The sequence below is a fragment of the Bactrocera tryoni genome, unplaced genomic scaffold (assembly GCF_016617805.1).
Source record: "Bactrocera tryoni isolate S06 unplaced genomic scaffold, CSIRO_BtryS06_freeze2 scaffold_25, whole genome shotgun sequence".
Lineage (NCBI taxonomy): Eukaryota > Metazoa > Arthropoda > Insecta > Diptera > Tephritidae > Bactrocera > Bactrocera tryoni.
Genome location: NW_024395977.1, coordinates 4396456 through 4468544, shown reverse-complemented (window position 1 = coordinate 4468544; position 72089 = coordinate 4396456). Strand labels below are relative to the sequence as shown.

The window sequence follows — 72089 nt, the reverse complement described above, 5'->3', positions numbered from 1 at the left end:
CGCACACTCGCGTTGCCCCATTCGTTTCAATCACTCTATTGCACAGAAGACTGTGAATGAGGTGTTTAAGGTTTGATTCAACCCCAAAGATCGTCCAGAGCGGTAATGACCGCCTCCGGCACGACGTTTTTGAAGGCTCACTCAATATCAAGGAAGATCCCAACAGCGAAATCTTTAAACTTACAATAAGCATGTTGCGCTCCCAGTAAATGGTCTCTCGGAATGCACCTCCTTATGTATCAGTCAATCAGCATCTCCAGAGTTTCTAGTAGGAAGGAAAAGAGGCTGATGGGCCTAAAGTCCTTGCCCGTAAATTGGAAGCCACTGCCAGCCTTCGGGATGAACGTGACTCTGACTTGTATCCAGGCCTCCGGGATGTAACACAGTCTTATGCAATTCGCATAGATGTGTGACAGGCAGTTGCATGACACCTTAACAGCCTGTTGCAGCTGCACTGGTATGATGCCATCCGTCTCGGGGACTTGAAGGGTTTGGACGAGTTGATCGCCCAGGTCAAGTGCCGTTCATATAGAACGTTGACAAAGGCTGCACAATGGTCTTGCAGCGCTCTGAGAGATATCCCTTTAGAGGACGTGTTGCTCGGGAAGTGAACTTCAGAAAGCATCCGAAGTGTCTCCTCGCTGCTCAGGACCCACTTCCCATTTGAGTCTTTAAGATAACCCGGAGATAAGGGGTTCTTTGCGAGAATACGTCTGAAGCTAGAGGACTCTTGGCAGCCCTCAACTTTCTCGTGGAAGCTTTTCCATGAATTCCTCTTTGCTTTCGCTAACTCGGACTTGTATATTGCAAGTTCCGTTTTATACAGCACCCAGTCTGACACAATTCCGATTTCTTTGGCGCCGCGACCTGAAGGTACCATTGGCAAGAGGAAGTCCTCCTGGTTAAAAAAATATAGACATTTAAATAAATCCATATTTTACACTTTTGCACGTTTTTTACTTTAGAAACCTTTATTTTAAAAATTACATTTTACACTCGTAGTAAACATCATTAATGTGCTAACAATTACGACGAAATGAAGCGCTGCCATATGATAACAAGGCAATTCGCTGAAATTTCCGAAATTTTTTCGAAAATTCCTCTATAGATGCATATGGATAATTTCTTTTTTAAATTTAATAAACAAATAAGTAATATTATATAATAATATTACGTAATAAAGTGTAAAGTATGCAGTATAAACACTGCTTCCTTGCATATGCATATTTTGTTTATTTAATTTAATAATCAAATAATCAAATAAGTAATATTATATATTAATATTATATACAATTGTATCGTCTCCTAAAATACAAAACACCTATCATCAAAAATAAATGGAAATCACTGACAGATATATTAACCAATATTTAACCACTTTATAACCAAAACTCAATTTTTCTATTCTATAGTTTCTCAATCTCTTGTAAACTATTTTGCATTTTAGGTGCAAAATTTATTTACCTAATAAAGTGTAAAGTATAAGGCAGATGAATTTTTTCTTAATTAAATTTAATAGAGGAAATACTTCAGTCACCCCGGTTATTCGCTCTACACGGGTTATTTTTTTAAAGCGCGGCCGAAGGCCGCAAACCCAGTGAGGAGTACTAAGGGAAAATACTTCAAGACACCCTGATATGATATAAATTTTATACTATTATCATATGGTTTTACTTACATATCTATGTTTATTAAATATAAGTCACATATTATTCATATACGTATTTGGGAAAAGTGTTCCCATATTCAATTCAAGCTTGAAAAACATTTGTATAGGTTTTTAGTGCAAACAAAGAAAACGCTGTGAAACTCTAAAACATCTTTTATTTTTGGTTTTTAAGATGTGGCAAAACTGGTTTTCCCCGTAATTATAAACATTCTAACCTTTTAAACCGTGAATTTGATAAGTAATTTTTAAAATAATAATTTTAGCTGAAAAATTACAAAATAAAAGTGAAATGCGAACTTATTTCTACACATGTTTAGAGTGTATGTTTAAATACACCAAGTCAAAAATTTAAAAACAATAAGTGAAACATAGAGAACTACCATGCTCCCGTATCCGTATATAACCCATTTATATATAAATTCTTTTTTTTTTTACCCCTTCGTCAAAGTAATCGGAATCGTGGCACCCAGTCATTAGCAGACCCACTCCTCGTCAGCCACGGTTCTTGAATCAGGACGACATCGGCTTCATCTATTTTTAGACGAAGATGTAAGTTAGCGGAGGCAGCCTTTGCATGTTGAGGGTTAATATGGAGGAATTTCGTCCTTCAGACCCTCCTCCAAGAGCGCTAGCTCAGCGCTCACGTCGTGCTTGACCCTCATATCTTCAAACAGCTGTTCGAGACTGAATATGGAATGAAGAGATGGCCGCCGCCACTCTCTTCCATTCCTCGCGGAATATTTCGCTAAAAGCTGGCGCAGCCCCAGTTCGCAGTCTTTTTTCAAGCTGGTCACCGCTGGTTTCGGTTCTGTAACATCCGGTTCTGCCCTAACGTTTTCGCTCTCTCTTAGCACCCTCTTGGCCCATTCGAGTGTGCTCAGACACCAGACCAGCATGCTTATCACCGTAGCAGCTTTCAGCTTCCTAGCTTTCGCTGTCCTTCTTCTACCCCCTGTAGAACCTATCACGCCCAACACTGCCACAGTAAATAGGGCAGACACATGATATCATAAGACGCCCAACTGGTCTACTGTTAAATGCACAGTTGCGGCAGTGGGGTACATTGACGCAACCAACAGCTCTGTGGAAATCCATGTCGAAACCCATACACCGGAAGCAGCCAGCGATCCGGAAGGAAAACCACTTAATGTAGCATCTACCATCTATCTACCGAAGACCAAATTTCCGGTTGACAGTCACGTTCCACCCCGATCAAATAAAATCTCTTAGAAAACCAAAAGGCAACCATTCTATCACGCCATCAAATAACGGCACAAATAATTAAGTTCGACACTACCGGCATTCCCACAAGATTTCATTTAGAGGGTGGTAGTGTGGGGAAGAGGACCCTGACCACATGTGGCAAAACGCTTTTATATGTCATTATGAATTCCTTTCTTTTTTGCGGAAATTTCCTTAACGGTTAAAATCTTTTAAATTATTCCATGCGAATTCGTTCGAACAGGTAGGTACTATCAAATAAATGAGTCGCACGCGTGCTCGTACGAACATTATTTGAGATAAATAAAAAGTGAATTTATAAGTGTCATTATAATCATTTGTTAAGTATCATTGTAGACATATTCTAATTGTCAGTGTAATAATATTTATACGTTCAAGGAATATTTGTGCGTGATATCAGTAATCGCTGCAACAAAGCATATTGTTGTTTTGATACATTATGCTCACTCAAAAATAAGATAGTTTTGATATATATTTTTTACAGAAATATAGTTAAGGTTGTATTTATGTTGGTTTGGTTAAGATATCTTAGTGATAAAGGTAGGTAGGTAGGAGTGCAGCCCTGTTATCTTTCGGGCACAATTATCACTAGCTGTGTGATTTTATTGCACATGTTGTAGACCTTTTTATTATTGTTGTCACGTTTCGATCTTGGCAAACCTAGTATTAGTTTTGCCTCGGATTCGTTTAAGAAAGCTCCTGCCTTTGCCAAAACGTGTGATTTTTCGTTACCGAAAATGTTCCTGTGGCCGGGAACCTAGATCAAATCTAGACGGAGTTTGTCTTTTAGTGAGCTCAATATATTGTGCAGTTATTGACTATGCTGGCGACGACAAGGCCAGGAGAGCCGACTGGCTATCCGTGTATATTGCTGCTTTATGTATCCTAGTAATTATTCAAAGCTTCGCAGGCCTCCTCTATACCCAGTACTTCCGCTTGGAAAATGCTAGCCGAGTTCGGTAAACAGATAGAGAAAGAAATGTTCAGATCATCGGCATATACTCCCGGACCCACTTCGCAGTCCATTTTGCATCCGTCGGTATAAACTGAGATGGTATCATCATCCCTTATTATGCCCATTCTTCATTTTCGCCTAGAGGGTATCGTCACCTGGAAGTATATATAATGAAATCTAGCTTTGGGGGGAATGTAGTCTGATTTATTAACGTTGAGTTGGTTTAGGATATCACTATGTCCATAGTTATTCCGTTTCCAACCTCCCAATTCTTTTATTCTTATTGCAGAACATGCTGCTATTTTATGTATAAAGATGTCTATGGGTAGTAGTGCTCTTTACATAATGTCACTGACTGTTGAGGGAACCATGCCTGGTACCAACAACACTATATCGTCAGCATAAGCTATTGATTTCACTTCACCACCGTTTAATTGGAGTAGTATTTCACCCAGCGCTACAACCCATAGAAGCGGGGAGAGGACCCTCCTTGAAGAGTCCCTCTACTCACATAACTTGTTTATGTGCAGTGCCGTTTGATGCTATAATATTTCTTTCGATTGTATCCATCCGCACACAGTGTCGTTTATGCCGCCTCGTGTTGGAGAACTAATTATGGTGCTTACTTCTATATTATTAAAGGCTCCCTCTATATCAAGAAATGCAGCCATTGTGTTATATTTGTAGTGTAGTGATTTTTCAAATACACTTATTACGTCGTGAAAGGCAGTTCGGTTGATCAGCCCTTTATGTATGCATTTTACGTATCCGACATAATTTTTCTTATATGTAAGTCATTAGCCTTTCTAGTATTGTGTGTTCTTCTGCCTGGTTTTAGAAGGAACACCACTTAAATTATTTTCCAACTTCTTGGGCTGTAATACAGTGGATTCCTGGCCTTGAATTTGTATAAATTTTCAAGCCTTTGAGCCATTGGCTCTTCCAGCAGCCCTGCTGCTTTAAAAGGTATAAACTATTTATGGCATATATAGTTTTCGTTTTGTCTACTATCAGGCCTAGCAGTCAGCTGCGTTTGCCAGTGGTTCTGGTTGCACCTCCGTTGTCGTCGTTTGCTAACTCCCAGGAAAATGCTTTTTTATAAGTACCTCCAGAGATTTTTCTGCAGAAGAAGTCTAAGCATTTCCTTCCACCTTAATGCAGGCAGTATTGGTATGTTCTCTGAATAGCGTCTTACTCAGCCTTGCGGATTCTCTGCAACTTTCTGTCGATGTGCAGAAAGATCGCCATGAGTCCGTTTTAGCTTTCCTGACTGCTTTTTTGTATTTTTTCATGATATTTTTGTATTGTTGCCAGATTTTGGCTCTGAAACTCTCATTGAAAGCATTCCTTAATTCTGTTCTGATTCTTGAGATCACTATTCCACCAAGGAGGAGACTTTCTTTTATTCAGAACTGTTAGCGGAATGCATTTATTGAAAGTTGTTGTTAAGATTTTTGCTATCTGCTCTATTATTGCCTCCTTTTTCAAGACATTTTGTTGCTATTCTAGTAAATTTATCCCATGCTGTTCTTCTACTATACTAAATACTAAATTCGTGAATGCTGAAGCGTATCCAGGAGATATCCGATATGGAATGCTCATCGGACACCCTCCAGTCATCCACAACGAGACTGTCTGTATCTGTTGATAGTGAAGTCCAGTACTTCCTCCCAACCCGGAAATCTTTCATAGCTTGGGAAAATAAAATATGGTTTATCACCCTTGTTGCATATAAGTTAACAATAGTTAACGTAATGAAGTTCCCATGCTGCCAAAAATTGCAATGCATGCAGTCTGGATCGTTCACTTCATGCGAGATCAAATTAAATGTTTGGTCAGCTGTTGTGATTCGATGATCAGCTCGATGCATGAGCATGGTACATGAGCGTGGGAATGCTTATGGAAGTAATTAAAGACCGACGCTAACGGCAGCAGCGACGGTAAGAATAGTAGGTTAGCAGTAAGCTTACGGATTATTAAATAAACAGTTTTAGAAAGAAACTCAACGCGTTAACTCATTTCAACGTAACTTGGGTAGTCGATTGGATAGTCGGATTGCCTCTACGTCTGCATAACGCTTTCTTTTCATAAGGAAATGCATTTTTTCGAAAAGGAAGAAGTCGCACGGTGCCATAAAAGGTGAATACGGGGAGTGGTTAATGGTTAAAATGTGATTTTTGGTCAAATAATCAGTCACAAGCTGTCCTTCGAATGTTGGATTCTGACCAATTTTTGGTCGTGCCGTGCACACACCTTTCATAAGCCCAAATGTTCGGTCAAAATGCAACAAATCGATGTTTTGGATATGCTCAATTCCATTTCCATGAATTTCAATGATGATTTCGTCTGATTTTTGATGAATAAATGCAATGTTTCGATGAAATCTCCGGTGATCGTCCGGTTTTGATTGGCCCACATGTTGATCGTCATTTATGTCCTCACGACTAATTTGAAAACGCTGAAACCACTTATGCACTCTGCTACGTGATAGGCAATCATCGCCATAAACTGGGTTCATCAATTGAAACGTTTCGGTAAAAGTTTTACCAATTTTAAAACAAAATATAATGCTGGCTCTTTGTTCGAAGCTCATTTTCACACCGATAACACAAACATAATGACACTTAAAACGCAATAGCTTCACTTCCAATTTATGAAATGTCATGAGTCGACATATAGATGGCGTCACCAGGGGCGCTAGTTTACTTTGGAATGCACTTTGTATATTGTAAGAGGGACTCACTTCTGGTGTTTATATTGGAGCTACCCCATTAGGTGTGCCTTGCGTTGACATCGCACCCTACTAGGAAATCTTCCCTTTTTATACTCTCGCAACAACTTTTTATACCACTGCCACGCCCACAAAATGGCGAAACCCGAAAACTTATAAAGTGTCATAACGAAGCCATAAATAAAGACATTAAAGTGAAATTTGGCACAAAGGATCACATTAGGAAGGGGCATATTTGGTCGTATTTTTTTTGGAAAAGTGGGCGTGGCCCCGCCCCCTATATAGTTTTTTGTACATATCTCGGAAACTACTATAGCTATGTCAACCAAAGTCTATAGGGTCGTTTCCTTCAGGCATTTCCATATACCATTCAAAAATGGAAGAAATCGGATAATAACCACGCCCACCTCCCATACAAAGGTTATGTTGAAAAACACTAAAAGTGCGTTAACCGACTAACAAAAAACGTCAGAAACACTAAATTTTAAGGAAGAAATGGCAGAAGGAAGCTGCACCCAAGCTTTTTTTTTAAATTGAAAATGGGCGTGGCGTCGCCCACTTATGGACCAAAAACCATATCATATCATCACCATATTTTGAGATAATAAAGGTTTTGTGTAAAATAAATTTTGTTTGGTTTTCACATAAAATTTTTAGCCACAGATAAAGATACACATTTATTTAGAACAAAACTGTTAATAAATAAAAAAAAAACTATTTTATTATTAAATATTTGATGTTTTGTACTTAAGATATTATGAATAAATTCATTGGCTGAAAAATATAAACCTAACTTAACTTAAGCTACTATATTGAAACGAAAAATAATTGGTACTGGCAGTAAGTCCAAATAAGTGTTTTAGGTTGAATTAAAAAATGCAGTAGACATGAGATAAGATGATTTTTTAAGCTTTATTAGAAATATAAGAATCAAACGAAAAAATAATGCAAAAAAAACCAAGTTTTTATAAAATAATAAGTTAAATTAAAATTAATCCACATTTCGATATACATAATTATTATTAATTATTAATAATTATATTACCATTTATAGGAAATTACTCATCATTTTCAGTTAGATCAGGGTAAAAATCTAGCGATTTCACTGTACTTAAATTTATATAGAAAATTTATATATTTCATCAACTAACGGTAGCATATCTAATAAATCTTTTTTTGTTTTCGTTAATTAGTATTGGGGACTCATAACATAGTTTTAAATCTTTAATATTCACCCTATTGGTGCCCCGCTTTACTATATTTATAAAATGGAATGGTTCTTCTTCATTGAGCGATTTTTTAAAATAAACTTTCCCAAAGTCTTTTGTAAATCTAAACCACTTGATCTCATTCCAATTATATTTTTTGCCGACATCGTCAATTTTCCGCCAGGTAAATAATTGTTTAGCAGCGTTTCCAAAATCATAAATATTGCTTTGCTGCATTTCGATAACTAAAAACGGGTTTTTCCATCCAACGGATCGAACAAATTGAAACCAATCACGAAAATGGTGTATTTTTATTAATGTTTTTTCGATTAGTGCATGGTCGCTATCACACTCCATGTGAGTGTGACCAGGCACTAAGAATTTGTGATCTATAGTAGTTATATTGCTGTCCATTTGTGCAAAAATTTCAAGCATTGTTGCAACGTAACTATTTTTATTTTGACCTGGACAGCAAAAAACTACGTGTTTTGTATTAGAGATCATATTTTGAAGATGGTTAAAAACACAGAAAACAATCTCGTTTCCTCCTCTTTTTGCTGGAGCTTCATGCCACATATAACATATTGCTTGATTGGTCTCAAGATCATGAACAGTTAAATTGAATGTCCATAATGGTCGTTTGTAAAAAGACAAGGAAGTCCTCAACATTGGTGTTGGCAGGCATTGCTGAAGATCAAAACAAAACAACTTTAGTGAAGCATCATTCATAGCTTTTGCTTTATCAACTTTCTTCGCGTCATATGCTTGTTGTGCTTCACTAAGATGATGTGCTTGTTCTGCTTTTAGAGAATCAACCTCTTCAGGTGTAGCAACTGTTACCTTATGTTCAAGTAAGTCACATTTGTGGCAAGTATCAAGCTTGGGTTTTTTAAATTTCAATCCCATTTGATTAAACGGCCTCGAAAATGTTGTTAACGCCACAGAATGGTCGTATTTCTCGCAATATAAGCGATGTATTGCTGCCACCGATAGATCACTTGGAAGGTAACGTAATGATGTATCACGACGACTATAGTGCGACTCGTATGATGGAAAACTGTTAATGAATTCAATAATTTCGTTTTGCTTATTAGATGATAATTTTCTGGCATTTTTGTGTCTCCCACGCATATCTGTAAATCCAGTTCCCTCAATTTTTGCTTTAACAACTGATTTTATGAACTGTTCTGACTAGCACAAAGTAAATCTAAAGCATTTTTGGCATACTGATATTTTTTCAGTATTCACTTCTAAAAAATAGTGGTAAGAATAATCTCTTCTGTTTGGATTTACAGCAGACTTAAACCGCTTAATAGTTTTAGTAGTCTGCAGTTCAATCAACGCAGCAACAGCTGCTCTGCGCAAACGATATGACCCGTGTGTCCAATAAGCCTTATGTATTTCTTTTTGGTGGTCATAAGATATTTTAGAAGCTCAGTTTTTCCTGCAAGCTTCCAATTTACGCAATACCCGTGCGGAAATTAATTTGCCGGACTTTGAAATGTAAGATTTTCCCTCGTTTCTCAGCTGCTTTGCAAGTTTCCTTGACGATACTGCATTATTCGCAACGCTTGATGTGTTTTCCTAAATTTAAATTTTTAATACATAATTTCAAGCAATAAATGTGTAAGATCACAAAACTATTTACAATATCATGGTTAGTATCACTTAAAATTGAATTCTGATCAACATCGTCTTCATCTACTTCATTTTCACAAGAATTAGCAACTGCTGCATTTGCCGTATTACTAGTACTGAACAAAAATTCAAAAGAAAACAAGTTAAGAATTTATTAACCAGTCCACTGTTTCCAACTCGGTTCTATCGACACAAAACATTCTCACAGACAATTGGGACCCAGCAATCGCTCTCATCGTGAAGAAAATACCCAACGTGGAAAAAAATAAAAGAATTTCTTACTACCCAATATAAATTGCAGAAAGGGTAGATAAAAAGTAGTCAAAACGAAAAAGGTTCAAATCGACCTCAATATCATATCTTCATTAGACCCCAAGCTAGTAGCAACAATAACTTAAATAAAAGTTTTCTTAGGAATCAGTCGTTCACATATGAACAATATAAAAAACTTCATGCGAAGTGAATAGAGGAGGGCGGATGCTCAAATTTTGCGAAATTCAAAAAATTTAATATTAACGATTGAAACAATTTCGTAAGAACGAAAAGACTTTGTACCAACTGTTTGTCAAACGAATAAAAATTTAATTGCGTATATTGCCATAAAAGGCATTCAATGTCTTGACGTCAAAATAATGTTAAAAGTGCTACGGGATTAATTGCAACAGCAAGTCTCGAAACAACGAATCCAGAAAGTCGCCAAGAAGCACCATGCTGTTCAATGGTATTAAAAACTCAAACGCTACACAGCGAGAATCAAAGTAGGGTACTACTACCCAGAGGTCTGAAACTATCTATGGTTTTTAATAGTTTCCAATTTATATTCGTTTGTTTTCTATATGCGATCAGAGATGCTTTTCTTCAAACAAATGTCAAAACAGTGCAGCCAAAAACCATGTTGATAGCAATGCCTAGTTGGCACCATTATGTATGTACAAGTATGTCCATATTCATTGCCAATCCAAGGCAAAGTTGAAAGCTAATCGTTAACGGAGAAAATAGAAAAAGTTAAATTATAAACGAAACCCAAATATTTTAAATCAATGGGTAAAAATACGTAGAAAATAAAGAAAGGTAAGCATAAAACTAAAAATTCATTTCAAATGTTAACTTTCCAATCGTTTAGAAACTGAATGCAAGCGCCCCCACCACAATAGTGCAACAGATTCGGATGAACTAATTGAAGTGAAGAACAACGACGAGGGAGGAATTAAACGCAAGAAGGGATTCTTAAAGGTTTGTACATTTAATTAAACCAATTCATATTCACCTATTATTAAAAGTCATGGATTTAGGTGTGGAAGTATTTTGTAAAATCGCAAGATAAGAAATTGACCAAATGCATTAAATGTGGTAAGGAATATAAAACAAGTGGGGACACAAGTAACTTGCGTGATCATTTCAAACAATTTTGTTTAGTAGAGCCGTTGAATATGACAATGACTCTGTAAGAAATAAAGATGTCGATTTCGCTTTGTCGCGTTTAGTGATTGAAGGTTATCAACCTCTAAACATAGTGTCTGGTGAAGATTTCAAAAATTTTGTACACGTTCTTGATCACGATATGTGTTGTCGTGTGCCAAAACTTTGCGTACTGTGGTACTGCTTATATGGTTTTATCGAGCATAATGTGTGAAAGCCTGAAGCCTATCAAAAAATAGATAAAATTGGGTCGATACTACCCCAACTCCCTTATATTACATATAATGATTTTCGTTTCTCTACCAAACAAACCGTCTGTATCTGTCAATGCATGAGTTATATGTAATATATGTATAAATATATGAAATTACTTTCTATCCTCTGGTTGACGTTTTACACCTTAAGATATTGATTTGGCTTTGATTCTTGCAAGTTGCAGGAGCATGAAATTTTCGCTTGCATCCGAACTTAGCCCTTCCTTACTTGTTATATGTTCGCTTTAGAAACACGTGAAAAAGTAATCCTTCTTATCTCCTCTTTCGCATGTGTTGACTGAAGTTGGGGCAGTTGATATTCCTTTGTATTACGCCTTAATGTAAGTGGGAGTAAAGCAGATGAGTATTTGTTTAGATTAAACATGCCGGCAACCTTGCAGAATCTGTAATTGTATATAGTAGGATAACATTTGTATGTTATTTGAATGTTTTGAAATGTGTTCCGATAATTTTCAGAAGTTTATTTAGATGGTTATATGGTGCCAGTCAGGGTCTAGCCAAATGTTAAATTCTGCGCTACCACTGTACCATTGTCTAGTTTGAACAATCCACTTCGAATAGTGTGTAGATAGATTTTCGCTCCCGTCTCCAACGTTAGTACTTCATTGCTATGGAATTGAGGGTCAGCGAGAACTAAGTGTTCAAAGCGCGCTTGGACATCGTTACTTAAATCTCGCTCATAGTGAGCCGCATAAATGAGCCTCGGTCGCCTGCCTCAAACAACACCTTACCACATCACTAACATGCTACATTCACCACACTCCGCTGCACAGCACTTAGTTTTTGTACTCGTATTAACTATTTATCCCCAACATCGCCGTTTGATCACCGCGTTGCTACGTCGCTAGATATAGTTACTTTGTTATTACAACCTTAGAATGCATGATAAATACTGTGAAGCATTTTTAAATTGAAGCGTGTATTTCTGATATACATATTATATTACGTGATAAATACTGTGAAGCACTTTTAAATCGAAGAGTATATTTCTGTAATAAATCCGAAAATAACGACATCATCATTGTAGGTATGAGGGTCTGCTATCGCAATTGGCTGAGATTTTGGTTCCTCAACAATATTTACATCGTTGGTCGGGTATAGCCTCAAATGTCCATGTAGAGATGAATGATGTTTCCCTTCTGCTGTGATCGAACTGGCTAAACAATTAACGCAATAGGGGTGTTTGTTAGGGTGGGTCGATTCCGGACTTTTTTCGATTCGGGATTTCTAATAGTGCGGAAAAGTTGCCTTAGTACTTCCTGATTCCAATGCAACTTTTTGTTTTGAGATCGGATTGCATCTTCAACCCCAACTCCGGCCTTGAAATTTCGGAAATTCGCCTAAAATCGTGAAATTGTCTACCTAATTGCCATTTATATATCACCAAATCCATCGATGAGAGATATAAAATTGTTCATCGGTAAAGCTTTATTACCGTTGTCAACTGCAGGTTCGCAAGCTTTTGCAGATATTATCGGAGAACCAGTAGAGTATCTCCCTTGCGGGAAATTTCAATGTAATTTTCTCATTGCCAGAAGCTGAACCATTACTGGCATTCCTTAGAGAGAAATTTTTATTAGAAATGATCAATGGAAGAAATGATCCTACGACAAAAGGAGGTACGACTATTGATGCGGTATTCGCGAGAAATATAGATAAAATAGATGTAAGACATTTCATATCGTATTTTAGTTATCATAATCAAATTGTAACTATTACATGTAGATATCAATCCGTCAGAAACCAGAAATGATAATTGATTTAGACTTTGCTTTATAAAATGTGCATAATAAATTTATAAAAAGTGAATTTAAGAAAGTGTTGGTCACTCCATCATATCTTAATCCTTTCCCTCTCGCTAGTTTTCTTTCATACAAAATGATATGCATTTCTTGGAATATCACTAAGAAGTATAACTTCTTCCGCACCAGTTTTTTTTACCTAATTTTTCCCGATTTTGCAAAAATATTAAATGTTTTACCATTTTTCGGAAAACAATGGTTTATATGATATAAAATAATCACGCATATGTGACTCAGAGAATGCTTTTTTACATTCTCTTTGTGACTTTGTATATTTTTATTCAAAGCATTTCTCTTTAATCATTCTCGCATGAATTCAGTCGTTTTACATATATTTCTGCCTTTGAATGTGCTAATTTCTGCTAAATAGCAGCGAGAATAGTGAATTCCTTACAAGAATTCTATCAGCCAGAGAATGTGAAGACATAGAGAAGGTGCAGGTTCGATGTCGAACATTTTATAGGATTGTAGTACGGAATTCACCTCACAACTACAGAATTCACGCTGTGAAATATTTTTAACAGTTCTCTCACATACTCAAACAGAGAATATGAAGGGAAATACATATAAGTATGTATTTTCGGCATATGATGAAATGGCATATATGCCCAAGCAGAGAGTATTGAAGAAAAATAAGTTCTTTGATATTCCACTTTTAACAGCGAAAAATGCGTAAAAAACACATCTCTCACACAGAGAACATAAATACATTTTTTATTGTCTCACATACTCAAGAATATGAAGACATAAATATATGTTTGCATGCCCATGATGATACTCCCAACCACAGCATTGTGATATTTTCATGCTTCAATTTTTACTTTGAACCAGGCAATCGCAATGTATGCAAATATGTATGCTTTTGCGTTTTGCCGTCGGTATTTCCATATTGGCATGTAAAAATAATTATGGGTATAATTTTGTATGAATTCATGCATAGTAATATTTACAGTCAATGTGGACTTGCATAAATAACAGAAGCATCACAAGTCAATAGTAGGACAAGGACAAATGTAGTAAACTTTACAACAAAGACGATTTCATTCATAAACGCAGGCGCAAATTCCACAAGCGACCTCGCTTAATTCATAAAAACATACGCCGTAACATCTCCCCGAGCATGCCTTTGCCAACAAGTGACTTTTGGCGACTATGACAAACGCTAAAAATCATAAATTGGACAACTTTCTGATACTTCTTCACAGAAAGAAGTGAGAAAAGTGGCAACAACGCAGTTGTCGATTTATAATATTTGTCCATTCTAAAATATTTTTCCGCGATTCGCAAAAATCTGCGTCGATATGTATTCAGGCTCATACATATACATACATACATATTTACGCACGTTTGTAGGCAAAGCTGTTACAGCGGCAAGGGAAGCGGTGACAATCGGCGGCCATTCGTTTATTTTTTTCGGCATCATACAAGTGCTGAACACTATGAGCGCGACAGACTGCAAACGACATCTGTCAAATACTAGAATACACACTTTCTTCTACATAACTGTGTCCATAAGAACGTGTGTATTTTAATATTTGACAGATGTCGCTTGTAGTCTGTCGCGCTCAATGTGTTCAGCATTTGACTCTTTGTCAAAACGCCAGTTTCGGCCATTGGTTGACCGTGACAACGGAAATGCGAAAGATGCGTGCGACACTTGTTATTATGAATGTAAGTACATACTTATGTATGTGGCTCGCATTTGCTTTCGTAAACTGACAGACAAATGTGCTAAAGAAATAATATATATTATGTCCATACATGTATATGCCATAGAAATTCTATTGGTGCAAATATGGAAATGATAACGAAATAATGCGAATATGCAAAAATTATATATAAATATAACTTTTTTGAAAAATTAAAAAATTAAAAAATGTAATTAAATTATTTTTTACCTAATTTTTCACGATTTTGGAAAAAAAATTATAATTTTTAACATTTTTCCGAAACAAATGGTTCATGTGATACAATGGTTGATGACGGCTTCGTATTATTTTCTTATGTAATACGATAAGTACTTTTGTTGCGCAAGTCACTAGACCTGTGTTTCCCAAAGTGGGCGATAACGCCCCCTTGTGGGAGCTGCAGGTATCAAGGGGGCGGTAAGAGACCCAGAAAGAAAATGGGGGCGTTATGTAGAGGCCTGGGGGGTTATTTATAATTTTATTTAGCTAGGAGGCCTCTTAGACAATGACTACATGAGCTCTCGACTCTCAACAACAACTTGTGAACATCAACTAATATGAATTAAAAGATTGCTCAAACTCGGTTCTATATTTCTCTCCGCGTAGTTGATATATCTGTCCTATTTTATTGAATATAGAAAAAATGAAAATCATGTCAATCGGTCGCTCCGTTTCATAACGGGGCATCTGCACAGGATAGAATTTATAGAATACTAACTGTCAAACGTATTGCTATTGCCAATGCCAAATCTGTATGTGGGCATTTGCTATCATATCATATCCGTTTCATAACGGGGCATCTCGACAGGATAGAATTTATAGAATACTAACTGTCAAACGTATTGCTATTGCCATTGCCAAATCTGTATTTGGGCATTTGCTATCATAATATAATCTTTTGCGCAAAGGTGTAGGGTAGGTAAGTTAGAGCTGATGTAGCGAATGCTTTGAGCTCTTGAATAATTTATTTTATCACTTCGGGTAGGTAGCTGATTGACGCACGTTTTGAGCTTTTGAACTCCTTAAATCTTTTATGTGAAAAATAAAAAAAGGATCTTTATCTTTTCTTACAAATGTATTTCTGGGGAAAATAAGATAATACGAAAAGGAAAAAGATCCTTTTTTACAAATGTACTTCTAGGAAAAATAAGAATTCATATTTTTGGACTACTATATAATAATTGTGCTTAAGCATTCCTATGTAAACAATGTAATATTTATTTTATTTTCATTTGTGGTTTTGCTCGCAATAGATGAGCATTACTTACGCCTCCTTTACACTACTCGCGAAGTTAAACGTATTTCTCAAAGCAAAACAATGTCGGAAGTAAAAAAGAGGAGACGGCAATACTGTGCGGAATACATTAAATTCGGATTCATTGAAAATCTCGCAAACCCATCCTCGCCTTTGTGTCTTCTATGTCTAAAACATTTTCGAATGAAGCAATGAAGCCTTCAAGACTGCAAGATCATTTGAATGAAATGCATCTAGATAAGAGAGACAAGAATGTAGCATATTTTCAAGACCTAGAGAAGAAGCATAATACTCAGCCAAGTGTAGCAAAACTATTTTCGGCGGCTGCTAAGCAAGATGACGACGGACTTCGAGCTTCGTACAGTATCTCTTTGTTAATTGCTCAGAAAGGCAAACCACATAACATCGGAGAAGAGTTAATATTGCCAGCAATAAATGAAGTAATAACTACCGTGCTTCATAAACCGGCCGCAGATATTATCCGAAAAATTCCTTTGAGTAATAATTCTGTGCAAAGACGAATTGATGAAATGGCTGAAAACATTGAAGAATCATTGTACGTTCACCAGAGGTCAAGTCAATTTTCAATTCAGCTGGATGAGTCCACTTTACCAACTAATGAAGCATTGTTGTTGTCTTACGTGAGTTTTATTAAAGATGAGAAAATATGTGAAGAACTATTATTTGATAGAAATTTAGAGACTGATACAGAAGGTGAAACCATATTCAATATATTGGAAAAGTTTTGCGATGAGAAAGAGATTCCTTTGAAAAATATTATTTCAGTTGCTACGGATGGCGCTCCGGCTATGACAGGATGCCATAAAGGCTTCACAGCGTACTTAAAAAATAAAAATCCAGATGTGCTTGGTGTACATTGCGTTATTCATAGACAACATTAAGTTGCTAGAAACTTAAGTGAAAAACTATTTCAATCACTGCAATATGTCATCAAAGCAGTCAATAAGATCCGCAACAGCTCTTTGAATGATAGATTATTTCATCAGCTTTGTGTTACTAATGACGAGGATTTCAATCGTTTGTTGTTTCATACTGACGTTCGTTGGCTATCAAGAGGCAATTGTCTGACTCGATTCTACAACCTGTTTGACTCAGTTATAGAGTTCTTGGAAATAAAGATACAGAATTTCAAGACAAGCTCATAACATCAAAGAATGATATAGCTTACATGACAGACCTGTATAAATTGTTCAGCGACATGAATTTCCAACTGCAAGGCGATAAACTAAATTTAATTAAAACAAAAAACGTAGTTGCTGCTTTCGCAGCCAAACTGCTTCTACACAAAAAGAATCTGGGTAGACGTGAGTTTCACAAGTTTCCGAATTTATCAGTATCATGCAGTAACGACGAATTGTTTGCCTACTGCCAACATTTGGAAAACCTCCACATTGACTTCACCGAACGATACCAGGACATTTTGAACTTGGAAATACCAGACTGGGTGTTGGATCCGTTTTCAAATGTCAACACAGCAATGCCACCTCAGCTGGAAGAAGAACTTATAGAATTGACAACAAACGAGGAAATAAAAATCAAGTTCAAAAATGGTTACCAAGAATTTTGGTTATAAAAACCGATCTTGCAATTGTACCCTGGATTTAGGTCAATCGTTCAACGATTCTTGATAGCATTCCCATCGTCATATTTGTTTGAACGTGGATTTAGTGCTGTGACAACACTGCTTACTAAAAATAGAAATCGTTTGCTTGTTACCCAACGTGGCGACTTGCGACTGTTCTTGAGTAAATTGGAACCTGATATTAACAAAATTATTAAACAGCATCAGATTCATCCTTCACATTAGTTTTTATATATGTATCGATTATTTTAGTTTTATTTTTAATAAAATATTCTCTATTTTAATACTATAAAGTTGTATTTCAATAATCATTCTTATTGGCAGGTGGAGCCCGTAAGAGTTAACTTGAGACCTAAGCGCCGTTGTATGTTACCTACTGCGCTTAAGTTTCAAGTTGCTGGTTATGGTAAAAGTTTCGTTAATTAATTTGAAGTTATAGTGGTTTTTAAATAGGTGACAAAATGGGGGCGCTAAAAAAATATCTATTCTATGGGCGGTAGACAAAATAAGTTTGGGAACCACTGCACTAGACGATGGTCTTTTTTACATATCCTGCAAGCAACATGACGATGTGATGTATTCTTTCGATGAGAGATAGTTTTCGAGTTGTGTGATGGTGATCATCACTTTCCTTTTCCTCACAAATAGTTGAAAAGGTTGACTGGAAACACCGAATCTAGTTCTTGCATTTGGAAGAACTGCCATTATTTGGGTTCGTCGAGCTTTTTCTTGATGTATTATTATTTTAATCTTTGCTTTGGGTATCCAAAATTCTGTTCGTAGGAGTCGAAGAAATAGCTTATTACCGCCATGTAATATTGTTAAATGGGTGAATTGAATTAGTAGTTCTGACATTTGACTATTATAGGGTAATAAGATTATACGATAGCGCTGCGGAATTGGTTAACCCTCCGCCACTTCTTTAGAGCCTATGAACAGCTTTAAAGTCAATAATGAACTCTTCTTGGGTACTTGGATTTTACTGATCAAAGCATCATATTCTTCTTGGAAATGTGTTTTTTGGGTTTGAATAAATAACTTCATTCATGTTGTTTTAAACTTTTCCAGGGTAATTTCGTGGTTTGAGTAGTCAGCCTCTCGTCTCCTTGGTGAGGCATTTGCTAAAACCCTGAATAAGTAAGCGATAACTTAAATAGCTCTGGGGAATGAGGATAACCTTTCGAGTATATCTTCTTGGGCTGTTTTCGCAAACGTCTTAACAGGTTTTAATTCCACGGTAGTGTTGTATGATTTTTCTGTTGCTGGAAAATGCTTCTTTTTATGTTGTAACCATTAGAGTCCGTGCCACCAGAGCACATTGGTCGATTTCATAGGCCAAAAATAAAAGTTTGAAATTTACCACTGTTTGTATCAAGGCTATTTCTTAAAATGTCAATAAAATTAACGGTAAATACATTTTTAGTCTATCCCATTCATAGGGGCTACGAAAAGCAAAAGAAGTGAGACAGTAGAAACACACCGACTGTACAGTGAAAATAAAGCTTAAAAATTGGCTCTTATAATAAATTAAATTACGATATAAAATCGTGTTTAATCCCCATAGATCGAAATGAGTATTGATAATAAAAGCATATTTTATATAACAGAGTAGTTTTATGTAATAATATATTGTTTTATTATTTTAAAACAATTGTTTTATAAGTGCCCTTTTGAGTGGCATGTTTTTCCTTATATATCGTTTTAAGGTAAACAAAAAGTTGTGATCCCTGTCTCGCCCTTAAATGAATCAAGTTTGTTTATATTAGTTAATGGTTTCTAAGTCTATGCTTTTGATTTCAGCTGCAACTTTCTTTGTTGTTCATGTTATTCTACCAGGCATGCGATTTTTTTTGTGTTATTTTTTATAATTTTTTGTATTTACGTGTAAGTATATTCGTGCATATTTTATTGTTTTTTATGTTTTTTTTTCATCATACATATATACACATATTTGAGCTTTGGTTTTCATTTTATCATTTTCTCACTTTTATCAAATGTTTGTTTTATACGTACTTTTTTTTTCAGGCGCATCATATCAATGTAAACTTGCACGCCTATATATTTTTGAATTGTGGTGTTTAGAAAATGTGTGAAGTAATATCACTTAACACCGAAGCAAATTTAATAAAGCATCAGTATATACTTATTAGAAGCTTCGTTAACAAAAAACTTGATACTAACTTTTAAACAGTTTCAAAGGAAAAACAGTTATCCTGAGCCAATAAAGGTCTCAGAATCTGATGTTGAAGTTGAGATAAAAAAATTATTGGACCACATTGCGTCAGAAATGTAATTAATGAAAGGAATGAGTCCTCTAATTACCTATTATCAATAGGAAGATGTAGCTTTGATCGCAATTCTGGTCAGAGCGAATATAAGCAGAAATTTGAAAATAATAATTTGGAAGACAATAATTTATTTGTCACGGCATATGTCCCTGTATAACTGATAATAAAATCGCAAAATGATAAAGAGCACAAGCAAATTTGGAAAAACTGCAGACCGACCTTCGTCCACCCGCTATTGCCGTCCTTTTCAAATTCAATTTCAAAAGGAATTAGTTTAATAAACCCTCAATGCACTAGATTTGCGCTAGATCTCGCAAAGGAATTAACTTCAAAATATTTCTGGTATTATCTTCGTCCGTCAGTCCGTAAAATTTTAATTCACGCTCTTGATGTTATTCACTATGCACCAGTTTCAATTGCAGAGCTCTCATAATAATCTGCTGAGTCAAGCAATAAGGACGTTAAGATGTATCGACTCCATCATACATGAAAGAACTAACGGATCGCTACAAATCAGGACTTGTTAAACCGATTGCTTTTGAGCTTAGATCCTTCCATCACCAGTCAAAGAAACTATCATGCAAAAGTAAATCAATTTTAATATAATCAGTTTTTGATTTAGTTGAATAATACTCAAGAAAATCCTTTTTCGTTTATCAAATTTTTTTAATTTAATATAATTAATTAACGTTTGTTACCATCGCGGGGTGGCAGAGTGGGAAACGGGAGAGGGAGATTTTAAAGAGCTTTGGCAAAAGTTTCACTTTTATATATGCAGTGGAAGTATTTTTGGCCGCTGATTCCATACAAGACCGCCCACTGTGCAGAGGTTGCAATTCAATACTTTTGTTGGTGTAAATCCCCGGCTTGCAAAGTGTGCGGGATCATCTTGGCCTTCAACATGATTCCAATTATTGACTACCACATTCTCGGTGATTGCAAGTACTCGGTGAGAATACCATGAACATGGTGTGTCTTGTTTATCCAAGCGAGAACTATGGTGGAGTCATTCCAAAAATAACTTTTATTTTGGGTTAAGTGTAGTTGGGATTAAGTGGAGTCAACAAGGTTAGCTAGGAGGACCGCTCCGCAGAGTCCCAATCTGGGTAGGGATACGGTTTTAATGGGATCAACTCTTGGTTTTGATAGTGTTCGGGCAAGCCGTGGAATTCGATGAAGGCAGTATAGGAAAAATGGTTCATCTGGGTATTTCAATTTAGTTTATATTTTCATAATCCTTAACGAAACTGTTTTATAGATGAAGGGTGAGTGGCTTTAGACTTTCATCACAGTCAGATATATCTAGCCATTTTTGTTGCGTTATTATTTTTGCCGTTAGTATTATTGGATTAAGCCAACCGGCTGGGTCAAACAATTTTGCAATGGCTGATAAAACGTCACGTTTGGTGTGGGGGGGGGGTTTCTCCATTAGATTCAGGTCGAAAGCTGAATTCCCTGTGTATCAGAGTATTGTGCTTTTTGTGACATTTACGACACGAGAAGTTGGCCACACAGTTCTTCGAACTATGCGATATGGCTAAGCAGTTATAGCATTAACTAAATTTTTTGATTGTGGTGATTCATTACGAGAAATTTAAGACATTCTCGATTAGGGTGTTGCTGTTTGCAGAGATTGCAGCTTCCTGTTTCTAAATTGCGTTGAAGTTATTATTCTGATCGGTATTTGAAGGTCCAGCAATTGGGGCATTAGATACGTTTGCATAAAAAGTATTATACTTCTTTCCGTCTGCTCTTTCAACCGCACTGGTGTGAAATGGGGGTAATGGCTATTGAAGCTTTGGAATGTCCTACAGATTTGTGGCTGAGGAAACTGTCCAAATTTGAACACGTCAATATATTTGAATTGCTCGAGTTTCTTCAGGTAGCTTTGAACTACAAAGATATAGTATCAATATCGGATCCCAGCTTGTCGAGTCAATCTCAAGGTTGGTTAAATTGGTTAAAACGGTATTAACTGTTCGTTGTAACCTTTTTATAGCACAACCTGTTTTTTAAGTCATATGTGGTAGGTTAAAAAGGGTCTTTAATTGTGTATTAACCAGCAATATCTTATTTTCATGTTGGTCGACTAAATTTTTCCAGACAAATATGAAACCATCGTTTGTTAGGTGAGCGTTTTGACTTATCTCTCTTGCTCTTCCTCGAGCCTTTTGAGTAAAATAAAATAATCTTTCAACATATCCCGAAAGGTGGCTCAAGTCGTATAATCTCCGTAAAAGATGCCGGTGTCGCATGGCGGAAGGGGAACTGCGGGAACGAAATTTATCATCGTGGGTTTGGTTGACATTTGTTTTTTAAGGAATCTATATCTTCGTTTTTAGAAGATAAGCAAAGAGTTACATTTGTTAGCTTTTTCTGTATATATACATACATACTTTATTGAAATCGATGGTTTCACGACTTTCACGATAAATTCTTCTAATAGTATCGTATGAGTGCTTTGTTTTTTCATAAAGCGAATTTAGTTCAACTGCGTTAATTACAAAAGTGTAGACCGATCCATCTTCATTTTGGGTATGGAGATAGTCTTCCACGAATTCAATTAAATCCGTTGTCGTGATTTTAAAATCTTCTATTTCCATAGTTGAGTAAGAGGAATTTAATATTATAATTATTTGAAAGGAAAAAATAAGGCATGTTAGAAGAAAATTTATGAAAACAAACTTTGAAAATTTTTCTCTTGGTAAAGTTTACGTATGAATGTACAGTATATATCGTCATCTGAAATGCAAAATAACGTATCATCAAAAAATTCGAAATTAAGTGTCTTATTGATTACGCTTCACTACTTCAAATTACGTACATAATAATACATATGGTCAACATTTTCAGATTCTGCGGTCAGGTATAAACCAGTTTTAACCAATATTAAAATTTTGTTTCACTCATGTTCCATTTTATTTCGTGTTTCATTCATGCCACTGTAAATTTCCGAAAATGATGTTAAGTTATTTTGCATTTCAGGTGACGATATACAAGTAATTAAATAGTGCAAGCTAAATTTTTGTCACCCGAGCAGCGACAAATGAAATGTGCTTAAGTGCGTTTAAGAAAACCATTTGACAATTAGTTTTTTTTTTTAACAAACATGATTTGCACGTTAAATTATTATAAAAAAAAACCGTATCAAAGAGAACTTCTTCAACATATCGCAGATTTATGCGATCTGACCAAAAATGCCTTCGATGAGTGCTTGGAGCGCACCTATGAGAGCTGCCTCTGCCACCATCTCAAAATTGTGCTTGGCGATTTCAACGCCAGCGTGGGAAAATAAGGTTTATTTGGCACCCGCTTCTGTGCAGCAAAAAACGAACGTCAACAAACACAAGAAGGGTTCGACCTTGAGAAACTGCCATCACAACAGATAGACGAACGATTTTCTACTCGACTTGCTCTTTGAGAGCAGTGCTCTTTGTGAGCACTCATCAGCCAATCGATATAAGGGAACTGAGGGAGGACATTTCAAGCTCCTTAAAGTGGCCGTACACGGCATACATGTGTGTTCGATCGGTATGTATACGACTGCGATTTACTACTGTATGGGCTTGAGCGCATGTTTAATTTTTTACGATCGGTGTGCACACACGTCTATGGCGAAACAATTTCATACAGATCGAGTACACATGGTGTCGGATCCGGCTACTATAACAAAAAGCTGCAAACAAAACCATTGGTCTTCCGAAAAGGCAAAAATACAGCTGATCCGACGAGGAGTGCTGTGTCACAGCGGAGAGCAAACAGACTGCCTACCTCGCAACGTTACAATCGACTATAACACGTGCAAGATCGGATAAATACTGATAGTTGAAGAGGGAGGCGAGATGCATTTGCAGCCAAAAGAAGAAAGAAGCCGAGATGCGTGATTACGAACAGCTTGACGATGGAGTAGACGTTCCATTGCCCGACCATGTAGAAGTTCGAATAGCAATTACCCGCCTGAAGAACAGCAAAGCGGCCGGGGCCAATGGATTACCGGCCACACTATTCAAACACGGCGGCAAAGAACTGATCAGAAGCCTGCGTCAGCTTCTTTGTAGAATATGGTCGTACGAAAACATGCCCGACGATTGGAGTTTAAGTGCGCTTTACCCAATCCACAAAAACAGAGACCCCACAATCTGCGCCAACTACCGTGGGATAAGCCTTCTCAACGTCGCATATAAGGTTCTATTGAGCGTGTTGTGTGAAAGATTGCAGCTCACAGTCAAAGAACTGATTGGGCCTTATCAATTACTGATCAGATATTCACCATGCGCCAAGTCTTGGAAAAGATCCAATGAAAGGAGAATCGACACACACCACCTTTACGTCGATTTCAAAGCTGCTTTTAACAGCACAAAAAGGAGCTGCCTTTAAGCCACGATGTCTGAATTTGGTATCCCCGCAAAACGAATACGGCCGTGTAAACTGATTCGGAGCAACACAAAAAGCTTCGCCAGAATCGGAAAGGATCTCTACGAGCCGTTTGATACCAAACGAAGTTTCAGACAATGCTACTCTCTATGGTGCGACTTCTTCAATCTGCTGGTGGAGAAAATAATTCGAGCTGCAGAACTTAATCGAGCAATCTTTTATAAGAGCGTACAGCTGCTGACGTATGCGGATGATGTTGATATCATTGGCCTTAACAACCGCGCCGTTAGTTCTGCTTTATACAGTACTAGCGGGTCCGGTGCCTGCTTCGCACGGCAAAACAAAATAAGAAAAGAAACACACTTGTTTTTAATAAAGTTGGGTTTGTTCCCTATTATTCAACTTTTAATTCTAGTTTCTTGCAATCTTAGACTATCTATCACTTAAACTATCTTTTAGAGCTCTTTCGTAGACAACATTTTTGGTTTTGCCATGAGTTGTTGTGTAGATAAAGAAAACTGAAGGCTTGCCAACACTTGAGCACGAAACATATAACTGGCCGTGTGAAAAGCAAGGATATTCTAAATCAATTCCACACAATTCCAACGATTGCCCTTGCGCTTTATTTATTGTAATAGCAAATGCAAGACGTATTGGAAACTGTAGTCTTTTGAATTCAAAAGGTAAATCTGATGGAATCATTGGAATTCGTGGAATCAATACATCTTCACCTTTAAACTTTCCCTTTAAAATTGTTTCTACGATCAAATTGTTCATGACCTTTCTAACCGCTAATCTTGTCCCATTGCATAATAGTGGTTGATTTATATTTCGAAGCATAATAATGGGAGCACCCACTTTCAATTGTAAACGATGAGGTGAAAATCCGGGTAAGTCTAATGAATTCAAAAATTCTGTCGGATAATTAACAGCGTAATTGATTCGTAACCGTGTCAACTGATTGATATGTTACAACCTCGCCAGGAACATGGGTTAAAATGTCTGCATTCATTTGACCAACGTGTTTATTTTTAGCGGCCAGTATAGCTCTTTCAGCTAACCAATTATGATTGCGATAATTTTCTGCAATATTTGAAAAAAAACACTTGACACCAATCCTTCTTTTGTCGGTGCAATATTACAAAAGTTATCTGGTAAAGTGATTAAGCCAGTTTCACGACCAACAGCAAGTTGACCATTGCCTATTGCCAACAGTTGCCTTGAAAATGTGTCGGCCGATGGATCGTTTTGAATTTGTACTCGCACATTTGTAGTCAAATTGTTATCTGCTGTTGTTGAACGGGGAATCACAGGCAATGTCTGACGAAAATCACCAGCCAACAGAATCAAAGCGCCACCAAATATCTGTTGATCATTACTACGCAAGTCTTGTTATGTCCTGTCTAACGCTTCCACTGATTTCTTATGGGCCATTGTACATTCATCCCACACTATTAATTTGCATTGTTGCAAGACTTTGCCCATTCCCGAATTTTTGGAAACATTACAGGTGGGATTTTCATTTACATACATTCATATTCCGTGGTAATTTAAGTGCAGAATGGGCTGTCCGACCACCATCTAATAACGTCGCTGCTATGCCAGACGATGCAAGTGCCAATGCCACATTACTCTGTGATCTTATCACATCAGAAATGTTTTGCCAGTTCCTCCTGGAGCGTCTAGATCATGGATCAGATGGAAAACATGTTGTAATAATAATAGGAAATAATGTTCGTATTTGATGAGAAGAACCCTTTGCTGATGCATCCCTAAGTGTCGCATTCCAATGATTATCATCTTCCAGTAAATGCAATTCCTGACATGATTGACGACAAGTGTGACACTGTAGGCCGTTAACTCTTTTCAAACTCAAAAAAGATATAGGGTCACGAACATGAATCAATAATAGACGCAAATAAAAACATTCAGCATGACTGGGATGCACTGTGTTGAGACGTCCAATGGCATCACTTTCAAAAATGCCAGCATAACCTTGAACTGGTCTTCCTTGCTTACGTCTATTGATCATTTTGACACAATTCAAAAAACGATAATAATGTAGTGCTGGTGGTCGCTCTGCAATTTGCTGTGCAGCACGAGTATCAACCGTGTAATATATACGTTGTCCAATTTCCAAATGTACTGACAAATGAATAACTGCCGGATTTCGATCATGAATTGGGAACGATAATATTCTCCAAACTGCCTCATTGCTACTGATATACCTTCCCATTTGATATTGTGTTATTTGATCATTTCGGTTCTCTGCAACACCAAACACAGCCATGTCGCTGCCTTTATTTACATACATGCAGATATATTTAATCGATTTAACAGAATTGCAATATTCAACATTGATATGAGCATTGAATGCTTTTTATAGTATTGGCGAATAGGGGACAACCCACCTATTATCAACTGTAATATCTTGATTATTGACTCGTAGATTGATTGATTTGCCATTATCATGTGTTGAGCGTCGGCGATACAATGGGTAACCATTATTTCCATTAATTGTTTCGGAAATCAAATCTCTGGGATAACGCTCGTGCATTTCCCATCTTTCCTACATGGCGAATTAATATTTAGAACACCACATGGTCCATGAATCATACTTTTTGTAACAACATCAAATAAACCTGGATCGATTTCAGAGAAATGATAACAAATTGCTATTTGCATCACTCCGTGCAATGCTCTCCAATACACAAACGACCAAAATGTATTCAATACTAATGAATGCTGTATGCGGTACAAAATGCGGTTTTGCCTGCGGTAAAAACACACTCGCTTCACATACGCACCGGTATATATATATATGGTTCATATAAACCATATATGGGCCACTGTCTACGTAGTGTATAAGTTTGGTTGAAATCGCACTACGCGTTTATGATTAGTTGGGCGACGTACATATACGGACTTATTTTTATATATATAGATACAGACTAGATAAGGAAGCAAAGCTAATGGGTGTGGTGGTGAACGAGGGTAAGATGAAATATCTTTTGTCAACAAATAAATAGTCGCCGCAATGGCGACTAGGCTCCCTGTATCTGTTGACAGTCATAACTTCGAAGTTGTAAATAACTTCGGAACCAGTATTAAAACCAACAGCATTGTCAGCCAGAATAATTCTTGCCAACACGTACTACTTCGCGACAAGTAAGCTATTGAGAAGTAAAGTCCTCTCTCGACGAATATAAACAAAGCTCTATGTCACTTATTATTTACCACGACGAGGCATGAACGATGACAACATCTGACGAGTAGACGTTAGGAGTTTTTGAGAGAAAGGTTCTTAGAAAGATTTATGGTTCTTTGCGCGTTGACCAAGGTGAATATCGCATTTTGACATAGTTCAGCGAATTAAAATACAGCGGCTACGCTGGCTAGGTCATGTCGTCCGAATAGAAGAAACCACTCCAGCTCTGAAAGTATTCGATGCAGTAACCGCCGGGAACCAGAGAGGAAGGCCTCCACTCAGTAGGAAAGACTAGGAGGAGAAGAACCTGACTTCGCATAGATTCTCCAATTGGCGCCACACAGAAGAAACGACTGCCACGTTGTTTTTAACTCGGCTATAACAGTAAGCGATGTCTACGCCAAAACCGGTACAACAAGTGGTTAATGTTTAAAATGAGATTTTGGTCGCAAGGTCGATCGATGAGAGAAATTTTTGGTCGTCAGTCAATTTGTGCGGAATAAACCGTGCACACACCTTTCGTAAGCCCAAATGTCGGTCAAAATGCCATAAATCGACGTTTTGGGGATGCTCAATTCTATTTCCATGAATTTCAATAATGATTTTGGATGGTTTCGGTGAATTCACGCACAGTTTCGATGGGGTTTTCGGTGATCACGGATTTTGATTGGCCCACATGTTGATCGTCATTTATGTCCTCACGATCACTTTGAAAACGTTGAAACCATTCGTGTACTCTGATACGGGATAGGCAATCACCACCATAAGCTTGTTTCATCAATTAAAAAATTTCGGTAAAAGTTTTACCAATTTTAAAACAAAACTTAATTTGGCTTTTTTTGAAGCTCATTTTCGCACCGATAACTCAAACATACTGACACTTATAGTAAAACGCAATAACTTCACTTCCAATCAATGAAAGGTCATGAAATTTTCGATGGACAATCAGATTCTAACGCACCAGTCGACATATAGATGCTTGGTAGCGGGCGCTAGATTCAAAAAGTCCTGTTTACCTTGGAACGCTCCTTGTATATGGATAAAATTATACAATTGGGAAGGCGAAGACGTGCAGAAGTGCACAACGTTAATTTTTGATTTACAGAAATACAGGGACGCTGGCGCAAAATTATATTTCTCAGTATTTACTTTGGATTCACTTTCATTTACTTCTTCTTCTTAATTGGCGTAGACACCGCTTACGCGATTATAGCCGAGTTAACAACAGCGCTCCAGTTGTTTCTTCTTTTCGCTACGTGGCGCCAATTGGATATTCCTAGCGAAGCCGGATCCTTCTCCACGGAGTCCTTTCCAACGGAGTGGAGGTCTTCCTCTTCCTCTGCTTCCCACGGTGGGTACTGCATCAAATACTTTCAGAGCTGGAGTGTTTTCGTCCATTCGGACAACATGGCCTAGCCAGCGTAGCCGTTGTCTTTTAATTCGCTGAACCATGTTAATGTCGTACAGCTCATCGTTTCATCGAATGCGATATTCGCCGTGGTCAATGCGCAAAGGACCATAAACCTTTCACAGAACTTTTCTCTCGAAAACTCGCAACGTCGACTCATCAGTTTGTGTCATCGCCCAAGCCTCTGCACCATATAGCAGGACGGGAATCATGAGGGACTTATAGAGTTTGGCTTTTGTTCGTCGAGAGAGGACTTTACTTTTCATTTGCCTACTCAGTCCGGAGTAGCACCTGTTGGCAAGAGTTATCCTGCTTCGATTTCCAGGCTGACATGGTTGGTGGTGTTTATGGCGGTTCCCAAATATACGAAACTGACGGAGGAACGGATCTTTTGGTGTTGCTCAACGTCAGACATCGCGGCATAAAAGCTGCTCCTTCTCGTGCTGTCGAAAGCAGCTTTGAAATTGACGAAGAGGTGGTGTGCCGATTCTTTTTTCACGGGTATTTTCCAAGAATTAGCGCATGGTGAATATCTGTATATATATCACAATACGTTAAGTGATAGAACCTTATACGCGATGTTGAGGAGGCTTATCATACGGTAGTTGGCGCAGATTGTGTGGTCAGCTTTCTTATGGATTGGGCATAGCACACTTAAATTCCAATCGTTGGGCATGCTTTCGTCCGACCATATTTTACAAAGAAGCTGATGCATGCTCCTTATCAGTTCTTCGCCGCCGTGTTTGAATAGCTCGGCCGGTAATCCATCGGCCCCCGCCGCTTTGTTGTTCTTCAGGCGGGTAATTGCTATTCGAACTTTTTCATGGTCGGGCAATGGAACGTCTGCTCCATCGTCATCGATTGGGGAATCGGGTTCGCCTTCTCCTGGCGTTGTAAGTTCACTGCCATTCAGCAAGCTGGAGAAGTGTTCCCTCCATAATTTAAGAATAGTCTGGGCATCGGTGACTAAATCACTTTCTGTAAGCCGTCGCATTTTGTCGTAGAATTTTCGAACAGTACCCATTACGCATTTCGGCCTCTTTCTTTCTCTGGCTGCAAATGCGTCTCGCTTCCCTCTTCAACGCTCGGTATCTATTCCATCCTGCACGTGTTGTGGTCGATCATAACGTTGCGAGGTAGGCATCCTGTTTTCTCTCCGCTGCGACCCAGCACTCCTTGTCAGTTCGCTTATACCGAGTTGTTGACGAGTGCTCTCAGAGAGCAGGAGTGTAAGTCGAGTAGAAAATTGTTCAGCTATATGTTGTGATTGCAGCTTCTCGACGTCGAGCATTCCTTGTGTTTGTTGAAGTGCGCTTTTTGCTGCACAGAGATGGGTGCGAATCTTGGCTGCAACAAGATAGTGGTCCGAGTCGATGTTAGGGCCTCGGTGCGTACGCACATCTAGAACACTGGAGACGTGTCTTTCGTATATCTCAATATGATCGGGTTGGTGGCTTTTCGATCCGGATAGAGCTATGATTAGAAGAAATTTTTTCTTGAGAATGGTTGGTTTGAACTTCCATAGAAGTTGTTGTTTGATTTTGTTCCTCTTCGGTATTTAAGTCTTTCATTTTTAACATTTTTTTAACGGTCATTCCCAAATTTTTAGTATCTATATATTATTCTAAGACAAGGTGCTTATTTCCAGAGATCTACAAAACGTACAGAGACAAATAATACATCAAATTAAAGTGTGCGATCTGAAACTTTGCACAAATTTTACAGATTTTAAATTCATTGAACCACTTTTGATATATTTGCGTTTAAAGTTCTTCAATTTTTACATTAAGCTAATATAAGCAGCGCTTCTACAGAAAAGAGCATATATGTAAGAGAATGAATAATTACAAATGTTTCTGTCATTTGCTTTCGTTACACACATACCCACATACGCGAAGGCGCAATTGCGAAATCTAACAACAAAAATGTTGTCTGCTCGGTAGCAAAATGACAATAAGCATAGATAACTTGATACGAGACTCTTTGGTTCGAGAGAGAACTGTCAAAACTCGCATTTATTATAACATTTGCCAATGAGGCCACTGCTGAAAAATATTAACTTGGGTATTTAATAAATTATACAAAACACTAAATTAAACACTTTGAAAATGCATACATACATATATATGTAAATGCTAAAATGCAAAATCATTAATTAATTTACATAAACATTTATTTTGCAAAAATATGTTCGCACAGTTTCATTTCACACTAATTTCGTCAAGTAATTATAGCGCTGCTTTTCTGGCATCCCGCCCTTTTCACTAACTGCTGGTTGACGGCACCCTGATTGTGTTTTGTTGCCAGCTCAGAAAACAGATCAGCTGCAAGCGAGAGAGCAAGAAAAGAGATTCTAATCAAGTTATCTATGACAATAAGAGAATGACGAATATTACAAATTACAAATGTTTGCTTTGGCATGTGCACTGGTACATACATACATATGCATGCGCTAAGGCGCTATCTACGATTTGACATGCGCTCTCTTCTATGTTGCACGAATATGTATGTACGAGCTAAGGAACACTGCGCTTTGACATGCGCACTCTACTTTGTTTTATATTCACACATACATACTTACAAACATATGTATGTATATACATATGTATGGGCGAAGACGCAAGTGCAAAATCTAACAGAAATATTGTTGTCGGCGTTATTTTGATTAGAAGTGTTATTGCGTTAGGTAAGCTTTGAGTCAGTTCAGTTTTCTTCCAAAAGTCAAGGCGGCTATTACCAGCGAATACATACATACTACATCGAATTTCAGTTCAGATTCAGATTAATTATTAAAAATAAAATGCCAAACCAAAGGCGAATTAGACGAAAAAGGAGTTTAACAGGTCGAAGAGAAGAGGTGAATGTTATAGATAAAACGGAATTTTTAATTGTTAATGTATGTATGTATATGAATTGACCTGTTTTATTAGAGCCGTAGTCATGCAGGATCTATGGCAAGTTATTTCAAAGCTGCCCTAAACTCCGTAGTTCTTCCGGAGTATAGTTCGCTTGGGGGTTTGACTAATATATGTTTACACTGTAAAGCAAAACATTTCGGAAGTGAAAAGGTACCTGTACTTTTCATTGTTTTATATTCGTAATATATGTATATACATACTTATTGTCTTAATATTTGGTTGAAATTGTTACTAGGTAAGAAATGGCTTTACGACATGTTGTCATGGCGGAAAAGTTAAACTTCAAGAATTACGTGTACCTGAGTTTTTGAAAGCTGTGTTAGAAAATGATTTGAGCTCTTGGCGGGGACACTATTTGGAGAATATTCGGCAGCTAAATAGTTCGTTTGCTTTTGCATCATTCGAAGCGAAAATTGCGGAGCCTACAGGGCGCGGACCATATTGCTTCCGAATACATGGATCAATATATCATAGGGTAGGTCCATTGCATGCAGATCATCCTTCAGAATCCTCCTACGCCCAGCTGTTTATTCTTGACACGGATCAAGCAACTGATATAAGGGCACAACATAATTCAAACTGCGATAGGTATTTGCTGAGAGAAATCCACGAAATGCTTTCAAATATTAACCCCTTGGCAAATGAGTGTAAGCATATGGCGCAGGTTGAACGCGAAGAGGAACAGAGGGCCAGAGAAGAAAATCGCAATGCTCGCCGAATTAGCCAAACTGCTCAGAAATTGCGGCCGTTTTCACAACAGAGTATGGTGAACCACCTAGAAATCGAAATTTGCGAATATTTTCACGGAAATCTGATATGCAGAATTTATTATTTGTCTCAACGCTACATAGATTGTGTGATCCATTAGTATATCCGCTTTTGTTTCCTTATGGCGAGTCAGGATATGATGAAACTCTTCTGCATGAACAGGGTCATCGAACGGAATGTAGATTTAAATTAACCCAACTGCAGTTTGTTGCTTACCGTATGGCGATAAGAGAAGATTTCAGCTTGCTTCATGCGTCAAGTAAACTTTGGCAACAGTATTTAGTTGACCAATATGTCAGAATTGAAGGAGCACATCTGGCATTTCTGCGAACTCATCAGAAAGAGCTACGTGTTGAAACATATGCTGGTTTGCATGACTACTTAATGCGTGGTGCAAATATGGAAAGTGTTCGTCCTGGTCGTATAGTTGTACTTCCTTCAAGTTTTGTTGGCTCTCCTCGAAATATGAACATGCATTACCAGGATGCTATGGCTATGGTTAGAAAATATGGAAAACCGTCGCTTTTCATAACTTTTACATGCAACCCAAAATGGCCAGAAGTCATTCAGAATATTGAGAGATACCAGGGACCGGAAATGCGTCCAGAACTGATAGCCCGGGTTTTAAGCAGAAGCTCAATGAGCTTATGAAAGATATTTCCCAGAGGAATGTGTTTGGAAAGGTGAAATACTACCTAAATGTCATTGAGTTTCAAAAACGGGGTCTACCACATGCCCACATCTTAGTAGCACTTCACGAAGAAGATGTTATTCACGAGCCTTCTGAAATTGACCTGGTTGTTTGCGCTGAGATTCCTAATAAGGAGGCAGAGCCTGAGTTGTATGAAATAGTCTCAAAATGTATGATTCATGGCCCATGTGGAGTACTTAATCCATCATCGCCCTGCATGACTGATACGGGAATTTGCTCCAAAAACTATCCGAAAACTGTTCATGCTAATACGCTTTCAAACGTTAACGGCTATCTTCAATATCGCCGCCGCAATGATGGAAATAAAATAGTTGTTCGTGCCAATAAACATTTAATTGAAATAGACAACCGATGGATAGTCCCATACAACAAATATCTGACCAAAAAATACAGTGCCCATATTAATGTCGAAATAGTATGTTCATCGATAAAAAGCGTTAAATACCTCCACAAATATATTTACAAAGGATATGATTGCGCAACAGTTCAAATTATTGACTACCCAATTGATCGCGTGGATAATCATGATGAAATATCTACATTTATAGACGCTCATATGTTACCGCGCCTGAAGCCTGTTGGAGGCTTTTGGAATTTTCAATGCAAGAAAAGTCGCACATGGTAAAAGCTCTAGCCGTTCACCTTCCAGACTCACAAAATATTTATTTTCGTGATGATAATGCTGCGATTTCTGATACCCTTGCTCGATGCCGCGATACCACTTTAACCGCATATTTTAAATTGAATGCGATAGATCCATTTGCGAATACTTTGTTGTATTATCAAATTCCTGAGTACTATACTTTGCAAGATGCGTCGCGCTCATGGCAAAGAAGAAAACGTCCGAGTAATGCAATTGGTAGAATGTATACGGTCGATCCAAAAAATCGGGAACTCTTTGCTTTACGTTTATTACTAACTTCGTTAAAAGGACCGAGGTCGTATTCAGATATATTAACCGTGAACAGGGAACATCTCTCTTCTTATTGGTAATCAGCAGTAAAGAGAAAGTTGCTAGCGGATGACACAGAGTGGACCGCTGCACTTGAAGAAGCATCTGTCTTTAAAATGCCTGTGCAACTGAGACGTATGTTTGCAATGATTTGCATATTTGGAAAACCAACCTTACCAATAGAGGAGAAAATTTAAATTGCATCTTTGTGAAGATTTTTTAAGAAATAATTCAGAAAACACCAGCGAGCTTTTAGCATTGAAAAATATTAGTCACATTTTCCAATCATATAACACATCTTTAAAAGACTTCGGGTTACCTGCAAATGATCTTACCACTGAAGACACAGGAATTGAGAATTATAATATAGATGATGAAGTATTATACGCGCAAACACTAAAGGAACAGCTTAATCATGAGCAAAAGATTATATTCGACCATATAACCCATGCAATTTCCAGTAGCAACGATGTCGTAAAGGCATTCTTTGTTGATGGTCTTGGCGGCTCTGGCAAAACTTTTTTTATAAGAGTATTATTCACCATATTCGTAGCCTCAGACAGAAGTTGATATCCGTGGCTTGGACAGGGATTGCCTCTATTTTGCTTCCTGGCGGAAGAACGGCACAAAATATATTCAAATTTCCAATACCTTTGACTGAATCTTCTGTTTCTCTAATTAAGCCAGATAACACCCTCAGAAAAGCAATCAAATGTTCTACAGCAATAATATGGGACGAAGCTAGCATGGTTCCTGGGACTGCATTACTATGCTTAGATCGATTATTACGTGATATTCACCAAAATGAAATACCTTTTGGTGGAAAGGTTATTTTATTAGGTGGTGATTTCAGGCAAGTTCTTCCTGTGGTGCCAAATAGCTCACGCGCCGCTATAGTTGGTAATTGTTTGAAACGGTGCTCACTTTGGAAATTTTCAGGTGTCTCAAACTCTCAACGAATATGCGTTCTAACGAATCCTTATATAACAGTTTTCTTTTGCGTGTTGGAGAAGGTCGAGAGCTCTCTCCAGAGTCGAAAATCAATATACCAGAAGAGATAATTTTGCTAAATGAAAATTTAGTGGATTGGGTATTTCAGCCTCAGTCTGGTGTTATTAGTCAAAACCATTTGAAGGATCGGGCAATTTTGTGTCCAAAAATGATCACTGTACGATAATAAATAGCGAAATAGTAAATATGTTGCCCGGTGAAGAAAGGGTATATTATAGCGTGGATACTGTCGTTTCTGAAGATCCTCAAGAGCATGTCAGATTCCCTACAGAATTTCTAAACTCCTTAATTTCAGTGGAGTAGCGCCTCATGAGTTAAGGCTTAAGGTTGGAACAGTTGTGATGTTAATCCGCAATCTTAATACATATGAAGGGTTGGTCAATGGGACTCGCTTGATAGTAAAAGCACTACATTGTAATTGTTTGGAGGTCGAAATTTTAACCGGTGAATCACAAGGGAAACAAATTTTATTGCCCCGTATAAATTTACAGCCCAGCGAATCAACTCTTACTTTTATTTAAAGCGTCGCCAATTTCCAATAATTGTAGCATTCGCAATAACAATAAACAAATCTCAAGGGCAGACTCTAGCAAGAGTTGGTGTTTTCCTCAAGGAGGATTGTTTTACGCATGGCCAGCTGTATATCGCATTGAGTCGAGTACGATCTTCTCAAGATATCAAAGTTAAGACTTACGACCAAAATAAAACCACTACGAATGTAGTTTTCCATGAAGTACTTGAATAAATTGAGTTTTTATAAAAAAAAAAATTTTTACTTTTTTCATTTTAAATAACGGAGTCCCCCGATTATCGGGGGTTATTACTAGTTAACATTATTATCTAACATATTTATGTCGTTACTATCAATTGGACTTGGAAAATCGGCTATTTTATTTTCTTTTCCAGTTATATAATTGAACTTACCAAGGCTGTAGCCTGGGATTTACATATGTACATATGTATATCCTTACCACAATTTTTCTTCTGCAACAACTTAAGTGCGTGATGATCTGTGTTTAGATCGAGCTCTGTTCCGTATAAAGAGAGTTTGTAATATGCTCATCCTGTGTGAGAACTGCGCCAATAGCAAAGCTATCAGTAATTAATTTTAACGTTTTGTTAAAAACAGCATATCATAAAATGGGAGTATTTGTAATTATGTTATATAACCTGAGTTATTAACTTTAATTTTTGCATATTTTTTTATATATGATTTTCCTATAGAAGCCTTATATTGTATATATATATTTTCCCGTAGTTCCTAGGTGGAAGATAGGGCCTCAATAAGCAAATTACAAATAATTTTATTTAAAGCTATGAATTAAATTTCTCTCCAGGAATAACCACTTCTCTGCGCTTCTGCTTCGACTTCACGTCTCCAGGTGTTGGCTGGTCTCCCGCGTCTTCGGCTTCCTTGCGACATGGATATATGTGTTGATCTCCAGACTTTATCCAACATTCCGAAGGCTGCTCATCCACCATTTTTACTTATAATGCTATCTAAATAAAAGGAGATGTGCGAATATTTATGAGACCACAGACAAATATCATTCGCATAGTCCAAATCTTCTAGGCAACCGCTTAAACCCCAATATATTCCTATGTTAGTCGCACTCGCTTGGCATCACCAAATCCAATTGAATAAAAGGAGAGTCAGCACGCGCCGTTGCCTGACACCAGCCCTGACTTGGATGCCGCTACGTAAAATATTCCCACATCTTTATTAGGTTAATAAATTTTTTCGGAACTCCTTTGCATTCTAAGACTCTCCAAATCGCATCATATTTGACACTCTCAACGCTTTCTCAAAATCGATAAAGCAAACTACCGACTGCTCTATAATCACTCGTAAGGTGTTGATGTGATCGACACATGAGTAATGTGGTCTGAAACCAGCTTGCTCTTTACGTAGGCCAAACATCAGCGAATCAGATAGCCTTTTCTGAATTATGTGCGTTATTATTTTATTCACCATACTTAGTAGTGATATTCCTTTACAATTTTTACATTCCGATAAATTTCCCTTCTTTGGAAGAAGAGTAATAACACCTTCTTTCAGTTCGTCCTTTATCTTTTCTGACGCCCAAATATATTTGAGTAGAGGAAACAGGATTAGCTTTTAGGAGTTCTGAATTGATGTTATCCGACCCAGAAGTTTTGTTGTTCCTTAATGCTCTGATAGCAGTAATTATCTCCGCATCATTCGGGCACGAGGTGTGATTGTCACGTCTTGGTATGTGACGTTGGGAACCGCATCGCTGAATAGCCTCCGACGAAGTTGATGAGAGCAATTTTTTATAATAACGCTCCCAGATGGTAGTCTGCTTATCTTTGGCCGTTGTCAATTTGCCATCTTCATCTTTTAGCGGTTTGGTGGTTTTTAGTGTTGCGTTTGTCAGTTCCCGTTTCATTTGATACAGGTCACGAGTGCGGTACGTTTCCGCGGCCTCTTGCGCTTTTCTAGCTAAATTGTCACTCCAGATTATCCGTTCTAGCGCCTTTTTTTTATCAGCTTGTCGGTTTTGCTGTAAGTGTGCTGTAGTGCCGATTGCGGATCTCGTCTTAGTGAAATTTAACTGATTTTTTATTTCTCTGCGTTCATTTATTAATCACCATGTGGAGTCTGAAATCCAGGATTTTCGTTTATATTCTTTGAATCCAATACAGTCTTCCGCCGCTTTTAGGAAAGTTTGTTTTATACTTTTCCAGTCGTCAGTCAGAGTATGTTCTGTTTTTACAGATGCATTTAGCGATTCGATAAACCTTGCGCAGATAGATTCGTCTTTCAGTTTCTTTACGTCGAATATTTTCTGAATCTTCTTTTTCGAGTCGCTAACTGCAGCCACTTTGAGTCTGGCTGGCGTAATTAGAAGATGATGGTCACTTGCAATATCAGCTCCACGTTTATTCCGCGTGTCCATAAGGGAGCCGCGCCATTTACGACTTATGGCTATGTGATCAATCAGGGTTTCAGTCATTCGATCTGGAGATGTCCAAGTTATTTTGTGGACGCGCTTATGATTGAATAGTGTTTCTCCTATAACAAGATTAAAATTAGTGCAAAGTTCGGTGAACATCTCGCCATTCTCAGTCAACATGCCTAACCCGTGCCGGCCCGTCGTCGCCTCGAACCCCTTATTGTGATAACCAACTTGGGCATTCATATCACCTATTAAGATGACTATGTCAGCCTTATTGATTTCACTCATTACTTTTGTGAGGCAACTATAAAGGATTCCTTAACTTCCACTTCTGCTACATTCGTTGGAGCATAGCTTTGTACTATAGTCAAGTTTTTAGCTAGCTCTTGTGCGCAGCCTCACTGAGATGATGCTATCCGAGTGAGCTTTCCATTCTATAAGCGCCGCAGAGGCTGACTCAGAAGGAATAAATCCAACGCCATTCTCTCTTCTTTGAGTGGGTTTGTTTCCAGAGAAAATTAATTTTTCGCCAGAAGTTGTTGTAACTTCACCCGAGTCGGCCCATCTAACCTCGCAAAGACCAAGAAGAATGAGTTTGTAGCGTTTAAATTCTTTACAAAGTTGCAGTAGTTTAATTGGTTCTAGCAATGAACGTACATTCCAGGTTCCTATTCGTAATCCATTTTTCATGCGTCATCAATTTATCGTGCTTAATATTAACTTTGTTTACTTCGGTTTCGGTAATCAGAGGGTTTAATATGAGTAGTCGATTAGCCTTCTGCATCCGAGCCTAGCTCCGAGGCTGCCGGTTTCGCCTCTAGGCAGGCAATAGCGTAGGAGTTTCCTCCTCGCAGGTGCTTAGGTTATACCGCCTTTACTCGGTCGTCAGAGCCTCGTTCGTAGTGAACAGGGGGTACCGCGCGAAGGTGAGGTTGACGTTTGGGAGGGATAGGCTATATATGCGCATCACCAACCCCATTTGCTCATTTCTGGTATTAGCTGAATGGCCCCCCGTTGTACAAGGTCAAAAGTTATATTTCAAATGAGTGTTTAAGGTCATTTTTCGGAATGCTCTTGCGAATATCGGTTGTCGCCTTTTCGATAGCTGAAATGTCCTGAAACCAATGTCCTTTTATAGGCAAATTAAGTTTTCCAAATAGGTAAAAATCACAGGGTGCCAAATCAGGTGAGTAGGGTGAGTGATTAATGGTTAATATGGAGTCTTTTGTCAAAAAATCAGTGACAAGCGTCGACCGATGACACGGCGCATTATCGTGCAACAGGCGCCAGGACACTGCCTCACGGTATTGTGGTCGAGCACGACGAATGCGTGACAAAAGACGCTTCATAACACCAAGGTAAAACACAGCATTAATCGTTTGGCCAGGTGGGACGAATTCTCGGTGTACAATACCCTCGCAATCGTAAAAACAAATCAGCATTGTCTTTATTTTTGACTTCTGAAGACGACCGACTTCTGATCGTCACAGAGGTCCTCACGACCTTCTTGAAATCGCTTAAACCACTCATGGACATTACTACGGGATAGGCACTGATCACCATAAACTTTTTTCATCATTTGAAATGTTTCAGTAAACGTTTTCCCAAGTTTAAAACAAAATTTAATATTTGTTCTTTGCATTTTACGACCGATGACCAAAAGCTGCTGTCACTTTTTGACCGATAACATCGATTGTAGTTTTCCAATTGTCTTAAAATTTTTACGAAATGTCAACAAGAGATCAAACTTTTCATTTCATATACCCACCAATAGGTGGCGCCACCAGAAACAGTTATATTCAAAAAGTTCTGTTTCTTTTGCGACAGACCTTGTACATATTCGAAAAAGTTTTATTGATTTTGGTCGTAAATTTCCGATTGATTAGGAAAGATTTAATAAAGTTAAATATCTTTTGTTCACCGATTTACCATTTCTCAAGCTGACGCAGAATAACATGCGAACCAATACTGTCGAAACCTTTTTCGAAATCTAAGGACTGCGTCGAATAAAATATTCCGTTACAAAAATGAAAAAATCTTTTAAGCTATTTGTCCGATTTTTATAAACTAAAATATTTTATTAAAAACATTTATTTTAAATTTGAAAACCTGAGGAATAAACCAAGAATTATGTGTTATAAATAAATATTTTTATTTTTTCCGGAACCCCGTCCATTAGTGCTTTTATGGTAGTGTCCGATACTCTCATAGCTGCTGAAGACCACTTTCTTTTAAAATTTTGAAGGTCTTTGGTCTATAAGGCTGTTTTGCTATAGTGACATGAACCGAGGTCAGGCCAAAAAAACGTGGACACTTCATGTTGGCTTAAAAATGGGAGCAATCTCTTTTGTAAACATTCCTTCACATATATTTCTCTGTTGATTGTACCCGATGTAATGAATGAGCTGCTCCTTTTGCCACAACTGCAAATTGCCTGCCACACAAGAAATTTCTTTGGAAATTTTGTCACCTTTTTGGCTTTGAATTTTTCAGCAACATTTCCTCAAAAATCGGCTGTATAAAATTCCTGTCCAGGTAGCTAACAAAAGTCCGCTAAAACGTAGGTCTCGTCATCCATTATGCAGCATTCGAATTTATTGACAAAATCTTTCCTCAGCTTCTTAGCTCGTTGTCTTGCGGTTTCGTTCTTGACGGCTTTTCTATCCGGAACTTTCTGTACCTTGTACGTCTTCAGCCCAGCTTCTTTCTTCGTCCTGCGTACGAAAGATTCTGAGCAGCCAGCCTTCCTCGCTAATTTCCTGCCCGAAATGCTTTTGTCTTTCTTGAGAATGGTAACAATGTTCTTCGCCTTCTCCCGATCATGTGGCACTTCCACTTCGCTTGCCATTTTCGCGTTAAATAAATTTTTATTGACTCCAACGGATGCATAATATTTTTTGGTATTTATTTCAGAACTACTAAGATAAAAATTTGTTTATTTAAAATTTTTAATTACACTAAAAAAATGTAACGGACAATTTTATTCGACGCAGTCCTTAAACTGAGAGCGAATATGTGGTTTCTTTTCGATAAAGCAAGTTTAGCGAAATCATGCCTTGCTTTACCTTAAATGCCACTTGGTTTCGGCTGAGAAAGTTATCATTTAATGCGAACCAAGAGACACGTTTCGATATGTTTTTTTCTAATAGTTTACCCATGCAACAGAGGAGTGAGGAGTACTTCAGTAGACACGTTATTGGATTTAGGAATAGGTACCGCAAGTTTTTGTACGCAAGCCCATTTAGGTTCTTTAACATTTTTGCGAAACACTGCATTGACTTATTTTGTATTCTATTAGATTATAAATACAGTGAGTTCTTTTGTAAATTAACCACAGTGATTGTTTTTCTTCTCTAAGTTTAGATAATTCGGTAGACCAATAAGGCGCATGATTTTTGAACATTGAATCAGAGGTTTTGATTATTTTGTTAATCGTAGCTGTTTCTTTATTTATTTTATCGTCAATGGGATTTGCAACAGAATAATTTTTGCAGATTTATTGAAATTTGGACCAATTTGCCTTGTCCAACAGAAATTTTAGCTTCGCTGACCCTTTTCTGTATAAAGGGGTTGGTAAGTGAGTTATAATGGGGAAGTGATCGCTGTTATATAGATCAGTTGATGTTTGGCTGGAAACTTTGGGGGCGATAGCAGAAGAACAAATGGCCAGGTCTACATTCGTGAACAAATTATGTGTAGAAAAATGCATAGAAGGACCGTCGTTTAAAATTATCGAGTTTTCTGCTAATATTAAGGTCTTCTATGATCTTATCTCTTTGGATAGTACATGTGGAATCCCAAAGAGAACTACAGCCATTGAAATGGCCAAGTATAAGTACGGATGTTTGGATAGGTCCGATTATACCGCGTAGTTCTTTGATATTAAAGTTTTGGTGTGGTGTAATGTAAATTGTTAGGATGATTAATTTAAATCCAATAAATATTTCAACTGATATTGTGGGATATCTTTTTATACTCTCGCAACAATGTTGCTAAAGAGAGTATTATAGTTTTGTTCACATAACGGTTGTTTGTAAGTCCTAAAACTAAAAGAGTCAGATATAGAGTTATATATACCAAAGTGATCAGGGTGACGAGTAGAGTTGAAATCCGGTTGTCTGTCCACCCGTCTGTCCGTCCGTCCGTCCGTACAAGCTGTAACTTGAGTAAAAATTGAGATATCATGATGAAACTTGGTACACGTATTTCTTGGTTCCATAAGAAGGTCAAGTTCGAAGATGGGTAAAATCGGCCCACTGCCACGCCCACAAAATGGCGAAAACCGAAAACCTATAAAGTATCATAACTAAGCCATAAATAAAGATATTAAAGTGAAATTTGGCACAAAGTATCACAATAAAGAGGGGCATATTTGGACGTAATTTTTTTGGAAAAGTGGGCGTGGCCCCGCCCCACTAAGTTTTTTGTACATATATCGGAAACTACTATAGCTACATATGTCAACAAAACTCTACAGAGTCGTTTCCTTCAGGCATTCCCATATACAGTTCAAAAATGCAAGAAATAAAAACAGAAAACAAGTAAGGAAGGGCTAAGTTCGGGTGTCACCGAACATTTTATACTCTCGCATGATAAAGTGATAATCTAGATTTCATTATACGTCAGTTACATATTTTTCAAATACCGTATTTTTGTAAAGTTTTATTTCGCTATCATCATTGGTTCCTAATGTACTATATATTATACAGAGAAGGCATCAGATGGAATTCAAAATAGCGTTATATTGGAAGAAGGCGTGGTTGTGAACCGATTTCACCTATATTTCGTACATCTCATCAGGGTGTTAAGAAAATATTACATACCGAATTTCATTGAAATCGGTCTAGTAGTTCCTGAGATATGGTTTTTAGTCCATAAGTGGGCGTCGCCGCGCCCATTTTCAATTTTTTAAAAAAGGCTGGGTGCAGCTTCCTTCTGCAATTTCTTCCGTAAAATTTAGTGTTTCTGACGTTTTTTGTTAGTCCGTTAACGCACTTTTAGTGATTTTCAACATAACCTTTGTATGGGAGGTGGGCGTGGTTATTATCCGATTTCTTCCATTTTTGAACTGTATATGGAAATGCCTGAAGAAAACGACTCTGTAGAGTTTGGTTGACATAGCTATAGTAGTTTCCGAGATACGTACAAAAAGCTTAGTAGGGGGCGGGACCACGCCCACTTTTCCAAAACAATTACGTCCAAATATGCCCCTCCCTAATGCGATCCCTTGTGTCAAATTTCACTTTAATATCTTTATTTATGGCTTAGTTATGTCACCTTATAGGTTTTCAGTTTTCGCCATATTGTGGGCGTGGCAGTGGGCCGATTTTGCCCATCTTCGAACTTGACCTTCTTATGGAACCAAGAAATACGTGTACCAAGTTTCATCATGATATCTCAATTTTTACTCAAGTTACAGCTTGTACGGACGGACGGACGGACAGACGGGTGGACAGACAACCGGATTTCAACTCTACTCGTCACCCTGATCACTTTGGTATATATAACTCTATATCTGACTCTTTTAGTTTTAGGACTTACAAACAACCGTTATGTGAACAAAACTATAATACTCTCCTTAGCAACTTTGTTGCGAGAGTATAAAAATACAAACAAAAATACAACGAACTTAACCTTCTCATGGAGCCGAGAAATACGTGTACCAAGTTTCATCATCATATCTCAATTTTTACTCAAGTTACAGCTTGCACGGTCTGTGAAAATAGCGTGGAATGCTCGATATATGAAAAATATGTCACCAAGCACCGCACGCTTTTCTGACAATAATGTAGGAATTTTTCCTTCATTATTATTGTTAGTTTATACAAAGAATTATTTTTCACTGTTTAGTTTGATTTGTTTTAAAAGCGTGTTTTTTAGTTTTTTTTAACTGTATTTATATTTAATTTTTTAGTTTGATGTGAGAAACTCCAAATGTGTTAAAATATGAACTATGACATGTAGTATTGGTTAAGTAAATCGAAAATTAGGTAGCATTTAATATCTACTCGTAACCTTTCATTTACTAATTGTTATATTATTTGCGACCAAGTTCTATTGACGACATTACGAACTATTACTTCTTAATCGAATCATTTCTTATAAAGCTTCACTGTTACATGGGGTTTTACCTGTCAACTTTGATTAGTCTAGTTCTTCAATTCGAATACCGTCCAAAGATCTACAACGACTAAGTGCTACATAAGCTTGTCCAGCAGCAAACAGTCGAGAGCACAGATAAATTACTGCATGATCTACTGTACAACCAGAGAACGCATATTTATTAATATACGACCTTGAATCTTATGAACGGTCGACACCCAACTCAGTATGCTATTCAAATGTCACCAAAACTAGTTTTGTATAGATGTTGCATACTTTTAAGCGCATCTTTTTGGTGAGCTGCTTAAACTTACTATCGCCTTCGTACAGTGTTGCTCATATATTCTAGGCTTCAGTACCACCAAAAAAGTTACAAACAAACATAAGTGAAGTGAAGCTAACAAAAGTGTATAAAAAAAAAAAAAATAAAGCAAATAATAATGAGTGCTTCGCAGCCTCACCAGCAAGGCTTTAAATGCCTACTTCAGCTTTGTCGACCCAACAACAAAAACAACTACCGGCAATAAAAAGTGTAACTGCGATGATGGGTCATCGCGGCGATCTTATGAAAAGAAATCGAAGCAAAGAACGCAGTCAGCAGAAGCAGTCGAAAACAACAATCGGGCAAAAACAAATACCCTGACAGCAACCAGTCTGCAGGTACCAGCAAGCGCGCAGGCAACGAAGAGTGAGAGTGTACCAATAAAAAAGGCCCGTCTGTACAAACTGGCATTGACCGCTACGTTAATATAAAAAGGAAATTAAGTCCTTCAAAGTCAGCGGTCAATCCTAAAAAGTTTCAAGGCGGCACACCAAATAAAAATAAAACGGAAGTTTTAAATGGCAACCGATTTGCCATACTAAGCAATGGTTCAGACGACGATGCGAAGGGTAACACACAGTCGTTAATGTCAAACCACCTCCAATTTATTTGCGCGAACGTAGCAGTAATAATCTTGTTGCGAAATTAAGTGAAATTGTTGGTACTAACAATTTCCATGTAATGGCTTTAAAAAAAAAATGAGACCCATCCTATATATGTATACATAATTTGAAATATTTGCTGCATCGTAGAGTAACTGTTGAAGAACCACATAAAAGAAACGGTCCGGTTCAAAGTACTAACTGCCAAGAATATGGGCATACAAAATCATATTGCACTCTACGCAGTGTTTGTGAATGAAGAATTAAATAAAAAATGCAGCAATTATGGAGGAAATCACACTGCTAACTACAGGGGTTGTCTTGTATATAAAGATTTGAAATCGAAGTTGTCACAGGGCATTCAAGCACGTCGTAACCAAATGTTACAAACACCCCGTAATGAAATTATAGCAACCTCAGAGAAAAGTTCAAATCCTATTACTTCTATCAATAATAATATGCTGGGAAGCTATGCAAATGTGGTGAAAGGCAACACTGTACAAATGCAACTGCCGCAAAATCCTCCAAATGGAGGTATTGAAACTATGATTATAAATCTTACACAGTGTATGACACAATTTATGTCTAGCATGCAAAACATGATCCAAGATTTAATAAAATCACAAAATCAAATGCTGCAAAATTTATTAAGAAAAAAATTAGCATACTAAATATCTGTATATGGAATGTTAACGGTGTTAACCAACATAAATTAGAGATTCTTAGATTTATGTCTCAAAAAAAATATAGATGTAATGCTTATATAAAAGGCTCATTTAACAAATAAAAATAATTTCAATATACCGGGAATAAGACTATACATATGTTGCAAATCATCCAGATGGAAAAGCGCATGGTGGCACGGCAGTGTTGATTAGAAATCGTTTAAACCACTATGCTCTAGAATCTCTAGACTTATCATCTGATCATTCTCCTGTACTAATAAAGTTATACGAACCGCCCATGAAATTTGAGCCAAAAGTTCCTCTAACATCACATAAAACTAACTGTTTGAAGTATAGAAAGTATATCAGCAGCCACATCAATATTGATTGCAAAATAAATACAGGAAGAGACATTGATGAAAATATAAGAGAATTTAATGACGTAATAACTAATACAGCTGTATTGGCAACACCAAAAAGAAACAATAAACCAGTTGGATTTAGAAAGATCACTCATAATGAAGTAGAGAAACTTGCAAATGAGAAAAGGCGAGCTAGGCGTGAATGACAGTTAAATCGCTCCCCTTCAACTCTGCTTCAACTGAAATCTGCTGTACGAAAATTAAAAAAAGCGCTTAAATGTGAGGAAGAACGTAACACTGAAAATTATATAAAGAAACTGTGTCCAAATTCTAGCAAGCAAAATTCTCTTTGGAAAGCCCAAAAGTCTTTCAAGCCACCAGTAGATTCCATCATGCCTCTAAGACAGATGAATGGTAATTGGGCACGTAGTGATGAGGATAAGGCAAATTGCTTTGGAAATGACCTAGAAAAGGTATTTCAACCAAATTTCCCAAAGAACAACCTTAAGTTGCCAACCTTGCCGAATACCGCAAACGAGTCGCTTGTGTCTATTAGAACTTCTACTTCTGAAGTTCCTAGAATAATAAAAGAACTTAACCCAAAAAAGTCACCACGACCTTATAATATTACCCCAAAAATGCTAATTGAGTTACCAAATATTGCCGCAAAAGTGCTCTCATTGCTCTCAATGCAATTCTTAATCTCGGATCCTATCCTAATAACTCGAAGATATCTCGTTTCCTCCACGAAAATAATATAATACCAACGCACCAATTCGAGTTTCGTGAAAAACATAGCACGATAGAGCAAGTAAATAGAATTACTAACGAATAACCAAAAGCATTTGAGCACAGGGAGTACTGTTCAGCTATATTTCTAGACTTGGCTCAGGCGTTTGATAAGGTGTGGCATGAGGGCCTTTTATATAAGATTAAAAATATTCTACCTTTAGAATTGTATAAAACATTGGAGTCTCATTTAAGAAATAGAAAATTTATGGTAAAAGTGGGGGAATTCATATCTAACGAACGATAGATAAATGCTGGTGTACCCCAGGGCAGTGTTTTAGGCCCAACACTATACATCATATATACAGCAGATCTTTCAACAGCTAACAATGTATTAACTTCAACTTTTTCGGATGACACAGCTTTAGTGAGCCGTAACAAATGCCACATCATAGCATCAAGAATATTAGCCGAGCACTTAAGGGAGGTCGAAGAATGGCTAGCCAACTGGCGTATAAATGTGAATGAACAAAATTGTAAGCATGTTACGTTTTCGTTAAGACCAAAAATGTGTCCGGCAGTAAAAATGAACAATACTTTAGTACCCCAATCGAATGAAGTAACTTATCTTGGTATTCACCTAGATAGAAGACTTACATACGTGGAGAAAACATATATCTAGTAAAATTACTTGCATGAAGATAAGAGCTGCAAATTTAAATTGGCTATTAAATAAAAACTCCAAACTTAGCCTAGACAACAAAGTGCTTTTATATAATGCGGCCATAAAGCCAATTTGGATGTATTGCATTCAACTGTGGGGTACGACCTGTGCAAGTAATATTGATATAATACAAAGGTTCCAATCAAAAATGCTTAGATCAATCACGTGTTCACCATGGTACATGCGTGATGAAAATATCCATAAAGACCTTGGTATTTCTATGGTAAAGAAGGAAGTAGAAGACAGCAGGCTAATGCTTTGGTACATTCCTGCGATCAAACACGCCTTAAAAGAAAAGATATGCCCGCGTCCTAAGGAGCAATGTATCACCAAAACAGCTCAATCACTTGGTTGAGCGTGTCTAGTTTTTAAATAGATTTAAGATTTTATAACTTATTTTAGGCTTTTAAAACAAAAAGCAGATTAAATAAATAAAAAAAGATATTGCAAAAGAAAATATCTCGTAAATTACTAAAGCTACAATAACCAAATTTGTTGAGCGCAAATATTATAATAACTCCTACCCCGCTCACTTCCCATATAACGGTATTGTTCAAAACTACTAAAAGCGCAATAAATCAATAACAAATTGCGCCAGAGACTTTAAAATTTATCTGCGTAATGGTGTGAGAATGCTTTATGGGAGCCGCTGTGAAAATTGGACAATGTACGTGGCACCACCCACTTTTGGGTGAAATCACATCTTAGGCCCCATCCGACCGATTTCGACTAAACTTTTCACACTGTATGTTCTTATATTCCCATGTTACAGTACGAAAATGGGCGAAATTGGTCTACAACCGCTCCTACTTCCCATCTAACACAATTTTAAATTCAATTAGATTCTTTCATCTTACAGTACACAAATTAAGAACTAATTACAATAACGGAATAAAATTTCGCACCCTATAATTCTTAAAGGTATGCCGCTTTATCATCAAAAATTGCCCAAATCCAAACAAAACTGTCCAAGCCTCTAGGTATCGAATATGGGGGCCCCAGTATCTTTAGTTGACTTTTGACATAAAATATCGGTCAATGCGGGAGATATGCAATAGAAATTCCGAGAGAATCCTTTCTTGATAATATTGGTTTTGTGTATCAAAAATTGGTTAAATCTTGTTCTTCTATTTTTGGGGAAACCGAAGAAATTAGAAATGCCTTGTTCCGGCCGAAACTTAATCACCAGACTTATGCTGTTGAGCACCTTTTGGCAAGAGTTATTCTGCGTTGGAGCGTAGTCGTGAGTGCGACGACTATTTTTTTGATGACTAGAGATATTTTGTCTTCCCCTCGTTCACTACAGGACCCATTTGTCTGTAGCAAGCAGAACTAACGGCGCGGAAGTTGATGCCAATGATATCAATATCACATGCATCCCTTAATTCTGCTACGATAAATTTTTAGCGCACATTGAAATAAACACTGATATTATTAATTTTGTTTTAGAAATTTTTAGGTTAATTTACAGAAATGTGACAGATAATTTTTTCAAACTTTTTTTCAAGTTCAATTCTTAATAAATTGTATTTTCTATTGGTCGATTTCCATCCACTGGCGACGTTACTATTTTATAAAAATACAAATATGATATACATATGTATATAAGCAAAGCACTCGCGACTTGGCACTCTCGTCACTGTTGACAGTCATAACTTTGAAGTTATAGATAGTTTCTTATATTTGCGAACCAGTATAAACACCACCAACAATGTCAGCCTGGAAATCCAACGCAGGAAAACTCTTGCCAACAGGTGCTACTTCAGACTGAGTAGGCAATTGAGAAGCAAAGTCCTCTCTCGACGAACAAAAACCAAACCCTATAAGTCACTCATAATTCCCGTCCTGCTATATGGTGCAGAGGCTTGGGCGATGACATCAACTGATGAGTTGACATTGCGAGTTTCCTGCGAAAGACTTACGGCCCTTTGCGCGTTGGCCACGGCGAATATCGCATTAGATGGAACGATGAGCTTTTTGAGATATATGACGACATTGACATAGTTCAGCGAATTAAAAGACAGCGGCTACGCTGGCTAGGTCATGTTGTCCGGATGGACGAAAACACTCCAGCTCTGACATTATTCGACGCAGTACCCGCCGGGGGAAGCAGAGGAAAAGGAAGACCTCCACTGCGTGGGAAGGACCAGGTGGAGAAGGACCTAGTTACGCTTGGAATACCCAATTGGCGCCACGTAGCGAAAAGAAAAAAAACGACTGGCGCGCTATTGTTAACTCGGCTATAATCGCGTAAGCGGTGTCTACGCCAGTTAAGAAGAAGAAGATACAAGCATTTGCGTGCCAGTTGCCTTTCAAGAAATTAGAAAAATCAACCACAGGAGATGGATAACTCTTCATCACGACAATGCTAGCTCACAAAAGTTGACTGAAAAGATAAATAAGATATGAGGTTTTGACATCTGAAGAGACGGTTGATGAGTTCAAAAGGCATGTTTTAGAGATACTTCAATTAGAGTTGCTTCAACAATTGGCTCAAATGCCTGCAATATATAGATTTTAGGTGATTACAATTTGTCTTCGTTTTCCAATTCTGAAAAAAGGCAACCTACGTACCTATAACTATAATATGGGAAAAAAATATATTCGTGTTTTGAAAAAAAAATTGTTTCCTGATTAGTAAAACAATTCAGAAATCTCGAAAACATGGCCAAAACTTCTATAATTTCGTTCAGTGAACACAAAATGAAATAAGTTGTTACGTGAATGTTTTTTTATAAATACTTACGCTTGTAATAAATAAATTGAAGGAATTACTTTATGACTAGCCTCTCTCAAAATGTGGCTCGATGAAAAAGTATTCCGCTCAAATGAGGAGGCCAGGATTAAAACAAACGTCTATTGTGAAAGCGTGGAATCAGTGTAAAAATGTTGGAACGCCGCAACATATTCCATATAGAGATTATGTCAAGGTATAAAGCCGTAGTTTCATGTTTCTACACATTCTTACAATCGTGTACTCTACACGAATACTCTTCTTAAAGGTCCTGATTTGTATGCCATTTTCATTTTACAAAAAATATATATATTTTATTTTGTTTTTAATAGGCTGAGCAGCTTATCAGAAACCTTTGTCAACGCGAATCTCTCGATTTTGTTCTCATCCCATGTGGACATAATTCAGTTGGAAAAATCTCTTCTTACACAAAAGCAGCGATTACTCATACCGCAGGATGACATGAATGCATTTCAGCGAAACGTATCAGATAAAATTAGTGGAAATATTCTGGACTCAAGCCAAATTTCTCCTAAAAAAGAAAAGTTAGCGTGCCACGCTTTCGATGGTCAACACTTATTTTTACAGGAATATCCGTATTCCGCAGGCTCAAAAGAACGTCTTAAAAGGAAATCTTTCATATCATTTGTAAAAGCAATTGCTGATTTAGGCTATTTTCCAACAACTGTCAATATATTAGATCGATGTCTAAACAACTCAACTAGACTTTGTTTAAATATGTTGAGCGACAAAGTTCCAGGTATGTATTTTAATGCTCATTAGATAATTATTTCTTCAAGGGTAATAATTTTCTACAAATGAATTAAGCGATTCTTCTTAATCTGCTCTCTATCAATAAAAGCATTAATTTTTTTAGAATTATTAAGGCGTAATTAAGTCTTAAAAATTTTTAGTTGTTATATCTTGCATTTGAAAATACAGCAAATCATACCTTCGTAAAAGAATTACAGGTGCAAATCTTTTTCTAATCTATCTCGTAAATTAATAATGGTAATTTTTTTTCCAGAATGCAGTATTCGTGGTTCACATATTTTGTTTGTATATAAGGTTTAACATTCTTTCATTCGTTTCATCTGTATCTATTACCGTTAATTGAAAATGTCATTGCGATTTGTGTTGTTCATAGAAAATAATTAAATGTGCAAATCCATCTATTTGTGCTCTGTCAGTTGAAGAGACAACATACACTGTTTGTTTTTTAACTAAATTGGAAAATAAGTAAGTCATATGTATTAAATTTAGTGCGTAGAAACATAATTTATAATTTTGGAATAGTTATACATATGTATATGCATGCTTCGCAAAAATATTGGACGAATTGCTGCGTTAGTGAGCCGCAAGCGTAATACAGCTTCAAATTATTTGAAAAATCCTCAAAATCATAAAGCGTACTGGTCGGTTACTAGCAGTTGAAACACATTCATCCCTTAGCAATTAGCGAAGGCCTAAGTTGCAGGCAGATAAACGTAGAATTAGGCCCCCCAATCACTAAACAGCGTGTTCAGCAAATTCTTCTTCTTCTTAATTGGCGCAGACACCGCTTACGCGATTATAGCCGAGTTAACAACAGCGCGCCAGTCGTTTCTTCTTTTCGCTACGAGGGGCCAATTGGATATTCCAAGCGTAGCCAGGTCCTTCTTTACCTGGTCCTTCCAACGGAGTGGATGTCTTTCTCTTCCTTTGCTTCCCCCGGCGGGTACTGCGTCGAATACTTTCAGAGCTGGAGTGTTTTCGTCCATCCGGACAACATGACCTAGCCAGCGTAGCCGCTGCAAATTATGAAGCATAAAATAGGCCTTAAGTTTGAATCAAAACTAGCTCAGCCACGTAATCAAAATGTTCGTATTTTGTTTTGCTATAAATAGCGGGTTTGGGAGGAGGAGATTGAAAACGGAATTTTAAGTGACGAAAAAAAGTTTAAATTGAATGGTCCAGATGGTCATCACAAATACTAGCGAGATACACGACTTCCAAGAGAGTTGCTATAAGCGAAACCATAGTGGGGGGATCTTTAATGGTATGGGCTGCCTTTAGCTCTAAAGGCAAATCTCATATGTATTTTTACCGACTAAAGTGAATTCCGAAGTATACATTTATCTACAAGATAGCGAGCTCATTCCTTTTGCTGAGAGTTTTCAGCAAAACAATCAAGTGTCTCGCGAGTTAATACTTTAACCTTTAACCACAACTTTATGTTTCAGTAAACATTAAAGAAAACTCATCAACAACTTATCTTAGAACAATAGATACGCACTATCAGTACAACAAACAATAACAACCCAAATAGTTATTTACTAGTAAACAACCAGCGTCTCAATAGTATGAGCAGCGATGAGCATAGCCTATATAAGCAACTGGAACAATAGCCTCGACGTCACTTTATTATTATCGACTACCGAGTAACAAGTTACTACTTGTAACACTTGTACAGTTTAAGTGTAATATATTCAATATTGAAATACATGTGTATACGGTGAAATATTATACAAATAAAGGATCAGTCAGATTCAATCTCATTGGCTGACTTAAAATTATATATTTATTTTATTCCTAACGAGTAAATAAATTAACTGGCGCCCAACGTGGGGCAGCAACAAAAAAAGATCATCAACAATATCCTTAGTCAGTTTGCCTGAAAGGGAAGAACCTACTTAGTCCCTGGAAACAAAAAAAGGATTAATTTAAACCATCCAAGAAGTTTACCAGTGCAGCATCCCACACAACGTCAATCAAAAGGGATTCACATAAAACCCCTAATACGATAACAAATTGAAAGTAAAGGATCAATATACCATCCCTGGCAAACAACACGCTTTTATAGAAAGAATACCATATGAAGCAGCGCTCCAAGAATACAACTGGAGACCGATCTTTAGTAAAATAAATCAACAAATAAATCAGCAAGATGACTGAACAACCAAATTTAATTGCATTAACCAACGCAGTCGCCGATCTGCAACGACAGTTATCCGAACTAAAATTAGGAAGAAGTGCAACCATTCCACAATGAACAGAACAAATATGTTCTTACACCAAACCAGTAGAAGTGGATCTGAATATGTTTAAATCAATAACACAATTTAATGGTGATTACAACGAATACAGGAACTGGAGGAAAGTAGCAACCTCATTAATGGAAGACATACGACAATTCGAAGGACATAATATATAGTGACATACATATTCACCCTCACATCCATCTACTAATATCCAATTACTACAGCATCAGTATTTTGGTGACACATTCGTTCTCACACCCATCCATTAAAGTCAAGTAAACAAATAACAAGAGCTGCGCATCATTTTTGCTGTTCAGAGAATTTAATGTAAACAAATGACCGATATTCAGTGACGATCACGCCTTAAGCGTCTTCGCTTATACAAACCAAATAATCTATAAGTTCTCATCCAATGAATCAAGCGACCAACTGCACACTCATTTTAATGTAAACAATAGCCAATAGCCAAAACCAAGATTTTCATTCTCTTTGTAAATTAGTCTTAAGCTGAAATCCAATTGACGCACACGAAACCTTTCTTTCGTCGCGTACAATTTTAATAAATAATAAATAATAAAACATTTTAAACATTTGTATTTAATTTATTAAAAAACGGATCTTAGCGTTGTCCTTAGTCTTTCGACGGGACATTTATTCGACTCAAGTATTTCAGTATATATAGTACTTATGCCCAAGCATTAATAATGATCAGAGGAAAAATTACTGGCAAAGCAGCACAGATCCTGATCAACCACAATCTAAAGAGAAACTTCCAAGACATAATCGATAGGCTAGACGATTCCTATGCCGACAAACGACCAATATACGTTCTGGAGGAAGATATGACGAAAATACAACAAAAAGAACTGCCACTGCATGTATATTATGACAATCGGAACCAAGCATTGAATGTAGTGCTATGCAAGATTGAGATGAGACACAAGGAAGAACGAATAGTCCAAGTATTGGCACAAGAAATCCAAGCTAAAGCAATCAGAACATTCGTCACTGGACTGAGAAGTGTAGCTATCAAGAATGCCATCTATGCACGAACCTGCACAACATTAGCAGATGCCTACAGTATCGCCCGTACAATGCAACATGATTCACGCCACCAGAACCTCGAGTACATTCCACGATACAACCATCATCAGAATCATAATTTCAGCAATCGACATCAGAATAATTATTCTTGTCGACAACAAACCCCAGTTGAACCGATGGATATCCGTAGACCAACGAGACAAGGTTACAACAAGAATCAGCAACAACCACCACGAAATCAGCAGCCTCGACAGAATTATCAAAATCCATTTAAGAAAGTAGCAGGAGCATTGGGATAAAAACGAGAACGAGATAATACAAGTCATGCTAATATACAACCGGAGAATCAACGGATCAACCAAATTATACACGATCAACAATCAAATACGGAATATGAACAGGAAGAATATTTTTTATTCTAAGGCATAGGTTACCAACGCTTGTAAGGACCACAGAAGAAGGTAAAACTCAGTGTATATTTTAATTGATAGTGGTGCAGAAGAAAATTATGTAAATCCAAAATTCCCTAACGCAAAAAGGATAGAAGTAGAAAGTAAGAAACAAGTCGCTACTTTACACGGTAAATCATTAATCTATATAAATAAAAACGAATCGTCAGAATGTATGTATGTACGCTCATAACTCAATAACGCCTGGACCAATTTGGCCAATTCTTTTTCTTAAATGTTCGCTGAAGTTCAAAAATGATTTTTACGGCGAGAAAAATTCGAATAATTACCGGAAAACCCCTAAAAACAGCCCTTTTCTTTTCCCCATACAAACGTTACAATAAAAATAAATGTTTGGTTGTTAGTAAAACTAAGAGAACGGTTGAACCAATCTTGAAATTGAAAGGTTGTTCGTTGTGAATCGGGACAGGTTTAGAAACCGAATACCTTATACTTTTATTGAGGAGAAGTCGGAAAATTGGACAATTCCAAAAAGTAACATTTTTCATACACATTTTTTTCAATTTTTGTTTGTTTTGTTTTTCAATATTTCGATTTGTAAATTATTTGAAATGTTTCAATTTTGATCGCTTGCTTTTTTATTCCGGCTATCCAAAGGAAAAATTATTTAAAATTATTCAGTGAAAACTTTATGTGTGTTTCACACAATGTGAACAATTGCATATTGAAATTTGTTACAAAGCCACTAAGAGGTCGCGCTAACATTGGTCGCCGTTCTTTTTGCCATCAACGTATGGCAGCCCAAGAAAAGGCAAGAAGTACTCCCAAAATGTGATGACATACGTGCGGAATTATGGATCGCTAACGATATCACAGCACGACTTATTAAACAATAGCTGCGATGTTTGATGATCTTTATCTTGAAGCAACCTATGGTATATACGGTGCTGTTAGATGCTGAATGTATTCTGTTGAGTATCAAAAAAGAGGTTTGCCGCACGCACACATTCTTCTTTGGATGCGGATGGTGACTACACCAGATCAAATTGATGAAATCACTTCAGCGGAAATTCATGATTCAGAGATAGATCCAGAATTATACGAAGTGGTGAAAACCAATATGGTTCATGGACCTTGCAAGCCTTACAATCCCACTTAGGTTTGTATGTTTGACAATTAATGCACGAAACACTACTCATGTCGTCGCTCACCAGACGACAATGGCAGAACATTAAGCATTTAGAGGCGTGAATATCGACGTTAACAACACATCGAAACTGAAAACACATGGATCGTACCATATTCGCCACTTTCGTATAATTCACATTCAAAACTCATGTCAATATTACATATTGGTGAAATCGATCAAATACGTTTGCAAGTACGTCTCCAAAGAAAGCAACATAGCGGTTATTGGCCTTAAACGATATGAGATCAGCAGTATCGAATGGGTGTGAACTGCAATGAGGCGCTTTGTAGGATATTTACTTTTGCAATTCATGAAAGTTTGTCGACTGTTGTGCGTCTCGCGGTTCAACTTCATTTAAGTCATTGCGTATTCTGAATGGTACAGTGTGTGCAACTTTTTGAGAAGCATGCCAGCAGTTGCGCTTGCTGGAACATGCTAATCACTGGAAACAGACGAACGACAATGCGATAGTTACTTCGCATGCCATTGAAGTTCGCATACTTTTCGCGAAGATCATTTCGACATATCAGCCTTCAAATTCGCGTTAATTATGGGATACGAAAAAATGACATTGACGACGACATTTTACATTGTATTCGCTTAGAATTGGAAATGGGCAAATTTCGGTTGATACTTCCAGTTTTTCCTTTTGTCAATTCACTTTAACGGAAGATGAACTCATCACGAATGTTTATCCAAACATTGGTCAAATTATCGGAACTGCAATTGCTTGAGTGCACGCGCAATTTTAGCTGCCAAAAATACCGATGTTAATGACTTAAACTGGAAGATTCAAAGTCAAATTCTGGGAGGTTTGCGCTCATATAAATCGATCGATCGTCTTGACAAGGAAGACGAAACCGTAATTTATCCAGTGGAATTTCCAAATTGCGTTTCACAGTTGGATCTGTCATTATTACGTTTCACAATCTTCATGCGTATTCAATTTCCAGGGAAAATTGTCTTTGCGTTGACAATCAACAGGACACAAGGAAATCGGGAAATGCTATGTTTTTCACACGGCCAGATATACGTGGCGTGTTGACGAGTTGGAAACCCATCTTCTCTGTATATTTACGCACCAGAACAGAAATCAAAAAATTATGTTTATTAAGTTGCGCTACATTAAAAAAAATGTAGAAAAATCGAAAATAAATCATATTCGACACAATATAATTTCAACTTTTTTTCATTTCAAAACACATAATTTCACGCAGGACAACGGCTGCGGGGTCAGCTAGTTAAATATAAAAAGAAAGTGAATATAATAGGTTTCAGTATGGAATTTTAAGAACTCGATACCTTACAAGATTTCGATTTCTTGATAGAAATTAAAGGTTTAAAGCAAATGAAAGCAATGATAGATACAGAAAGAAATGTATTAATTGTGAAAAAGAATAAATTAACAAGGATAATATATAATTATATGATAGGAGAAGAAATGTATAAAAAAGAAATAAATGAATTAATGAAAGGAAATGAGCAGAGTAAAACATTAACCTACGTAACTAAAGTAGAGGCAGAAAGCAGAACAGAAACAAATAATCCTATTTGGGTCAGACAGCATCCACACCCCCAAGCGGATAGAGCATTTGTAGAAACTGAGATAAAAAAATTATTTTATAATGAAATAATACAGCCAATCAAAAGCCCGTACAATTCACCCATATGGACAGTTTCTAAAAACAGGGAATGACGAGCAAGGCAACCCAAAAGGACGCATGGTTATTGACTTCCAGAAGTTAAATGCGCAAACAATCGCTGATAGATATCCCATTCCGGACATCACCACGATGCTCCAAAACTTAGGAGAAGCACAGTACTTCACGACGTTAGATTTGGAATCAGAATTTCCTCAAATTAAAATACAGGGAAAAAACAGCATTTTCAATAAATAATGCCAAATATGAATTTCTACGACTACCATTTGGACTGAAAAACGCACCGTCGATCTTTCAAACGAGTATGCGCATACGTGTATATAGATGATGTCCTAATATATTCAGCTAACCCTGAACAACATATGAAAGATATCACCAATATAATACATACTTTACACGTAGCCAACATGAAAATCTCGGATGAAAAGTAAAAATTTTTCCAAAGACAGACAGAATTTTTAGGACATATAATTAAAAACGGTAGAATTACAGTAGATCCAGGAAAAATAGAAGCTATAGATAGGTACAAAACCCCTACAAATTTGAAAGACTTAAGATCTTTCTTGGGAATGACCTCATATTATAGAAAATTTATAAAAGGATTTGCATCCATAACGAAACCATTAACACTCTACCTACGAGGAGAGAATGGTAATATTTCAAAGAATAAAAGTAGCTCAGTACATGTAAAATTAGATGACGAAGCACTCAAAGCAGTTGAAACACTAAAAAATAAACTAAAAGAACAAATAGAATTATTCCAACCAGATTTTTGAAAAGGATTTGATTTGACTACAGATGTAAGTAATCATGCGATTGGAGCTGTATTGTATAGCTATAGCATTCATTTCACGTACATTAACGCGAACTGAACAAAATTACTCGACAAACGAAAAAGAAATGTTAGCAATCGTTTGGGCACTTAAGAAACTTAGGAATTATCTGTATGGTCTCACTAGTAATACTACTATTTACACCGATCATCAATCCCTAATTTTTTCAATATCAGAAAACAACCCAAATTCAAAATTAAAACTATGAAAAAATTTTATAGAAGCATACGGAGCAAAAATTAAATATATTAAAGGAGATTTAAATGTAGTAGCCGACGCACTCAGCCGTCAAGTAAACGTAACTACGAACGACTCAATACACTCGCAGGAATCATCCTCGTCAATCAGAATTAAAGATGTCAGCGCTCCACTGAAGCAATTTAAAACACAAATTGTGATAAAAAATGTGAACAAAATGCATTAGAAAGAGCAACAATTTTTGCAAACCACGAGAAATTTTATGTTAATTACGTCACACTACAAGACTTGATAGATACACTAACGAAAATATATCAAACCTAATATCATACCACATTTCACACTACACTAGAAACCTGGTATGAACTTCATGATATTATAAACTCTTCAATTAATATAGAGAAAAAGGTTTTTTGTCAAAATCTATTAAGGGACATCACGAGTGAAGAGGATAGAGAAAATATAATTAAACAAACGCGAAGATATAGGCACACAAATACGAATGGACATATTTGAAATCGATGGAACAATGTATCTCTCATGCATAGATATATACTCAAAATACGCATATATGAGAAAATTAAACGACAAAAGAGAATTCTACAAAATACTAGAGGAAGTACTCATACAAATATTCCCATTTTGTAATAAACTATCTATCTCTATTTCAACGCCATTCAACATCGACCGCTCAAGTTGAACGGCTCACAGTGTTGCGAAACCGCAATTTTTATACTCTCGCAACAATGTTGCTAACGAGAGTATTATAGTTTTGTTCACATAACGGTTGTTTGTAAGTCCTAAAACTAAAAGAGTCAGATATAAGTCCGTCTGTCCATCCGTCCGTGCGTGCAAGCTGTAACTTGAGTAAAAATTGAGATATCATGATGAAACTTGGCACACGTATTCCTTGGCTCCATAAGAAGGTTAAGTTCGAAGATGGGCCTAATCGACCCACTGCCACGCCCACAAAATGGCGGAAACCGAAAACCTATAAAGTGTCATAACTAAGCCATAAATAAAGATATTAAAGTGAAATTTGGCACAGAGGATCGCATTAGGGAGGGGCATATTTGGACCCAATTGTTTTGGAAAAGTGGGCGTGGCCCCGCCCCCTACTAAGTTTTTTGTACATATCTCGGAAACTACTATAGCTATGTCAACCAAACTCTACAGAGCCGTTTTTTAAGGTATTTCATATACAGTTCAAAAATGGAAGAAATCGGATAATAACCACGCCCACCTCCCATACAAAGGTTATGTTGAAAATCACTAAAAGTGCGTTAACCGACTCATAAAAAACGTCAGAAACACTAAATTTTACGGAAGAAGTGGCAGAAGGAGAAGCTGCATCCAGGCTTTTTAAAAATTGAAAACAGCGTGGCGCCGCCCACTTATGGACCAAGAACCATATCTCAGGAACTACTAGACCGATTTCAATGAAATTCTGTATATAATGTTTTCTTAACACCCTGATGACATGTACGAAATATGGGTGAAATCGGTTCACAACCACGCCTTCTTCTAATATAAAGCTATTTTGAATTCCATCTGATGCCTTCTCTGTATAATACGAGAGTATAAACATTAGGAACCAATGATGATAGCGGAATAAAACTTTACAAAAATACGGTATTTGAAAAATATTTAAATGACGAATAATGAAATCTCGATTATCACTTTACCATGCGAGAGTATAAAATGTTCGGTGACACCCGAACTTAGCCCTTCCTTACTTGTTTGGAAATCATATTGCCTAAACTGTAATTTTAATTGTATCGATGAGAAACTTCTACAGATTGGTCAGAATGAAATCCGAAACAGAATGAGTGAAAAAAAAATTTCACCGAAAAAAATTGTTGGGTCAAATTTTCAACAAAAGTAAAAAAAACAATTTGTTCGAAAAATTTACAAAAAAAAATTATTTTAATTCTTCTTTCATTTCTGATGAATACCCTATGATTAGTTTTTTAAATAAAGTATAGGGTGGTCCGAACAAGAATTATAAACGTCAAATTTTCATGATTTTTCAATATTTGTTGAAAAACTCTGAAATTTTATATGAAATCAAAATCTATTTCATTTCTTATTTGAAAGGTGGCAATAAAAGCTTTAATTTGATACCGGTATGAAGTCAATAGCTTCAGTTTTAAGAGAGTTATGCTCATTTTTGTGGAGTGCTAGAATAGATATAGAATAAAAAAAAATTTGAAGATACTATTTTATAACACAGGCATATTTTATTGCATTCTACAGAAAAATTACAAATTATCAGTCATCTACCAATAAGTTCATTGCTTCCTCTGATAATTTCAGGTGTTTCTTCTCCTTTCAGTATATGAAAAAAGCATCAGAAAGCAATTAAATGTAGTAAATGAAGGGAAACCACAAAATAAAAACAATACAAATAAACGCGCAATAACGGATTATTTCACTCACCTACCGAGACGTAAAAACAAAGGCGGAGAAAGAGATAGCGAAAGAGAGAGAATAAAATTGTAAAACAACAGAGAGAGAGAAAGGTACCACCACAAGCTAAGAGAATTAGTGACAAAAAAGAAAAGATGGCGATGAGCCGAAACCGGTCTGAAAATAATAAAAATTTGACGTGGGATGACGGAAAGTTACCCGAAAACCAATATGATTAAATTATTCAATAAGTGATTCCGAGAATTTCCGTTCTATTTCTATGGAATAAATACTGAGAGTGATATACTAAAATCGCTATAACTCCCAGGAGGGCAGGTATGGGCAGCTGATTTTTTCACAGCTCGTTGAAAACAAATTATGTAACATTTCTGTAGTGGTTTGGAACTGGGAATCTCTGGGACTTTTTAGATATTGCTTGCCTAACCCAAATTTAAAGGAAAAATGGATCTTTAGTCGGAAAAAATCGGAGAAAAGTTACTTTTCCACTAACCGCAACACAGTGCGGCTGCATTCTACCATTCTGGAAATTACTAGAATTCGCATTAAACAAAATAAATCAACCACGACTGAAGAACTATTCAACGCAATCAAGGAATACAACAGGACAATACATTCCGTCACAAAAAGGAAACCTATCGAATTATTTTCAGAAAGGAGCAAGACTGAAGGAATAAAAGAGCAGATCGAAAATAAGCAGGAGTATATGCTATCATACCACAATAAAAAACGAACACAAAAGGAATATAAAACAGGACAAACAGTTTATGTGAAACAAAATCGACGAAATAAAACAAATCCATGGTATTTGAAGAAAACAGTACAAGAGAATCGTGAGGACACAATTTTAACAACAGAGGGGAAGATCGTACACAAAGACAACCTTAGAAACAATGATGAAGATAACGCTAACATTAATCCTAGCAACATCCTTAGCTCAGGAAATAACCGACTTACAAGATCGCAAGTACGTGCAAACCGAGACTGACCCATCATTTTTGTATCAAGAACATAAGTATCTATTCCATATGACGAACTGAAGCAAAATACTTAAACCATACTACGAGATCGCCGAATATAAAGGAGAGATGCCTAGTGAAGACACAACAGAAACAGCATTGTTCAACAGAATAGAAATCCTCAGAAAACAACTAATGAATAATGGACGAGCCAGACGCTCAAGACGATCTCTTGATTTCTTAGGATCGATTTTGAAATTTATCACAGGAGTCCCAGACCACGACGACCTGATTGAAATTAAAATAATACTCAACGACATAATAGAAAATAATAACAAACAAAGGCAAATTAATTCCAACTTTGAAATAATGATGAAAACATTTAATATTGGGACGATTAAATAAAAAGTTATATTGCAAGAATTATTCAAGGAGTTATTTGACTTAACTACGACAATTAATTTCGCGAAGAACGGAAATTTTTATTCAGCAGCAATAAATACGGACGAGATTGAAATGATATTAGAAAAGGAACAAACGAGTATACCGGTTATTGTAAGTAATTTATAAATATCCAGTCATTGAAAAGAAATGCACAGCATACAAAGTTACTCCATTATCCTATCGTCAAGGCATTTTGGATATGAATAAAATCGTAAGTAAATGTGAAGATAAAATAATATTAACATCTAAATGTAAAAATAATTTAAGTAAATATATTTGTAAACAAGAACCTAATGACAATTGTACAATACCAATGTTCGAAGGATACGAAGCCCATTGTAATGTTATCCAAGAAAATAACGCACCTATTATAGATTTAGGACATGGTAATGTCGTATTACAAGGAAAACATATTTTAAGTGAAAAATCAATTGAAGGATTGAATTTAATACAATTTAATGAAACAATTATTATTGACTCAGAAGTATTCCATAACCAGTAACAAGAAATTAAAGATTATATTATAGCTAATGGAAACGAAAGAATTCACATTCTTGAAGTATTGGAATCAGAAAACGAATATCAATTTGGCAACAATAAAAAATTAAATAAATTTTCAATACCATTTGAAGAACACCCAATCAAGAATATGTTCATAACTATAGGAGTACGTGTAGTCCTAGGATTAAGTACGTCTATATTTGTAATACTCAAACGATGTATAATTTATTAAAAAGCTGTATGTATATCTGAGAAACTACAACGCTACCATAGAACGTGTAAGAATGACTCATCTACTCAAGACTCGAGTATAGATCAGGATATCTATTTTTCACAATACTTTAACTTTTAACCACAACTTTATGTTTCAGTAAACATTAAAGAAAAATCATCTAAACAACTTTATCTTAGAACAATAGAAGCGCACTATCAGTACAACAAACAATAACAACCCAAATAGTTATTTACTAGTAAACAACCATCATCTCAATGGTATGAGCAGCGATAAGCATAGCCCATATAAGCAACTGGAACAATGCCTCGACGTCACTTTATTATTATCGACTACTGAGTAACAAGTTACCACTTGTAACACTTGTACAGTTTAAGTGTAATATATTCAATATTGAAGTAGATGTGTATACGGTGAAATATTATACAAATAAACGATCAGTCAGAACCAATCTCATTGGCTGACTTAAAATTATATATTTATTTTATTCCTAACGAGTAAATAAATTAACTCGCGCTACAAAAGCATTTTTGCAGTACCGGAATATCTAAATATTGGATTGGCCAGCTTTAAGTCGTGATCTTAACCCCATAGAGGACTTTTGGGGTATACTTACTGCTAAAGTATCGGGTGATTTTTTAAGAGCTTGATAACTTTTTTAAAAAAAAAACGCATAAAATTTGCAAAATCTCATCGGTTCTTTATTTGAAACGTTAGATTGGTTCATGACATTTACTTTTTGAAGATAATTTCATTTAAATGTTGACTCATGTGGTTTCAACAAGATGGCGCTACATGCCACACAGCTCGCGATCATATGGCCATTTTGAGGGAAAACTTCGGAGAACAATTCATCTCAAGAAATGGACCCGTAAGTTGGTCACCAAGACTGAAGCGATTTAACGCCTTTGAGACTATATTTTTTGGGCTACGTCAAGTCTAAAGTCTACAGAAATAAGCCAGCAACTATTCCAGCTTTGGAAGACAACATTTCCGAAGAAATTCGGGCTATTCCGAAGCCGAAATGCTCGAAAAAAGTTGCCCAAAATTAGACTTTCCGAATGGACCACCTAAGACGCAGCCGCGGTCAACATTTAAATGAAATTATCTTCAAAAAGTAAATGTCATGAACCAATCTAACGTTTCAAATAAAGAACCGATGAGATTTTGCAAATTTTATGCGTTTTTTTTAAAAAAAAAGTTATCAAGCTCTTAAAAAATCACCCGATATATGCACATGCCAAGCAGTATGATAGTATTCAGCAGTTAAAAGCTAACAACTCTGCAAAACTTAGTATTTAAAACTTCAATTGCTTAAAGTTATTTTTGTTATGTACGTGTTAAAATAATATTGGATATGGATTTTAAGAAGTCTTCTATTTTGCACGTTTACTTATTTTCTATGGAATTAAAGTAGTATAAATTTTTTTTACTAAAAAAAATTATATATAATAATATATGTATATAATTGGAATTTTGTTTTTATTTACCACATCTTGTAAAGACATAAATAAAAATATAAGCCATCAAAATATATTATGTGTTTTCGATGCTTTAAATTCAAGTTGATGTATTGCACATATAATTAAATTACGAAGGTATTTCCCATATAAGATAATTTATGCTGTTCACAGTTAACTTCTACCTAGTCAGTGCATTAAGATGGCAATTTTCCCATATTTTCCCGTGGTGTATCTATTTCGGGGGAAACAAAATTTTAAGTAGAATTGAAAGAAGTAAGGAAGGCCTAAGTTCGGGTGCAACCGAAATTTTGTACTTTTACAACTTATACGAATCTAGGCCAGGACCTTAAGGTGCAAAACGTAAATCAGAGGTTCGAAATCCAAGCTATTATATAGGTATATACATATGTACATATAGTAGACTGCTGCACAAGTGTACTTGATATCTTCGAAGCAACGCGTGATCTACCGCTTTAGAAATGTTTGATATAAAGCGCTGCATGAATACATTTAAACCGCCCAACAAGACATTTGCCAGCAGCACAATTACTGAAACTCTTTGTCTCTCCGTTCTCTTGTAGAGTGCCGGCAAACACAAACCAGCTACTATTACATAGAGTGAGAAGTATGCTAAAGTAGTGAACTGCGCTTGGAGTACTTGCGGATATCTATGGAGCTGTTGATTATTGGTACACTCAATTTGCTTTGCTGCATTAAGATAATGAAAACTCGTTAATGAAATATAAATTTTAATTTTTTTAATCCATATCCATATAGTTTGGCATATCCAAGGTCGGCTCTTACTACGTTAAAATATTTGTCGTATATATTATCTATGTTTCTGGGTAATGTAGTCGGATGCGGCAACGCACTTTGCACATTGATAGGCTGCCCATATTTCACACCAAGATGAGAAAAATATTCTAATAGTTTATGTAACCCATTGTCTTCAACTATTTTGTATGGCCTGCAGTTTTTAATGACCCATTCAGTTATAATTTCCAACGCTTCCTTTTTGCGTTCTGCACTTATTTCTATCGGGTGATTTTTTAAGAGCTTGATAACTTTTTTTAAAAAAAAAAACGCATAAAATTTGCAAAATCTCATCGGTTCTTTATTTGGAAAAGTTAGATTGGTTCATGACATTTACTTTTTGAAGATAATTTCATTTAAATGTTGACCGCGGCTGCGTCTTAGGTGGTCCATTCGGAAAGTCCAATTTTGGGCAACTTTTTTCTTCGGGAGCATTTCGGCCGGAATAGGTCCGAATTTCTTCGGAAATGTTGTCTTCCAAAGCTGGAATAGTTGCTGGCTTATTTCTGTAGACTTTAGACTTGACGTAGCCCCACAAAAATAGTCTAAAGGCGTTAAATCGCATGATCTTGGTGGCCAACTTACGGGTCCATTTCTTGAGATGAATTGTTCTCCGAAGTGTTCCCTCAAAATGGCCATAGAATCGCGAGCTGTGTGGCATGTAGCGCCATCTTGTTGAAACCACATGTCAACCAAGTTCAGTTCTTCCATTTTTGGCAACAAAAAGTTTGTTAGCATCGAACGATAGCGATCGCCATTCACCGTAACGTTGCGTCCAACAGCATCTTTGAAAAAATAATTGCTGCGAACGGCGACGAATCGACATTTCACGGTCTTCAGCCACACTCTCAGAAACAGACGCAATATTCTCTTCTGTACGCACTGTACGCATTCGTGTGGTTGGTTTAATGTCCAATAAAGTAAACTGAGTGCGAAACTTGGTCACAATCGCATTAATTGTTTGCTCACTTGGTCGATTATGTAGACCATAAATCGGACGTAAAGCGCGAAACACATTTCGAACCGAACACTGATTTTGGTAATAAAATTCAATGATTTGCAAGCGTTGCTCGTTAGTAAGTCTATTCATGATGAAATGTCAAAGTATACTGAGCATCTTTCTCTTTGACACCATGTCTGAAATCCCACGTGATCTGTCAAATACTAATGCATGAAAATCCTAACCTCAAAAAAATCACCCGATACTTTATTGATACTTTCGTAATTACTGGCCAATGTGTATTTTATAAAGCACTTGTGCTTCAACAAGTTTGAGGTGCATTTTTTGCAGTGCTTAAATATATTAAAACACGTTTTTCACGCTACAATATTTGGAATTTGTTCATTAATTTCATTTACTACTATTCCAAATACCTCCCAAACTTTGCTTTTCCCAGTAGCTTTAGAAATTTTTAATTCACCACTAATAATTCTTGCTCTAATGGCACTATTACTTAAGCTACTACATAATGTGATGTTTGCTGCAGATGAGTCGTTAGTAAATGACTGCAAATATGAATACATTATAAGAAAAGAAACAAAATAAATATATATTTAATAACTTACGCTATCAAGTTCCATATCCGTAATTAAATAATGACAAAATTTCAGCGCAAGCAATACCAGCCAAGTCACAAACAAGCAAAAACTAATTTCGGATTTAACCCTCTGTGACTGATGTGGTAGTCTAGCAGACACCAACAGGCACAAAAGAGTATTTTGTACCGTTATTTTCCATACATCTACTCTCTCGTTCTCTGTACCTTCTTATTGTGTACTCATGCCTATGTTAGTTTGTTCAGATCGTTTGATGTAAGCACACGCGCCATTTTAAGCGATAAAGTGTCTGCGAGTCAACCACATCAATATTAAGGTAGGTGTCTGTGAGACAATCACATCAGTATTTTTGTTATATTTTCATAGTGTCTCCTAAACAACACGTCGGTAAAATTGTTATTTTATAGTTTTGTTATTATGGAGAAATCAAACATATCGCAAGAGCCACATTGTTCTAAGAGAACCTCATGTGGAACTTTTAAAAACCGAAATGAGGTAATACTACAGTGGCTGGAGGAAGAGAGTGAGCATGAGTTCAGCAATATGGATGGTGAATGCAATGACCCCAATTTTCAGCCAGAAACGGCACTTTTAAATAATGATGAAGACAATGAAGAACAAAATGCGACTACCTCTGAGCCAAAAAATATTTGTGAAGAAGTGAATCAACATCCAACAAGCGACTACTACAAAGGTAAGAAAGGATTTATGTGGAGTGCAAGAGAGCGACCAAAAACATCTAGAACAGCAGCCCACAACATAGTTAGACTACCAGGTCGTCTGCATACTTCTACCTTTAAAGGATATTTACAGCTTTGGTCCAAAATTTTTGACGAATCCATGTTGGAATGTTTAGTACAATATACTAATCAAAAACTCTGTAAGTACCGAGCTAAATTTAATAATACTACAAAGGTGGAACTTATGGATACTTATGTAACGGAAATGAAAGCATTCATTGGCCTACTATACTACATTTCAGCTTTTAAATGTAATGACGCAGATCTTCGCACAATATTCGCAACCGATGGCAGTGGCCGTGAAATATTTCGTTGTGGGATGTCAAATTTACGTTTTTCTTCTTTGGTAAACTGCCTTAGGTTTGACGATTCAACTACCAGAGCGGAGCGTCTCAAAGACGATCAACTTGCAACAATTTCAAATTTCTTCAACAAATTTATTCTAAACAGTCAATTTCAATATACACCCGGACCATACCTTTGCATCGATGAAATGTTACTGCCGTTTAAAGGTCGCTGCAAGTTTATAATTTACATGCCTCAGAAACCAGCAAAGTATGGCATTAAAATAATGTTGTTAGTCGATGCTCGCACACACTACATTTACAATGCTTATATTTATCATGGTAAAAATTCTGACGGCATAGGGTTAAATGAACAGGAAAGGAAATTGGCAGTACCAACTCAGCCTGTGTTAAGACTTGTGAAGGTTGTCGAAAACTCAAACCGGAACATTACGGCTGACAATTGGTTTAGCTCTATACCACTTATGGAAGCTCTGCTGAAAAAGGGATTGACTTACTTAGGAACTCTAAAAAAAAATAAAGTTGAAAGAAAGAAGGCGGTATTTCTTACCGTGCAAAACTAGAGAAGTCGGGAGTTCAATGTATGGTTTTACGAAAGAATTTACCCTATTATCATATGTACCGAAAAAAAATAAAGCTGTTTTGCTGATTTCGTCTTCTCACCATTGTCAAGAAATAGACACTGATACAAAAAAAACAGTTATGATAGCAGATTACAACGCTACAAAAGGAGGAGTTGACGAAATTGATAAAAAGTGTTCGATATATTCATGCAGTCGAAAAACTCGTCGATGGCCTATGGCAGTATTTCAAAGAGTACTAGATATGGTTGGTGTTAATGCCTTTGTCTTATATCAAATGTGTACTGACAGTGATGTAAAAATGAGAAGAAAAACATTTATGCTTAATCTGGCAAGAGAATTGGTGCTAGACCATATGAAGTTCCGGGTGTACAATGAAAGGTTGCCAAGAGAGCTAAGAATGATTCTCACCAGGGTTCTTGGCCAAGATCTACCCCCTCCTCCACCAATTATTCGATCTAATCCACCAAGTGGAAGAAAATTGTGTTCAATTTGTCCCCAAAAAATAAAAAGAGTAACAAGGTATTGCTGTTGTGATTGCTTAAAGCCAATCTGCCTCCAGTGCTCCAAGCCTCTTTGTGAAACCTGCCAGGAAAAGTTGTAGTTTTTATACATATATATATATACATATGATCTCAAGTCTTAAGGCTGTTTAACTTAAGTGCAAATGAAGCAAAATCTAAAATTTTTGCTACATAAATTATAACATGAAATATTTTTTGTTTGTTAAGTTATAGGCTTTAATGTGCCACTTAACATGTTTGATAATTTTTTTACCACTGGATTTATTACTTTTTGATATCAACTGTTAAATTGAAGTCTAAATAATAAAAAATTAAAAACATTTGTTCAAAAAAATTTATTTTTGAGTTGTTTTTTGATCTTCTAATACAGGTCTATGTTTTTTGCAGAAAAATCATGCCATACCGATAAATAACACGTAACACCAATTTTCGCTTTGAATTAAAAAAATACCTTTATAAATAATATCTTAAACTTATAAACAATAAATAAAAATGGTTTTATTAGTTTTACAAAACGGAACTTGGAAAATATAAGACATAGAAATGGTCTGGTAATCTACCACGTCATTAGAATTGTTAGAACAATATCACGTCAGTCACAGAGGGTTATAAGTACTTGGGAGTAATACAAGCACGAAATATTTTCTCTACTTGTTGCTGTAGCTTCGGTTCACTTTTGTTCACGATCGTGGCTAGTAGTTTACTACATTTGGTTCAACAGAAAGAGTATAATTAGTAATTGCACTCTCAAGCGCAGAACACATAGAGAACGACAGACTGCAAACTACATCTGTCAAATATTAAAATAGACACGTTCTTATGGGCAGTGTTATTTTGACAGCTGCACGACTACACGACTGCAGGCCGACAGTTGTCGTTCTCGCTAACTTCAATATCATCCTATATTTGCCAACGACAGCACGACGACAGCAGAGTTGACAGTAGAATGGAAGATAGAGAGATGAGGTATAGTGGTGATGCCACTAATATGTAAAATGTAAAATTATTCACAGCTCTAACAAACTTGAAGTTATTTTACAAATAAAAGCATAAAATAGCTATATTATAGGTCTATTATATCATTTGTAATAAAAATTGATAATTTAAAGCAAAAATATTGACCTATTTACTTATTTTTTGCATAAAAAATTTCACTTTGAACAAAATATTAAAATTTCATTCATGTGAAAGGAATTAGTATGGCCACAACGAAATTGTGTACATACAAAATGGACAACTGCGTTGTTTTGTGTACATGCCGGTCATTGTGTTGTTGTTGCTTCTCAAAATGTACATGTAGTAAGATGAACAACGACGTTTTCAGTTCACTGTCGTGCTGCTGCAGTCTGTCGCAGTCATTGTGTTTACACTTTGAATATTTCCTATAAAATAAGAATATAAAATAAATGTTAAAATATCATTTCGATTTAAAATTTTACTGTCGATGTACGCATAAAAATAAATTTAATCCAAACTTTAACATACATATAATTATATTATAATTAAAATGCGCTTATAACTATATTTAAATTTTTAGTGTAGTGTGTGTAATATGTATAGTGTAACTCATATTACATTATTATTATTATATTAAGGATTAACACTTTTAAACAATGTCATGTTTAAAATAACACAAACCTCCCGCATTTAATTATTAATATTTTGTGCGTCCTAAAATGGTATACAGATATTCATAGCGAGTGAAGTATTAACGCAAACTTTATTACATATTTATAACTCATTAGTAAAATTGTGTTTACTATGTAAGTTTATTCTGAAATTAAATATGATAATAACAATACTTGCGAATTTATTGTATTATAGAAATATGGAATATGTTTCATTGCACTCATTACCTTTATTGCCTTTGCCTTTATTGTATTTTAATGCATTAACGAGTTGAAACAAAAATGCTCAAAAAGAAAATTGCCAAACATGTTATTATATTTGTTGCTTTCAATGCTCACATGAATTGATTTGCTCGTTGAGAACAACACATTGCAGTGCTATGCTAAACGAACAATTGATTTGAAACACGCTGTAACTCGAATGGTGGATCTATTTAATATAAAGAGTAATCCATTTCGAGATTTCAAACTTTTTTAATGAAAAAACACAGAAACTTCAAATTTAATGGGGAATGTTTATTATCTTTTGAAAGCACATTCTTCTTTTTTACTGGCGTAGACGCTGCGCGTAAGCGCTGATTATAGCCGAGTTAAAAACAGCGCGCCAGTCGATTCTTCTTTTCGCTACTTGGGGCCAATTGGATAATTCAAGCGAAGCCAGGTCCTTCCAATGGAGTGGAGGTCTTCGTCTTCTTCTTCTTCCCCCGGCGGTTACTGCCTCGAATACTTTCAGAGTTATAGTGTTTTCGTCCATTCGGACGACATGGTCTAGCCAAGGTAGCCGCTCTCTTTTAATTCGCTGAACTAAGTCAATGTCGTCGAATGTCTCATACATATCATCGTTTCACCAACTCGCCTCTGGACAATAGATCTTCCCTCGAAAACTCGCAACGTCAACTCATCAGATTTTGTCATCGTCCAAGCCTCTGCACCATATAGCAGGACGGGAATAATGAATGACTTATAGAGTTTGGTTTTTGTTCATCGAGAGAGACTTCTAAATTGCCTACTCCGAAGTAATTCGTCCATTGGATTTCCAAGCTGACATTGCTTGTGATGTTTATACTGGTTCCAAGATAGACGAAATTATGTACTACTTCAAAGTTATGACTGTCAACAGTGACGTGAGAGCCAAGTCGTTAGTGCGACGACTGTTTGTTTAATGACAGGAGATATTTCGTCTTGCCCTCGTTCACTGCCAGAACCATTTACTTTCCTTCCTTATCCAGCCTGGAGAAAGAAGAACTAACGGCGCGGATGTTAAGGTCAATGATA

General features: G+C 36.6%; 1 protein-coding gene across 1 annotated transcript; it reads right to left on the bottom strand.

The window, feature by feature from the left end:
- Positions 1–37127: 37127 nt before the first annotated feature.
- Positions 37128–38333, bottom strand: LOC120780396. The gene is made up of 2 exons (XM_040112684.1): positions 37888–38333; positions 37128–37716 (listed from the first exon to the last, which is right to left on the bottom strand). The coding sequence occupies exons 1-2, from the start codon at positions 38331–38333 to the stop codon at positions 37128–37130; spliced, it is 1035 nt and encodes a 344-aa protein (XP_039968618.1).
- Positions 38334–72089: the final 33756 nt, after the last annotated feature.

Bases quoted from the DNA above. Each gene is read 5' to 3' on its own strand.
- LOC120780396 (XM_040112684.1), bottom strand. From the start codon at position 38,333: ATGAGTGAAATCAATAAGGCTGACATAGTCATCTTAATAGGTGATATG. The intron at 37,717-37,887 runs GTTTATCGAATC...AAATGAACGCAG, and splicing joins GACGAATCTATCTGCGCAAG to AGAAATAAAAAATCAGTTAA.